General features: G+C 40.9%; 1 protein-coding gene across 1 annotated transcript; it reads left to right on the forward strand.

The window, feature by feature from the left end:
* Positions 1 to 9,701: 9,701 nt before the first annotated feature.
* Positions 9,702 to 44,050, forward strand: BDNF (brain derived neurotrophic factor). Its single transcript, XM_039217098.1, has 2 exons — positions 9,702 to 9,834; positions 42,977 to 44,050. The coding sequence occupies exon 2, from the start codon at positions 42,998 to 43,000 to the stop codon at positions 43,739 to 43,741; it is 744 nt and encodes a 247-aa protein (XP_039073029.1). The 5' UTR covers positions 9,702 to 9,834; positions 42,977 to 42,997; the 3' UTR covers positions 43,742 to 44,050.
* Positions 44,051 to 72,089: the final 28,039 nt, after the last annotated feature.

Consider the following 72,089-nt stretch of genomic DNA (forward strand, 5'->3'; position numbering starts at 1 on the left):
TTCTATGAAACTTAGAGTATCCATATGGGCTAATGAAGTGACTTGCCCAGGTTACACGGCCAGAAAGTGATGAAGTTTAAGTTAGGACCCAACCTCTCTTGACTGTTATATGGGCTTCAAAATTATATCATGTGACAATATTTCTTCTATTTTCCAATAATAAAAACATAAGAAAACAATGGTAGCCTGTGTAAGATTTTAATTACCTTGGTTTTCAAAATAAAGTATTTTGTATATAACAGATTAATTACTAAAATATAAGCATAATTAACAAGATTGATAGCATGCAAATAAGTCATTATTAATTTTATGTTGATAGGACAAAACTAATTATATTTTAAACTTTTTCAACACTCCATAGTTACTTTATGATTATTGAGACACTAGCTAAGACAAGATGAATGGAAAGTTCAAGTTTTCATTGATTTTTATATTATTCCCTGCATTTTCAGTTACTTCATTTGGATCTAGATTCTTATTTGAGAGAGAGAGAGAGAGAGAGAGCGTGAGCAAGGAAGGGTCAGAGAGAGAGGGAGATACAGAATCTGAAACAGGCTCCAGTCTCTGAGCTAGCTGTCAGCACAGAGCCCAACGCAGGGCTCTAACCCAGGAACCATGAGATCATGACCTGAGCCGAAGTCAGACGCTTAACCGACTGAGCCACGCAGGCACCCCAACAACAGCTTTATTTGATTTTCAGTGACAGAATTTTTGTAGCTTTCTCCCCATTCCCCCTAGGAAAACAAAACAGAACAAAACAAAACAAAAACACTGATTATCTCACTTAAGTAATCAAAACTAAGAGGGGAATTCTAATATTTATTAATTGTATTTATTAAAATCCTTAATCTTAAAAATGTTAGGAAATGTTTACTAATTTAAACTTTATATTTTTAACCCACATTGTTTTCCAAAGAAACAATCTTTTTTTTTTTTTCTTTTTTTTTGGTAAGCTCTATATCCAACATGGGGCTGAACTCATGACCCTGAGATCAAGATTTGCACGCTCCACTGACTAAGCAGCCAGACACCCCCTAAATACTCTTTAAGGTGTTTTTGTTTGTTCTTCATGTGACATCCATATATATAATTCCACTTTGGGGATTAACTTCTATTATGAACTACTGTTCTGAAGTGTGCTCTTATAAAAACTTAATTAATTGAAGTGTAAATTAGATATTTATAAATTCTTCCTAAAATGAAAAATGCAATTACATAAATAAGAACAATATGAATGATCAAAAACACAATAGCAAAAAGTAATATTAAAAATGTTAATTAGTCAAGCAAATAGTCAAGAATATGTCAAACTTCTATATATTTTTTGAGACAATTTGGCATCATGTAGGTTAGCATGATTCTTTTTTATGGAATTCAATTTATTTTTACTCACTTTAATTAGTTTTTGTGTGCAGATAAAATGGAAGGCAATGGAAATTTGGCTTGCAAAGTAGTTCCAAGATGATCTACATCCACAATCTGGTTGTAATGCCATAAGAATATGTTTATTATGTGAGAATGGTAATTCAAATTAGCATTCAGTATAGACATAAAGCAATGAGCAATGCAAGCTAACTTCAGTTATTTATCCTGGGAACTTTTTCTTTTTTTAAATTAAAAAGGTCAGAATATATAATAGTATTGGCTCATTCTTCTCAAGTACTCCAGGAAAACATGTCTATGAAATAAAAGATGCTCAGTGCTATACATCTTACTGTCTTGGGAGAGGTGTGGAATTTGGTATTAAAATTCTAGGTCTTCATTTTTCTAATTTAGCAGAGAGGCTACCTTGAGGAAAAGTATGGTCTGAATTTGCATCCCAGAAATATACTTAATTTGTATCATGGAATCAATGTCTGACTTCCAAAATTGGATACCTAGCCATATAGTCCCTTACCTCACATTCACTACCCATCTTTTCCAGTTCATAACTACTGTCGAGGCAAAAAAAAAAAAAAAAAGGGGGGGGGTTCTTTGAGTGTTACGTATAGAAATGACTGACAAAAAGAAAATCAATTAAGGGGTCTTGGAATTTAAACGTGTGGCTCTACTTTCCCCCATTCTTTCCCCATTCTATTCCATCTCTCTGCCTTCAACATTTGTGAAACATTATATTTGTCCTGTCCATCTGCATCACCATCACCCTTTCTTTGATCCAACTAGACTTGGTGCCCTACATTGATAGACTAAGGCTTAAGAAGTGCCTACTTACAGCAAACGCTCTTAATAGTCTTCATTTGGTCACAGAGTCCCTTAACAACTTCTCAAAATTATATTATGAAAGGGGAAATAAATGTTCTCCTCTCCTCTTCAGTTTCTTTTTAGAATGTTGATTTCATTCCATGTCTAGCCTAATTTCTTCTTGGGACTACTGGATTGATTTTGTAGTCACCATTGAATGCCCTAAGCATGACCTAAAGAGACAACCATGAGTAGTGGGAATGGTATTTCTGCTGATCCCATGCTCTCCATCTGAGCTATAAAGAATGAGAAGGCCCAAAATATATTTGGTCACAATGGATTGTGAGATCATAACAGAGATAGAAATGACAAGTGAAATGATCAGTTAAACTTGATTCTAGGTGTCATGTAGGTTAACATGATTCTTTTTTATGGACTGCAATTTAGTTTTGCTCTATTCTAGTTAGGCTTTATATGCAGACAAAATGAAAAGATATGGTTCAAATTAGGAGAAAGTTGAAGTTTTAATTGTAGTGTAGTGTTTCATAGTTCTTACCCTGTGAGAGAACTTACATCAAAATAAACACTTGGGAGTATACAAACACTATCCCACTTTAACAGATAAAGGTCCACAACTTGGGATATTAAGTGGAATACAGAAAAATCACTTGTTCTTAAACAATTTTCTTGAGAAGAAAAGAAGTAAAAACTAAATGTCCTATTCGAGATCTGTTTCTTTTGCAAAGTGCTTCATCTAAAAACTAAGGATAAAAGATATACCTCTGACATGAAGGCTCATCTTTTTATGAAACAAACCACTTCTGTCTCTAAGTTGCAAGGGAAGGATTTGTCAATCTAATTGAATCTCCCCTTTAGTTTTTCCCAACAGCTGTGTTCAGATAATTCATGACTCCCATGTTTCCTGAGCCCTGGATAATTTCACACACATGTCTAGTTTGGGGCTCCACATTTTCAGAAGAATATGGAGATCTTGGAGGAGGTCCAGGGTAGACCAAGGGAAATGATTAATGGATTGGAAGTTGGAGTTTATGAAGAAAGGTTGTGAGATCTGATTTCTTGCTATGAGAAAAGTCCGAGTGGTGACTTAATAACGCAAGGAGGTTAGTAAGCAGCTGTTCTCCGTCTTCACTAAGGTTGGATGAAATGAAATAAGATACCAAAAAGTTCCCATTTATAACAAAATGTGTTATAAATGGGAACTTCCAAGCACTAGAATTTCTGGATCCTTAGAAAGGTCCTCAGAAGAAAGATGTGGAATCTCCTTTACTGGTCTGTAATGGTAGGCCAATGAGCAGTGAGGAAGACAAGATAGTCTCTTACGATCCCTTCCTTATTAATCTTTTGATAAATCTGCCTAATCATATTAGGAAAATTATTTGCCTGAACTATGCTTCATTTCCTTTCTACCACTACTTATATCCATGACCCCTTACCCTTTGTTTACCTTCTGTAAAATGCTGCCGACCAAGAGTAGATAGGGCCCTGATCAGTCATGGAGGGTCCTCCCCAGCTGCTAGGTGCTCTTCCAGCTTTGGGAACAAGTTTCTTGTTCATCACTACTATCTCCTGGCCACTGGTGGCATGCTGAATGTCATCTTTCCATACACCAAACCCATGACAAGGAAAAACAAAACCAAACAATTTCCTATCCTTAACTAATTCACAAATGACCCAGTGGATTAAAAGACAAATCTCATGTTCTAGAATTTGAGCACCTAAAAAGCTGAAATATGTTTTATCCATCTGCCTTTAACATAGGCAATAGAGTTGGGGCACCTGGCAGGCTCAGTTGGTGGAGCGTATGACTCTTGAACTCATGGTTGTGAGTTCAAGCCCCATGTAGGATGTAGAGATTACTGAAAAAGTAAAATCTTAAAACAAAACAATTTAGTCCATAGAGCAATGTCTGGTAGTAGGTATTCAGCAAGCTTTCATCAACTGAATGAACGTAACCATGATGTGAAGATAATAAACTGAAGATGAATTGAAGTTAAGAAAAGTCAAGAATTTCTTATGTTTCCAAATGATTCTGTAAGCAAGACAAATCAAAAGCCTAACCCTTGGCTGCCACATGTGTAGCCCTGAGTGTTTTATTCCTACCATGCCTGTGCTATCCTGGAGGACTTTGACAAGAGAGCCACTTGTACATCTTGCTCTGGTCCTTTGTCAGAGACCATTCAAGATAGGTATTGTGTAGATTCAGAATCATGCAAAAATAGGCCAAATTCTTCGTGTGATTTTTTTAAAATACGACTTTAGGAAGTTCAGTGATTTTTTTTTTAAATTATCTTTTTGTATATGTTTCTGACTTTCTTTATGAAGAATATGAAATGGAGCAGTAGAAAATCTCTCACCCCCATCAACACACAGCCTAAAGAATTAGGTCTCCAAAATAAGGTAATCTGTTCCTTACCATTTGATTCAATGTCCTGAAACCCTTTGGTTTAAATTGCTAATTCCTCTCATGGCACTTCTCCCAATAACACAAACAAAATACCACAGGCAGCTATCACTGTCAGTTCTAACTGTTCTAAGTCTACAATCACATCCCTTTTGACTGTGCTTACAGAAAAGTTACAATGAGTGACCCAATTTATTCTTCACTATTCATTTTCAAATGTTTTCCGAGAAAATCTGGTAACTCAGAAGGTTACAAGTTGATGACTCTCATATGTTTAAGGGGTTAGTCTCATTTTTTTCCTAATGGTTTTGGTGTTGTTTTTCTTGATCCAACTAAATATTATTCCCAGATGGGATCGTTTTTTGACCTTCTTGTTCTATTCTCCTAATTTTGGCCCTTCTAACATTTTCATACTGTGGTTCCTTTCATTTGTTTGTTTGCCACTAATGGCCATGCCTGGTTACATAATTCTTTTAACAGGTGTCGACCAATTTGGACACATCTGATTATGGCATAGAGCTATTCCTCTGGTTCATAAAAAGCTTACAGAGAAGTATACCTCATATTAAGGTATCATCTAATGAACAGGGATATTATTTCTCCTGTAAGATTTTTCTCAGGACAGGCCTTACTTAATAATTTGTAGGATTATTAGTGACATAGTTCAATGCTGGATTGGGCCTTTGAATTCATACAGCATTACTTTGAAAATACCTTTGCCACTCTGCTAAGCAGGAGAGTTTTCTGTTTACTTATTATTTTCCCTGTGCTAATTACAAGATTTTCAGCAGTTTTTGAGGTCAGTTCATTTGATTCTAGACAACTATTTTTTTTTTTTGCAAGGAGGATTGAAGGCAGGAGTAACTAGGAACCTTAAATAAACATAATTAAACATACAATGCTTGTAATGATAGTAGAATTTACCTCAGCCAATTAAAATTATTAATAGAAAAAATATGTCAATGTCAAATCTGAGCCTACTGCCTCTGTTCCCACTTGAGTAATGAGGATTAGTTTATGTTTCCTGACAAGAGTAGATAGGAATTCACATTTCTTCTCCTTCTTGACCTTTGTCCTTCTAGAACATTGGGTTAGAATAGATTTAGCCCATAACCAAAAATAAATAAAGATTTTGACTAATTCAAATTTAATTTTTAAACCCCGCAAAAATGAAATAGGAAACGTTTTCTTTTCAAACGGTAAAGATTTTTCTCCTTTCGGTGATTGAGAAAAGTTCAGATCATAAACTTGGAAACTTTGTTTCTAACATATCAATCCTGTGAGAGACTAATCTTTAGGGAGAATCAGACATGTGTGCTCTATATTCTCAGCATCATCCCTGATCATAATAGGAAAATAATTTTGTAAAAAGTTTTGTCTTAGACTTCTAACACTGTTGCCATATGCTACCTGAACTAAACAAAGATAAAATTTATTCAAAATTCCATGCAAGGCATCAGTACAACTTTAGTTTATCTTAGTTTCATTGTTTCTGAAGGTAAGGTGTACTTTTAAGGCAAATAAGCCAGTATCATAAGTCTGATCTTTTACTGTTTTGGTAAAACTATAATCACAGATCAGAAAGTTTCAAAATGCTCAGAAATGTCAAGAGGTCTGATTCATCAAAGGGTTTATCTGAATTGGCATTTGGTCTTCTTTTATTTTGAAATAGTCCTGCCATTTCTGACTCCTCTGTCTTTTTCTCAGTAAAACTGCACCACACACTGGAAGGCAGAGATACAAACATTTATTTATTCAAGGGAGAGTAGGAATAAGAAGACTGGCCACAGACATAATCAGTCTGATAAAGGAGAACACTTTTTCCTTCAGCAAAATGCTGATATGGCAATGTGAATTTAGCAGGTAGATTTGCCATAATCTCTGGGCAGCACTGAGAATAAAATTCTTGACTCTTCACTTGGTAGGTATTTTTCCCAGAGGAAGTAATTTACAATTGAGCTTAAAAACGTAAGGAAATAGCTCGTTTTTGAGCAAATTTAAAGTTGAAAAGTAAGCATGAATTTGAAGTTTGCATAACGTTATTTTAAAAAAGAGAAGTTTAGGGCAGGGCTCTTCCAGTACTTTATAAAATAGTAACAAGATTTCGTGTGTGGGGTGTGTGTGTGTGTGTGTGTGTGTGTGTTTAAATTTATAAATCTAGCCTCTTAATGGTTTTGCAGTATTAAAAGAAATTTTATCTGCATTCGGGCTACACCCCTGGGTATCAATACAGAGGTACTTTGAGGTGGCCAAGCCCAGCTTCATGCCCTCCATCCTTTATTGCTGCAGGTCTAGCCTGCATGTTTCAAATGCATTAAATATTACACAATAAACTTCATCCTCTGTGCTCTAGGGTAGTTTGTATCGGTCATGTGTTCTGTCAAGTTGATAGAGGTGTAAGCTAAATGTGTGACACTCTAAGAATATGCATATTTTTGAACAATTTGACTATTCAGCCAACAATTTGCAAAATCCTTCCGGATAACACTTCCAAAGAACAGATAGCTTTGTTTACATGGAGGTGGGGAGAGGCAGGGATATTTCTTGTTAGAGTTCCTGAGTTCATTCAAGTTTTGTCTCTGGCATTTAGCTGCGTGAACTTGGGCAAATTATTTCGTGGCACTGAGTCTCAGGTTCTTTATAAAATAATAATAATTTCTTTCACTAGTTTTTACAAGCTCTTAAACAGCTAATATACATGTACATTTTGTTAACTGTAAACCCTTAGATACACTGAACCGAGTATATAATAGTATTATATACACAGTTCAACCAGCACATTCTTGATAACCACAAGAGGGTCCAGGAAAGAAAACTGTTTATAAATCTTACCCTTTCCCCAAATTAATGTTGGAGTGTTTAAGGAAATTCTTACAGCAATGAGTCTTAGCAATTATTAGGTCAAACCCCTATGAGATTACAGAAAACTGCACATACAAATAAAACTGCCCACCAAATTTGGGGTGGTGTGGATGGGAGATTCCTCTGACACCCTTTTATGCATCTCTTAAGAAAGTGTTTCTCAGGTTGTGACCTCAGACTTTCTGCATCCGAATTGCCTGAGGCGCTTGTTAAAGCGCTAATCCCTGGACCCTGCCCCAGCCCTACTAAATCACAAATTCTGGAGGAGAAATCTGCTTTTTAGTAGGCACCCAGATGACACTGGTACGCTTGCGGGAGGTCCAAGGACTACAAATTAAGTACTGCTGTCTTGTTCCTTTTTCTGTATGTTAAGGTCTTTCCCAGTAGCGTACGAATCGTTTGAACTAATGGGAACTAAAATCAGCTTATTTAAAGCAGGAACCTAGGTAGACGGGTAATAGCGTTCGTCCAATGGCAAACTGACAATACTCCTCAGGACCCTAGCCACTTCAGTTGTCTCGAAGGTTCTTGGCTACCAGCACCTTAAAGTCTGTTTGCTCTTCGCTGGGTGGGGGAGGGGCGCGAGGGGAGGATTAATTGAGCCAATTGCCACCCCCACCCCCACACACGTAGGTAAAAAACAGATGGCTTTTTATTTATCTTTGCTGCCCAGGTTCATTATTAAAAGGATTGGTTTATGTGTGTAAGTTTGTTAGGGAGGGAAGTGAAAACATCTGCAAAACCATGCAATGCCCTGGAACGGAACTCTTCTAATAAAAGATGTATCATTTTAAATGCGCTGAATTTTGATTCTGGTAATTCGTGCACTAGAGTGTCTATTTCGAGGCAGCGGAGGTATCATATGACACCGCACGTCAAGGCACCGTGGAGCCCTCTCGTGGACTCCCACCCACTTTCCCATTCACCGCGGAGAGGGCTGCTCGCGCTGCCGCTCCCCCTGGCGAGCTAGCATGAAATCTCCCTGCCCCTGCCGAGATCAAATGGAGCTCCTAGCTCAGGGGGTGCGAGTATTACCTCCGCCATGCAATTTCCACTATCAATAATTTAACTTCTTTGCTGCAGAACAGAAGGAGTACATACCAGGCACCAAAGACTCGCACCCCCCCCCTACTTCTTTTTAACCAAAGGGAACGTGAAAAAAATAATAGAGTCTGGGAGTTTTGGGGCCGAAGTCTTCCCCAGAGCAGCTGCCTTGATGTTTACTTTGACAAGTAGTGACTGAAAAGGTGGGTTTCTTTTCTTTCTTTCTCTTTCCGTTTTTCTCTGGTCTGCTAGAAAGCGTGTGGCTTTAGTGAGGTCTGTCATTGCCTCGGCTTCCTGGCTGGAGCAAGTAACTTGGTGTAACGTTATCTGGGGGCGTTCATTAATAAAAAATGCCGTTATTATCTTGATTGAATTCCTATTAGGCAAACTCTGGAGAGGTCAGTGCACGAACTCTGTTTAAGCCGGAGTGTTTAAGACAGCGGAGTAAACCAATAGCCCCCATGCTCCGTGCAATTTCATTGTGTGCTCGCGTTTGCAGCTCCGTCGTGCGGGAAGGTGCGGGAAGGTGTGTCTGGTGGCCGGGAAAACGCACGCCCTCTCCCGCAGAACTTGAGTGCTGGGATGGGGCCGAGGGAGTTGCCAGGAAGGGGAGCAAGACCCCAGGGACGCCCGATTTCTTCTGGCTCCTTCCCGCCAGCCGGGGTTTCCGCAGAGGGCGCGGACGTGGGGTTCCCCCGGGCGGGGGTAGGTCGCCCCTCGAAGCGGCGGACGCGGCGCGTGAGTCCTGCCCAGGCGCCCAGGACGGGCGCGAGGTTTGCGGGGCCGTGTCGCGGGGCCCCAGGGACTGGGAGCGAGGGGCGCGCAGGCCCGGGGAGTCCCGGAGTCCCGGGGGCTGAGCGGAGCTAGGAAAAGGCGCGGCGTTCCCTTTAAGCGGCCGCCCCGCACGGGTATCGGTGGCGCGGGCGAGCCGAGGGAGGGGGGCGGGGGGCGGCGCCGTTTGACCAATCGAAGCTCAACCGAAGAGCTAAATAATGTCTGACCCGAGCTCGAGGCGCAGGCTGGAGCTCCCGGTCCCCGCCGCCGCCGCTGCCGCCGCCGCGCCCGGGCGCACCCGCCGGCTCGCCGTCCCGCGTCCCCCGTCGCGCCGCGGGCTCCCGGGCGGGGCCGACGAGCCGGCCCGGCGGGCCCCCCGCTTCCTCCTCGGGGAGCTTTGATGAGACGCCTGAACCGCAGTTGCCACCGCTGCTGTGGGGCCGGCGGCCAGCGGCTCCGCGACGGGGATCGGGGCTGGGCGCAGGGGCCGGGAGCGAGCTAACGATGTGACTCCTCCGCCGGGGACCCGTGAGCTTTGTGTGGACCCCGAGGTAGGCGAGCAGCAGGCGTGGGGCTTGGCGCGGGAGCCGCCCGTCCGCGGGGGAAAGTTGGCTGGAGGGGGGGCCCTGAAGTTGTGGGAAGCGGTCGGAACGCCTTTCCTCCCCTCCAGGAGGAAGGGGGACTTGGAGTTGCTCTGGCGGACCCTTCTCCTCGCATCCCGCGATCCAGAGGGCAGCCAGGACCTCCGAGGGAGAGGGACCCTGGGCAGCCCTGAAGTAGGGGAGAAAAAGCCTAGAGGAGACGCGGAGCGGGTGGTGTGAACGGAGACGGCGCCCTGGCGAGCCCCCGAAACCCTGCCCTTGCAGAGGCGGGGTCGTGAGAGAGATTTAGGGCGCCAGCTGTCGGGGGCCCTGACTGCGGTGACTGTATCCGAGCTAGGATAGGAATCTTTCCTCTGGGCTGGGCGATCCCCGCGCAGATTGGGGGTGGAGGGGAGGGGGTCTTGATCCTTCAGCCCACACCACCGCACCCTCGGGGCTCCGGCTGGGCGCACTCGATCACCTGCGGACTTACACAGGTCCATTGCCAATATATCTTGGAAAACTTGACACACTCCTGCAGCTCGGACCTGCAAGGAGCTAGCTGCGCCCACACCTCTCCCCATCCCGCGCCCCTCCCTTGGGGCACCTTCTAGGGAAGTACAGAAGTTTTAACTTTCGGGGGCAGGGTGGGGTGTCCTGACTCGCGTGGGTCCCTGGGGATGCAAAGCCTGGGAAAAAGAATGGGTGAGCTGTGCGTGGAAAGAAAGAGTTGAGGATGGGGGGTATATGCCCGACGGGGTGATTAGGGAAACCGCAGAGTAGGGGCTCCCCCACGGGAGAAAAGCCTCGGGCTGCTGGAGTAAACTGGAGTCGTGGTCGGAGGATGCTGTGTTTGAATGCTGGGGGTGGAGCGGGGTGGAGGGCCAGGGATTGGGGGGCGAGGAGGAGTGGGGCAGGGAGATTGGTGCTAGGGAAGGTAGAGGGTGCCCTCTGCCGGCCAACCTACCCAGAGCAGCTGCTGGGGCCGGGAGGCTGGGGGTGGGGAAGTGGTAAGGGATGGCTTTTCGGGATCCCTCGGGAGCTGGTAGGAGGGACTTGTTGAATGATGCTCAGACTCCCGACTCGGATGTATTTTGACTGGTTGCCCCTCTTTGGCTCCAATGCAAGTTTTCCTCGTGCTGGCGGAGTTATGATGGGCTATGGTTGGTGGTGTGTTAGCTCTTCCTCGATCTTATTTTAGGGTGCTTCAGGTATCTTATACTTACTCTTCAATGTCAGCAGTAGCCAATGAATATTTTTTTTTTTTTACAAGAATGCAGGAATGTTCTTGGCCAGAAGCAAAGAAAATAATTTTTCCGAGTGTTTATTAATTCCCCTAGTACAGTTATCTTTTAAACCAAACCAGTATCTAATTGGGAACTTTTTAAAAACTGTATATAAAACGTGTTATTCTGTTAAATAAGACTTTCAAACGGGTTTGACTTCTTGGAATATATCTCTTCTCTATTTTTATCCCAAAACCTATTTGTGTATATGTTTATTATAAGATCAAAAGCTATTTTAGTCTTAAAATTGTATACATTTTTTACATTTTTATTTATTGAAGTGTAATTACAGACTTAATTCTTCTAAACACAGGAACCCTCAACGTTTACCTCCTGCAGCACTGTCATTTTTAAGTTGAAGTTTCTGACCATGTAGTGCTCCATGTTGTTACATGTAATAGATCATCACACATTGCACTTAGAGATTGCAAAATTTTGGCCCTGGGACCAGCCTCCCTTTAAAACAGTCACTAATTCCTATTTTCTGATTTTGCAAACACCTTGCTTAACATTTTTCTTTTGTAAGTTTACCTCTGGACTAGCAGCAGAGGTAAGAGAAAGGAGGAGACACTTGTTGAAATGTAACCATGACTTTCACTGGAATTTAAAACACGTTGGTCACCATTACTGGAATTCCAGGGCAATAAAGTCGTTGTCTTTTTTCTTCTACGTTATTTTGCAAAATGTGATAAATGTTGGTAAATACAGACCGGTAATAAGTATTTTGATAGGAGAATTGTTATCTAGGTAGGGCTATTTTAAGTTATTACAGAATGTTTTCTATTTATAAATTTTATAAGCAGAAAGAAATGATTTCCAGATAAACAAGACTTACGTACATGTTTTGAACCCTTAGAACATTGCATACACACTTAGACATCACATTTTTTAAAAACCAAAATAACAATGTTATTTTTCACATACCTTTGGAGCCATTCATAGCCTATTCAGGACTGAATTAGTAACTGGAAATCTTGTTTATTTTAAGGTCACTTAAGATATAAATTAGGTCAACATTTGAATATCCACAAAATAAAGCATCAAGGAAATCTCTTTTGGGGAGGGGATGTCTTCTCAATAAGTGTAACTGTTAGTTTCGATCAAGAGGAACTAAGAAAATGATCATTTGCCTAAAAAGCAAATGATTCATTTGTACTAGGTGAATTAATAGTCTAGATCTCACAATGGCCAAAGTGGGGTGGGGAGATGCTGTAATATAGCTGGTTCGTTTTGGATGATCAGGAGCAGGGAAATCCTGTAAATGCAAATTTCTAAAATCCTGGCTTAAAGTCTTTTTCGGTTTTCTGTTTCCTAGGGGCACCATTAGAATGTAAGGTATTCCCTTCTTCCTGGAATCTTACTCTTCAGTAAGTCAAAATGCAGATGATTGATAATCTCATTTCTTTCAAACATAAATAGCTCTGGTTTGTAGCTCAGGACACACAGCAAGCTGGGCACGCCTATCTGATAATAGCAAAGAGCTGTTAACTTTTTTTTTTTTTTTTGCCTTCATTTTTAAAACGTTCTGTAAATATCCACCACCCGCCCCCCTTCACACACACACACAACACACAGAGCTCTATATTCTATATCCAGGTAGTGAACTTGTGGAATGTAACAGCCAGCAGCTTTGGGTCTCAATCATGGACTTGATCTTCTACTAAGCTTCAAGAATATTGAAGATGTGCACAAAGGAAAGGTCGTACGCATGCAGTTCATTAACATTTTAAGATTTAGGAAGTTAGTCCCATAGTAGAGAGAACAACTTGAGACGTCGTGAATGGAAATAGCATGGAAAGTGTATGACAGCTAAACTCTGAATATCTTTTAAAATGAAAGGCACTCCCATTTCGATGTTCATAATATCGAATTTATTTTAATGGTTGAAACCATTTTCGATGGGCTTCTCCTTGTATAGAAGATTGTAATTTGTGTGAGGGGGCCAGCCCAGCCAAATGCAAGTGAATATGTCCCTTTAATAGGGTAATTGCTAACTTTTCTCAACTTGTTTTCAAATGATTGTTATGGAGCACTCAGTTTCCACTAATTGCAAAATTGCTGCTTAATTGAAGGACTCTCAGCCTTCTAGAGCAGCCATTCAGCCCCTGGCAGGCTCTGTAATCTCAAGCTGTGAATTGCATTTTAAAGAGGAATGGAGAAGAGAATTCAGGGGAATTTTAGGTTTAAATGCTCGCTGTTCAGTGGAGGAAGAAGTCTTTTGAACAAGAATCACATTAAGTTGGGTTGTGATAAATTTTCTCTACTAGGGTAAATAACATACCCACATGGGCTTCAAAGGTGAATGAGCAAACTTACTGGTTACCCTCTGCATCCATTTACTCTGTTCAGTGTGGAGTAATGTTAAGCAATAAATGATGTTGGCAAATGAAATCCGTATGTCTTGTGTACGTGGATTTTAACCCTAGGAAACAGAGGAAAGCTTTGGTATTTTTAAGGCTAGGCATATGTGTCCTCATAGTCCCTTTAAACTTCCACTTAAGGCATAGAATTGTTCAGTCCTAAATAATTTTATACTTAAACTTACCTCTGGCTTTCCAGATCACTTAAACCTAAAGCTTTAGGAAAGTCATGTACCGAATTATTAAATATATGGAATCATTCTGATGACAGACTTAAAACAATGACGCTCATTAATATATTGACTTTGAAAAACTTTTTGGGGTACAGGAATGGTAAGTGGGTGTGTTCCCTAAGTGGAACAGGAAGCTGTTCTTACTTCCATAGAAAAGCATGTGTATGTGGTCAGATAAGAAGCACAGACGCTTTTATTTAAATGTGCGTACTCAAATTCAAGTTCAAACTCTGGGACACTTATGCTCTTGGTGAAACAAATCTGACCAAATAGGCTTGTTGCCCTGATGTCTCATTTTATACAGTGTCTGAAGTTTGAGGATGGGTTCCATTAAATGAATTGAGGGGCCGAGTATGGGACCAGGAGAGTGAGTAGGCAGAAACAGAGTAAATTTACAAGCTTCAGTGACAGCCATAATAAAGCACAAGTTTATTTCCAAAGAGCCCAGAGAGTAACGAATGTTACGCAGTTTTCCCCAAAGGTTCACTTGAAAGGACTTTTCATTGGTTGTCATGGTAGTAATGTCCTGATTTTGAAAGCTCACAGAACCTAGTAGCTCTTAAATGTGCTTTAATCTTCATTCCTTTGGTCTGACTGAAGCTTTATGACCACCTTCTGTGTTTTTGACATGCCTTTGCGTATTTAGAGGGAGGAAGGCCGGCAAAGAAAGATTCCTTAATTCCAAGACAATATAACTAGGAAATATAAAATTATATGATTAAAAAAGCACTTAACTTCAAACTGACTTATTAAAATAAAACCAGAAGACAACCTGTCATTTAATTACAGCTAGTGTGTATAAAATTAAGATTTATATAATGAAACCAAAAGCAAGTAAAACTGGTGTTTTCAAGAAACTTAAGCAACTTATCAAAAATTGAAGTAATAGTGCCACCTAGAGAACAAAATCACCAGCTTTACCAGCCAAATGACTTCTTTGCCATAGGAGCCATTTCTTTTAAAGCTACAGTTACTAGGATTTCCTTGCCACCCTATTCAGATTTGGTGCGTGTGAGGCTGGGGACAGGCATGTAGGGGTTTATTATGCATTTGGGATTGGAGATGAGATTTTAAAACTGGAAGATCCACAACTCATCACATACACTAAGTCATTTTAGCATTTTAATATAGTGGCCAAATGTAGACTAGCTTGCCAAGTATAAAGACTGGCTTTTTTTTTTTTCAACTATTTTTAAGATTATATATTGAAACATTGGGAACAAAGGTTCTGATTTTATCCATTTGCTACAGGCAACTCATTGTACTTTCTGAGATACAGTAACACCAAATAAATTGAGTGGAGAGATCTTAAGAATGTCTTTGATCCAAGATCCAATTTTAACTTTAATGATTTGAGAAGAATTAAGAGTAAAATAAAGGGTCATGGGTGTAACAAGACTTTCAACACCAAAAAAGTAGGGGGGAAAACAGACAAGGAGAAGGAAATGATAAGAACCGCCTCAGCCTTAAAATAGATAAAGATCTACATCTGAATCAGCACCAAAAAATAGTAATGGAGCTAGAAGCCAATAATCATAAATTAGGTTAAAATTCTTTGATGACAAAATCTGTATTATTTCATTTTTGCATGCTCCCATAATAGCATCCAAAACAGTGCTGGTAGCAGACGAGGCACTTTAACAAATAATGTTGAACGAACAAATCAATTGATTAATAGTTGCTTCACATTGTCCTGACGAGCCATATAGACAATGAAGACACTTTATAATTACAGAAAAATGCTTTTTTGTTTTGCTGGCAGAGAAGCAGAAGTTGGGAGAAATAAGCATAATGCTACTTTTTTCCTAGTACCTGCCGTTGATGTCCTTTAGTTGGCTTAGTTTTGAAATTTCTTATGCACAATTTGATTCATTTATAAAATTAGCATGTTTGGAACATACGAAACGCTAAGGTTGATTTAAACGGTAGCAACTATAAACTTACTGGTGGATTTTCATTTAAATGTTTTCCAAGTTTTGGATGATAGTTATTGTGCTTCAGGGAATGCAAAATAATACATTTTTTGGTTTTTTGTTTTTGTCTTGGTGGGGGGGATACAGCATATGTTAAGTTAGTGCCAATTTCTGGGAAGCAGATAACCCAAGAAAGTCGTCATGTTGTATGTACTTTGTGTCATCCATAGGAACAATTGGGTGCAGAAAACTTTATTTTACAGGAAATAAAGTAATAAAGAAAGAGATACAGAGAGGAGGAGGAAAAAGGAAACTCACTGTGTACGGTTTTTGCCACATGAGATTTAGTCTCATCAGTCTTGGTTTTAGAGCTGCTGGTTTCAGCATGTGCCGCCTTTTCTGATGTTCTTTCTGCCTTCCTGTGTTTTTGAAAACTGAAGCTATGCCCAACTTGAAACAAGTTTCTCACTCTTTTCACATGTTTGTTTATTTCCTGAATTACGGGGAGTGTTTTTAAACACGGAGAAATTTCTTTTACATCACACAGCATCTGAAGGTCAAGAAATTTGCTCCACGCTGTTGGAAGGGATGCTTGGCAGGGTCCCAGGCCACATTCCTAGACCAGACTGTCAAAGGTGTTCTCTTATGCAACACTGGGAAAGTACATCCAGCATTAACATGTCGGCTGATAATGTATCTAAAGGCACAGATGATATGTTTATCATATGGAAACACAAAACCAGCAGACATTCTGTTGAATTATAGAATCTGGATCATTTACTTAGATGTGAACTACTATGATTTGTTAAAATCAATTGTATAAATATAAGTTAGAATAGGGAGTTGCAAAAAGGATTTGGGGGATGACTTACCAGACGATAGAAAGGAAGCCTAGATGTTTTAAATAATCACAGGTTCAGTGTGAGCAAGTGGGGTGACTACAGGCAGTGAACAGAGCTACTGCAGTCTTGGTCTGCACTTGCACGAGTGTAAATGCATAATGGGAAAGCTAATAGTTCTCCATTTTTAAGATAGACTGTGTATACCTATTTAGCTCCTTCAAGGAGCTAAAATTGCTTTATTTTTTTATTTTTGTTTTTTAAACATTTATTTTGAGAGACAGTGAGAGCATGCAGATGTGCACAAGTAGAGAGGGGCAGTGAGGGGGAGGGAGAGAGAAAATCCCAAGCAGGCTCCTAGCTGTCAGTGCGAGCCCTGGCATGAGGCTCCATCCCACACACTGTGAGATCATGACCTGAGCCGAAATCAAGAGTTAGACTCTTAACCTACTGAACCACCCAGGCACCCCCTGAAATTGCTTTAGTATGCTTTAGAAATCATTTTGATACAGATACACAGAGCATTTGGAATCCTTCCAGGAGAGGGATGGTTGAGGGAATTTGGAATGGGTGGCTGGAGACAGAAAAACAGGCCAGAATGGCAAATGGTTTTTGGTCTCTCCTAGCAACTCCCCTCACATGATTCCAGCTACCTGGCATGCTGGCTTAAGAATTCTGAAGCTGTCTAGGCTCAAAGAGAAAGAATGTTCTAACTGCTAATGCCCGCATGGCTAGGGGATTAGTGGCAGCACGTGTGATAATGTTTTTGACATCCTTATTTCAGGACAGTCTTCACATGTGGAAGGAGAGAGTGGGTTTGTTTTGTGTCCCCCAGAGAACAGACCTAGAACCAGTGATAGAAATGTTGGTACCTTGTGTAGTATCTAGAAGTATTTTCAGTTCTATTTAATTCAGCAAATATTGAATGCTGACTGCATACAAAGCGCTTCATCAGGGAGACTTATAATCTAACAAAAGAAGAGGCTTTTTATGGATGTGGTCAGTTTCCTGTTACAGATGTTTAAGCAGAGGCTGAAAACCTTTTAGGAAGGATGCCTGGTAATGTGGGAGGTTGGAGTTGAGTATATGGGATCTGAAGTACGTTTGTGCTCCTAAGATTTTTGGATACATTGATCGTATTATGAAATGTGCTCCCTATTTTTAGTCCACATACAATCCTAGTAATAACAATTATATATCTTTGTGTTTGAATCCTCTACCTTTGCAGTTCTGTAAATTGAATATCAGAAGTGATGCACTTTTACTTTTTCCATACTTACATACGGATTCCCAAAAGTAGTTACTTTTCTTTGGATCCGACTAAGCAGAATGTTTCTAAAAAGAAGCCTGATCAGATTCAGATACCCAAAATGCTTAAGAAGTTAACTTTTGACATTTGATTTTCTAGAGGAATTTAGCAGCTGAACTTAAAAAACCCTTCTCAACATTCACTTTCTCTTTCTGGAGACCATGAGATCTTCAGATATGACAGTTCTCAGAGTTTCTCTTTTTAAATGTAAAGTGTTAAAAAGAAATGGACCCCTTCCCCAACTCCATCAGGTTTCAACATATATTACTTTTTCAAATTTTTTATTATTAACTTTTTTCCTCTTGTGTAGAATAATTAGAGATTAACCAACATGGATATGTCATTGTTATTTTTTTTAAATATTCATTTATAAGAGACAGAGTGTGAGCAGGGTAGGGGCAGAGAGAGAGGGAGACACAGAATCCGAAGCAGGCTCCAGGCTCTGAGCTGTCAGCAGAGAGCCTGACATGGGGCCTGAACCCATGAGCCTCGAGATCATGACATGAGCCTAAGTTGGACACTCAACTGACTGAGCCACTCAGACACCCCGGATATGTCATTATAATGCAAGTTTAGACCATGGCTGTGCACAGCCCACTCCAATACTTGTGAATATTTATTTTTATTAAGAAATTTTTAATGTTTATTTTTGAGAGACAGAGCACAAGTCGGGGAGGGACAGAGACGGGGGAGACCTAGAACCTGAAGCAGGCTTCAAGCTCTGAGCTGTCAGCACAGAGCCCAATGTGGGACTTAAACCCATGAACCATGAGATCATGAGCTGAGCCAAAGCTGGATGCGTAACCAACTGAGCCACCCAGGTGCCCTGTGAATATTTATTTTTCTGATCGAGCTCTCAGACTGCTTTCAAGTATTCATAGCGTATCAGACAGTTTACTATTTACCTCCCCTTTAGGATATCACAGATTTTATAATTTATGTTGCTGCATGTATGTTGTCTCCTATTACAAAGCTCTTCTTTTAAAAAAGAAAAAAAGTGTTATATACAGGGAATGATTATTTTACTCATTAATTTACCAAGCATTAATTGAGTGCCAGTGGATGCCAGGCACTGGGCTAGATAGGGTTTCTTTTCCCTGTATGGATCTATCCATCTTTAGGTGCTACTTGATAGGAAACTCCATTGATTTTCTCCTGGGAGCCTTCCATTACCTCTTCATATACGTGCTTCAAAAGAGGCCTGGTCTTTAGAAAGAAAAAAATCTGTTGAGCAAATTCTCTGATTTTCTGTCCACACTGTATTTTCAGCCATGGGCTGTAACATGTGACACAAACTTATTTCTTTTTTAAGAGCTGATCATTTTTGGGGTGCCTAGGCAGCTCAATCGGTTAAGCATCTGCCTTTTGATCTTGGCTCAGGTCATAGTCTCATGGGTGGTGAGTTCGAACCGCATCAGGTTGGGCTCTGCACTGACAGGGAGGAGCCTGCTTGGAATTCCATCTCCCTCTCTCTCTGCCCCCACCTTACTCATGTGCGTGCCCACATGCACCCATTCTCTCTCTCAGTAAATATACTTAGAAAAATTTGTTTTTAATAATTGATCTTTTTTTATTACTCAATTCTTTTGTTGTCATTTTATATGCAAACAAAGATAAAAATGCTTGGTGTATGTTGTGTGAAACATTTTGCTATTTGAGGATATTTCACGAGGAGCTCTTTGTGCTTGATGTGGGTAGAAACCACAGTGGAACAACTTCTGAACCAAAGACGTGGGTTCATTTCCACTGACTTAGTGATGGATTTTTTCCCCTTACATATGAGGACATGTTTGGGCCTCTTAGTATTCAGGAATGTGTCTTTCTTTCATTTGACAGTATTTATAATGCTGTATGTTTTCCCCCTGAAGAAACTTCAATTTTTGAGAATGCTTGCACTTACTAGAAGCTGATTTCATGATTATGCTGAGCAAGGAAAGGACAGAAAAATCAGTTTAGTGAACACGATCTTGCCTTTAAACATTAGTCAGTAACATTTTAAATTTAGCAATGTCTCTCTTTAGAGTTTACTAAAAACCACTTTTCAATCCATTGGATCTCCTTTCACGGTAGAGTTAGGAGGTGTTTTTGCTCAAATATGTGGTAGAAATGAGAGTCCATATGTGGTGTTCATGGATCCTGTAAATATGCCAATATAACTAAGAGCAGTGTGGCATCAGCAGCTCAGAAAGAAATGTTTAACCTCTTGATAGATAACAAGGAAGAACATTTTCATAGTTCTTCTGTGACTCTCATTAAAATCGGGACCTGGATCAAAAAGTGGTAATAGGTCCAGTTTGCCTTCGAGTACCAAGGGTGCAGCCATGCGCCCAGCCTTCTCTTGCCCTCCTGAGCAGGCGGGGGGAGTAGGCAGTGAATAAATAGTGCCAGAGAACACTCCATTCTGTGTGTTTGAGACAAACTCAGAGAGCTAGGCATATGCCACTAACCTCAAAATTAGTGGTATAAACATAAGTAAGTAAATTGTAGGACTGTTTTTCCCCCCTAACAAAATCATATACAGAATCTAAACATTTCAGACAAAAGCAAGCAGTACTGTTCTAGTTGAACTACAGGTGGAAGCATCAGTATCCTCAGCCCTTTGATCTCAGTTTTGTCCCTTGCGAGAGGCCCCTTGACACTCCACTCTGCAAAGCCCAGTGAGAAAACTACTTTTTTTAGATAAAAGTCAACAAGTAGAAATGCCAAAGTCCTAAATCTTCCTTCTTTTTCATGAAAATGACTGCCCTCCTCATCCTTCAGACGTTGTCTTGCATTGACAGGTATCTTCACCTGCTTGTTCCGAATATGCACAAATGAAACTTGGTAAAGGGGACACTTCTACATGAGTGTTTCCCATTGCATAATTTTTAGAAATAATCACAGGTGCATAACAGTTGAGAAGCAATGAGGGACGATCTTAACTTAAACATTTTAGTAGTCATTAGAATTTATCACTTTTTTTAATTTAAAAATTTTTTTAATGTTTATTTTTGAGAGAGAGAGAGAGAGACAGGCAGACAGCGCGCAAGCAGGGGGAGGGACAGAGAAAGAGAGAGACAAAGAATATGAAGCAGGCTCCAGGCTCTGAGCTGTCAGCACAGAGCCCAACGTGGGGCATGAACCCACGAACCACGAGATCATGACCTGAGCTGAAGTCAGAAGCTTAATCGACTGAGCCACCCGGGCGCCCCTAGAATTTATCATGTATTTTTGCTGATTTTCACATGCCTGATAATGACTTTCTTAAGACTCTCGGAAGCCTCTTTTATTCCAGAGCCTTTGTTGTTCAGGGTCAGTCTCTTGTAAAAATCTAGGGGAACCCTCACCATCACTATTCCAAGCAGTATCAGAGGCTATGAAAACTTGCCCTAGTGCTATAAGCACTGGTACTGGAAACAAAGTTCTGCTGGTTTGTCATCACTAATGTTCCTACATGATTTTCTAGGCTAAAGTCATAGGTAGACAAGGCTGCACATTTCAGTAATAGTCTAGTCCGAAATCTTGTTTCATGTTTTAAAAATGCATTCACATATCTCATTCCATTTGATCTTACAAATAACCCTTTGAAGAAGATTGAGCAGACATTATTCCCAGATAAAGATGAGGAAACTGAAGCTCACAGTAGCTATATAACTTGATCCAGGCTGCACAGCTATAGAACCAGAGCAAGGATTACAACTCCACAACTTCTCCTAACCCAGCCCTCTTACCGTCGCTGGCTGTTCACAATCATAACTTACAGTATTCAGGTTAGAAGCCATATTTTACCCTTGACACGTTAATATGCATGTCTGGCACAGGTGTAGGCCAATATCATCACCCTGACCTGCTGTCCACTCTGCAGAGCAGAGATTGGTGACCTTCTGTGTGCCAAGGAGGAAAATGATGATGGGGAAGATTAAAAAAATGTTTATTTTAAAGAGGTTTTAAATTTAGTTGCCTTTTTTTAAAAGAAAAAAAACTTTTAAAAAGAGAGAAATAAAATATACGATTTTTGATGTCTTGTTCTTTGAGCTTCTTCATTAAAATTTTACTTAAAGCTGATGATCCTGGTAAGTGAGCCATTGGAGAACATAACACAGAGTGGGCTTCCCAAACCTGGTGATCAGCAAAATTACCTTCAAAACCGAAAAAAACAGATATCAGGTGCTAGTCCCTGAGATTTGTAGGTTTGGAACGGAACCCAGACATATATTTAGAAACTTTCACGGGTGGTTCCGATGTGCAGGAAATTCCGTTTAAGAATCGCTGAACTAAAAGGCAAATAAATTTAATATCCTGTGATTTAGAGAGACTTATCATTTACTTCGTTGTCCAAATATGTGGATTAGTGCATGGTTAGAAGGGATTTGCGACTTGTAAATAATCAGAAGTTCAGAGGCTTTGAGATGGGAGGCCTGTTGAAGATATTTTGACTGGAAAGATGTTTTCTCAGAAACTTCCATTGACAGCAGAAAACCTGGGACAGTATTCCCCAGCCCAGTAGTCAAGTTGGATTCCACTTACTGGAAGTGTAGCCTTGTATGCATTATTTCAACTCTCTGTGCCTCAACCTCTTAAGAGGGTAGTGGTAGGGATTAAATGTGTTAACACTTGTAAAGTGCTTACAACAGTGCTTGGCATAGTAAGTGCTTAATGAATTCCAGTCACTGTTGTTACTATTGGCACTTTCCAACCCTAAATAGCACCATTTATGACTTACTTACAACCTTATTAATATGCTTCCTGCCTGAATTTGCTTCACTTTGTACCAAAGTTGACAAGACCAAGACTGTTTTCCTGTAATCTTTGGAGTCTAATTTGTTTATTCATGACTCTCTTCCCTCTACATCCTACTCATTCTTCAAGACCTAGCTTGAAGAATGGAGGTGGATTCCAGGTCCACCACTGACTAGAGCTATGATCTTAGACAAGTTGCTTAAATTCTCCATGCCTTGAGTAATATTGAGAGAGATACTTTCCCTCACCCTGTAATTTCCACAAGGGCATCTGCTTCCTAAAATGCACAACAGAAGAGTTCAAATCGGAGGACCATTTGGTTCCTTCTCTTGTCCCCATTACTTGCTCCTTTCTGTGAGAAGCAGTTAATCTGACTGACGGGACCTTAACTAAATCTGTTCTCTACTGGAGTGCTGCAATGAAATTGAGCCCACAACTCCCTTGCTCTGTGGGACCACCACATCCGAATTTGCAGGTTCTTGGTGTTCTAGCCATTATGCAGTAAGCAATACATGCAGGGCCTTCTCGCAGGTCCTGCCAAGACCTCTGGCCTCTCGGTTCTCATTTTTCTGCCTTTAACCCTATGGATCCCAAGGCCTTGATTTGAGATAATAGGAAATAGATCCCACCATGTTTTCTCCCAGCTTTGCTAATGTGACTCTGTATTTGATTCCCACTTGACAGCGTGTTTCTATTCTGTTCTCAATTCAGAATCCCAAAGGAGGGAAATATGGTTACCCTGAATATGTACTAACAAGTAGAAGTTGTATAAATGGTAATGTTTTTCACAGTTGTGTGAGAGATAGAGTCCTTTTCCCAAAACAGCCATCTTATAAGTTAGCTTTTTTTTTTTTTGCCCCATGTATTGTAGTTTTTAGCTTCTTTAGCCCCATGTAATTCTGGTCAGTTAAAACATACAGTGTTACATTAGTTTCAGGTGTCCAGTATAGCGATTCAACAACCAGGTACATTAGTCTTAATTCTACAATTAAAATTGTAAAGCCTTTGAAAGCAAAAAATGTGTGTCCTACATCGTCTTGGTTCCCACAGCACATGGCTGATTGATGGGCATACACATTGTAGGTGGCGCCAGAGGTACTTACTAAAATAAGTCAACATTTCTTTCCCACGTGGAAAAGAAAAAGGCTTCAGCATTGTCATGTTCAACTAGGAAAGCACTGTGAGTGAGAAATCATTTCTAGGTAAGTAGCCATATATGAGTCTTGATTTCCAGCTTACATGCTCCAAAAGCGTACCAACATTGAATTCTTTATGGGTACTTTTCTTGCTTTATGTCCTGTAGGTAATAAGAGGTTAAAAAGTCAGATAATGTCATCTTTTATCTACACAGTATTAACTATACTGACCAAAAAATCTGGGCCAATAGCCGCCTCTTCTCAGTCCCCTTCCTCCCCCCCCCCCCCCCCCCCGCCCCGTTCATTCCCTCTTTTGAGACTGCACTTGGGCACGTGTCAATGACAGGATATTCTACATTGAACTATAGTTGTTGATTTAATATGGGTCTAATCTATTCCCTATCCCCTCTCTAGCAGTGAAGTCCCCAAAGGCAGGGGTTCTGTCTCATTCATCTTGGTGTCCCTGGCGTCTATGCTCAGAGACTGTTAGATAACAAAAGGTTAAAAAGCAAATTTTAGGAGAAGGCTAAGTCACAGTTCTCCTAAGCTGTGATTTTGACATGTTGACCCCAATGAAAAGCTTTCAAGGATAACCCAACTGCAGAATGGTGGGTGACCTTGGTGGCTCTGAAGGGAGAAAAGGCAGACATGGAGCTTTCAAAATATTTGTGGGGTTTTTTCCTCATGGAATAATCATGGTCTACCACTGAGTTTTCTTCACGTGAGGGATGACAGAAACACAGCTGGTTATGACCTTTCGCTTCAATGATATGACCAGAGCTCAGCAGATGAAACAAGAGCTTGAATCCCTGATTCTGAATGTACACCTTGGAGGTGTCAGCTCATTAACATTTTTTAAGAACTGTTTTTGAACTTGTGAACCTCTAATTGATTAACTGTGTAAAACTGACCATTTGGGGTAACACTGAAACACTTCCTTGAAAGCTATTGACTGCTGGGAGTGCACCCACCTCTGATCCATAGATCTCTGATTTTCTTGTTTTACTTAAAAGTCAGTGAGTTTAAAGTTAACAGTCAGTCACTTGAGGACTCCATTAGGAGTTACCAAGTTGAGGGACTCCTGGCTGGCTCAGTCAGTAGAGCATTTGACTCTTGATCTTGGGGTCGTGAATTTAAGCCCTACACTGGGCATAGAGCTTACTTACAAAAAGTAAGAGTTCCTAAGTTGATTATTTCCACTGTACATGAAGCAGCCTTGAAAATTTTCATTTTCCTTAAGCAGAGTGTGTTGAAAGTCAGTCAGCTTTTAATAACCTTTGCTGAATAAGTAAATGAATATACTAAATGAATATACTAAAATGTATATAATGTATTCTTATTCTTAATCAGGGAGAGTTTAAAGCTCTTATGCCAGAAGAGACTGACTTGAAATAATATAGGTTAGTAAGCCTACTAGAGAAATTTCTGTAAAGAATCATGGTCTGCTGTGAAATGAAGCTGGAGGTGGGAGGATGTTGTATTTGACTCAAAGAGGCATTACAACTTCTCAGAATGGCCTGAAGTCAAGATCCATTTTATTACGAGGTGGTTACAGATTGCATTGCACCATTTCGGCTACTAAGACCCAGCTGGAACCAGGCTTCCTGCACAGGGTCTGCCTTGACCAAAATAGAAGAGTTCTTTGGTTTCTTTTTTCTGAGTTCCATGCCGCCTTCTGGTTTCTCAACAGGCCTCTAGGAACCAAGTATAGCACCTCCAGTGAACTTCCTCCTGTGGTTATTCCCCTGCTTCTAGGAATGTTGCACTTCAGGAGGGTGCGGAAAGCCACCCTTGAATTTTCATGATTAGTTTAACATTGTGGTGCAGCTTTGACCATCCATTTAATGGGAGATCTGCTTTCCAGATGACTGTACATATGGAGATGAGAAGCTTTTTTTTGGTCTTTTTTTTTGCCTTTTTAAAGCATAGTTTTTCATTCAGTTTCTAAATTTGGGTTAAAAGGTCCCCTAGGGAGTGTTTTAAGAAGTGTTTGAAGTTTGCATCTGATTTTGGAGGAAAGTTAGAGGCCTACCTGTGTGTGACAGGCACCTGTCTCCAACAACTATACTGATCACTAGGGATAACATTTTTTTAAGATCACTTTTGGATCATTCATTCAACATTGACCTTTTATTTGTATATTCAAGTCTTTATCCTTAAAATTTGCCCCCATATATGTCATGTCTCCCTAATTTCCCTGTTAGGCTTATGGAATTTGCAATATATGTATTTGCAGATGACCACATATGGAGTCATTTAACCACATGTCTTCCTCTTCAAGTCTGTCTTTGTCAGCCTGCTCTTGTTTTCTGTTTACATCTTGAGACGTTTTTGGAGATTTCCTCTCCCCCTCCACCATCTCAGTGTCTCATAGACTCTTGGCAGTCGGTCTTGTTCCCCAAGTATGTTTGTCTATGGTCACCCCTCAGGCTGGTGGTGTGTTTAACAACATTTCTTTGTACATTTGCTCTTTATGGTTTATAAAACTCCTTTCCATGTGTTGATGATCCCTTGGCATGATGCTGTGAGTCAGGCTGGGTGAGATTTCTTATCCTCTTCATCACAGAGCTGAGGCAGCAGGGTCCTTCGACATTCATAGGAATTCAAGGACCTTCAAGGTCCATGAACATTTATCCATGAATTAGCCCAATTTGTTATTTAAAAACTGGCTGATTATCAGACATTTCATGGGGTCAACTTAATAACAGGTGGGAAGACAGGCCCAGAACTCAGGTCTTCATTCTCTAGCACTAGGGACTGTCCTCTAAACCCAACTGTTCCACCTTGTCCTGGTTTCTTCCAGGAAATGTCCCAGAAATTGAGACGGCATTCAATGCACTTCTTGATTTTAGTCACTACTGGGACATAGCAAAGGAACTAGTGTCAATTTCTTGAGTGTCTGTTGCACCCAAGCAGTGTAGGAGAGTCCTTGGTGTCAAAAGTGAAGCCACCGGGTTAAACTTATTTAAAAATTTTGATTACTTTTCTTTTTTAAAATATTTATTTATTTATTTTGAGAGAGAGAAAGCATGCAGGAGAGGAGCAGAGAGAGGGAGAAAATCCCAAGTAGACTCCACGTCATCAGCACAGAGCCTAATATGAGACTTGATCCCAGAAACCATGAAATTATGACCTGAGCTGAAATCAAGAGTTGGACACTCAACTGACTGAAATGCCCAGGTGCCTCTAATTTAATTTTTTTGATAGTTAATCTACTATGATTCAAAATCAAACTAGTATTGAATAAGTCTACATAGAGTTGTCTTGTCTACTTCAGTTTCCCTATCCCAACACATATCATCTATAGGTGATGATTTCTACTGGTCTCAGGTGGATCTTTCCTAGTGTGTTTTATGAAAATATAAGTAAATAAACATGAGTGTATATTATTATTCCCCCACCCATTTTTTAAAGTATTTATTTAAGTAATTTCTACACCCCACTTGGGGGACTCAAACTTATGACCCCAAGATCGAGAGTCACACGCTCTTCTGACTGAGCCAGCCAGGTGCCCCAATTTTCCCTCAGTTTTTGTGTGTTTTATGAAAATATAAGTAAATAAACATGAATGTATATTATTATTCTCCCCCCCATTTTTTAAAGTATTTAAGTAATTTCTACACCCCACTTGGGGGACTCAAACTTATGACCCCAAGATCGAGAGTCACATGCTCTTCTGACCGAGCCAGCCAGGTGCCCCTATTTTCCCTCAGTTTTTGAACAAAAAGTAGTATGCCATACAGACACTGTACCTTGCATTTATCACTTAACAATACATTTCACAGAGCTTTATATTTCAGTATGTAGGCAGCTAACTTGTTCTTTACAGCTGTGTGGATTCTCTTCTAAGTATCCAGTATAGTTTATCTGTTTTCCTATAACTGGAAATTTGGCAACCTCTAGTATTTTTGTTATTATATGCCTTTTTGCAATTGCCAACCTTGAATATACCTATATACATATGTTTATTCCCAGAAATGGAATTGCTGGATCATCAGGAAAATCCATTTATAATTTTGGTAGATAACGCCTAAGTGCCCTGCAAAGGGCTTGAACTGTTTCTATTCCCACCATCAATGTATGGGAATGGCTGTTTCTTTATAGCCTCACCAACAGAGTGTGCATCAATCTGAAAGATGCAAAATGGAATGTGAACTTCTAAGTGAGGTCTTGGTCTCTGACCTTGCCCCTGGCTTGCAGTGGAAATACTGCACAGTTCCAAGATGTGGTGCAGTGGAAATAACACTTCACCGTGGCCATGGGCTTACGCCAGGTCCTGTGGCACACATACAGAACGGGCCCACGTTGCCACTTGCAGAAATTCTTGCAGTGGAAATTTGAGCACATGTTCATTATTCACCTAACTAGCAATAGTAGAGCTAAAGACCACAAAGTGTTTACTGGAACAAAAAGAGGTTGGTCTACCACAACGCACTGTGTACCGGGCTTTCAGTGCACAGTTTGCAGCTGGTAACCTTATCTCAAAGTACGGAGTTCCAGAGATACATTCCAAATCACAGACAAAGTCTTGTTGAACCTGGAACTTTCCCAACCGAGGAGATGCACTTTTGAGGAATGATTTTGCACTTTCCTGAAGATTTATAGTTGAGTAATTAGTACTCTCTAAGGGAAATTAAAACCGGTGGAGTACAACGTAAACATTGAATTATGCCGCAGTATTGCTAGACTTCTGTAAAGTTGCCAAGCAGTTCCCTGCATCACACGAGTAGGGCATCATGTGAAAACATGGGATTTATAGCCTAGATTAACATCTCCACATTCCAGGTCATGTTCACATGATTCTACCATTCTCATTGGAAAGATTGATTCTTAGTCTTATTTTTCTCAGTGGACAATGTGCTCTATGTAGAAAAAAGAAAATTCCCATTAGTTCCACTGCACAAAACAAATGTGGTAAAAGGAGCCTGGCAGAATGGTTAGTCCATTCAAACAGGTATTCTGCTTTTGCATAGAATTTTTGATGGGGGCACTTTTAAAGGGGAAGCCACTCCTCTTCCTCTATGTGGCCTCGTTGCACTTGGAGTGATGCAGGGATGACTGTATGTGGCCTACGTAGGAGACTGTTCCTGGGCATAAGGGTGGCATGCCAAAAGCTAGGTGACACACCACTGACAAATACACATTTTCTTTTGTTAATACCTGAAGGCTTCCACAACAGGCATTTCCAGTTTTGTTCTCAGGCTCCTTGTAGCTCTTTCTCTTAGAAGTCTGTTATTATCCAGGGACTGACTGGTCAGATGCGTATTCTGTTTTTTTGTGCCATCATCACCCAATTTGCCATACCCATTCAGGATGTCATCTTAGGTATATGTTTTGTGTTAACAGAGTGTGGCTGTTGGGTCCACTTTGCCATTGTTGTCGATGCCAAGGGCCCCAGCCACTAGTTTGGAGGCAAGAAACCCCATGTGGGTTCTCCGACCCATGACCTTTGTTCCTTTGGCTGTTTTGGCTTGATTGCTCTTGTGGGCACACTCTGTCCATGTTGGACCATCTGTTCTGTTGTCTTTTTGGTTATAACTCATAGGAACTACTCGAATAAATTTGAGATTGTCCTGTCATACCTTTTCTTCACTTCCATCTCAGCCCCTTGGCTCTGTTCTTGAGTATCATGGTCTTGAGGACCATGGCATGAGTCACAAGTGGGGTGGCCTAAGGAACCAGGCTTTTAGACTTTGAGGGGCTTAAATTGGGGTACTAAAAAGAAAGATCTTATGTCACAAGGGTTTTTTGTTTTGTTTTTGTTTATTTTTATTTTAGAGAGAGTGAGATAGAGAGTGTGAGTGAGAGAGAGAAAGAGACAGAGAGAGAGAGGGAGAGAGAGAGACAGAGACAGAATCCTAAGCAGGCTCCGTGCTCAGCACAGAACCTGATGCAGGGCCAGATCCCACAACCTTGGGATCATGACCTGAGACAAAATCAAGAGTCAGATACTTAACCAACTGAGCCACCAGGTACCACCCCTGTTTTTTGTTTTAAGGCACATTAGCACTTGGGTCTTGATTAAAGTCATTTTTACTCAATGAAGTTGACCCAGGAATATTTGGCAGTGTCAGTTACTGACCTAAAAAGCATGTGGTTCTATTCCAGGCCCAATGGGATCTTCTCAGGGGGTAATGTTCTGACTTTGCAGACAAATTACCTCCGTGCATAGTGTTGACAGTGTGCCCTGTCAAGTATGCATGTATGGTTGACACCCTGAGGAAATTATTCAATATGGAAAGAGACAGTATAGAAGAAACATTAGAGTTAATAGTATGTAAATAAACTGCTTATCAGAAATGATCACAGAGCCCTTTGCTTAAATAAATAAGAAATTGATGCACAGGGTCTGCAGGCCAACTCTGCCAAGTAGACCTCCCTCAAAATATAAGACACCACATCCACATCTGACCCCATATGGAAAGAAGCATGCAAGCCAACTCTGGCTCAAATTCCATTTCTACCACATGCTGGGCGTGTGGTTTTAGGCAATTTATTGAACTTCTCTGCGCCTCAGTTTTCTCAGCTGTAAGTTATGGATAACTCAGTTATCTACCTTGCAGCTCATAAATGTTAGCTATTATTTTTAATTATTTTTAATACAAAGAGAAGCTTGGTATTACTTATTCAGCTGTCCATAGCTTCTTCCAAAATCCCCTCCTTCCCTCCATACACACCACTACCACCAATACTGTGTTTGCTTATATATATTATTTTTTTATTTATTGTTTTTAAATTTTTGAGAGAGGGAGAGACCAAGCGTCAGCGGCAGAAGGGCAGAGAGAGAGGGAGACACAGAATATGAAGCAAGCTCTAGGTGCTGAGCTGTCTGCACAGAGCCTGACACAGGGCTTGAAGTCATGAACCTTGAGATCATGACCTGAGCCGAAGTCGGATGCTTAATCGACTGAGCCACCCAGGCACCCCCTGTGTTTACTTATAGATATGATGTAGAAACACATCCCTCCTCCCCTTGCTTAGACTAAATATATTGGTGTCTGAGTTTGCATGTATCCTGTGGGAATCAATGTTTAGTGTAAAGGGACGGAGACAAACAGATGTTCTCACAGTCCTGATGCTCATGGAACAGAATTGAATGTTTCCATATAGGTACATTCTATTGGCTTAAGCAATGTGGATATTTTCTGACCGGCCATATGGATCTTTTGTCATCTGAAATGTTAATATTTTCCTTGTATTTTATAGTAGCTCTGGAACATGGCCAGTTTCTTGAATAGGGTCCACATGGCTCATTATGCACAGGGCCCAGAAACTGGCTTGCTTATGTGATTCAAATGAGAAGGGACACTTAGAAGAGTTGTGGGCTGGGGTAGGACAGTGGGCGGGGGAAGGTGCACAATTAGTTTTGCTCCTGCATTAACCTACATATAATGAGCACTTTCTTGTGCTTTACAATAAGCAATTAAAAGAAATTATAGAGTTAGATACAAAAATAACCTGAAGGACAACTGGATGTGTGGACCCACCAGTTTCCTCCACGTGTGCAGAAGGTTAATCCTTGTTAACACTTGGAACATTAAGTTTCTGCAGAAAGGGCTGCATGTCCACACATGTTTTTGCATCTGCCCACATGCTTCTGTATGGTATGACTGTGCAACCTGGAGGGCTGCGGCGTGTATGTTTGCGCTTCAGTGGAATTTAACAAACTGATTCCTGAAAATGGTCTCATAAAGGTGAGCAACAGAGAACTAATGGGATTCTCCTGCTAATTTCATCTTTTCCCTAGGATCTCCTGATAGTAGTGGTTTTAAAAGGAATTCTATCCTTTTATTCTAGGGACACCTTATCTGTCCAGTTTCTTCCTCCACCTATTTTTCACTTCTTGCTTTTTAAAAATTAATGTTCTCTGTCACAGCTCAGAGGATAGGGTCTAACCCAGAGTGAGAGGTCTCTAACTCAGGTGAGACTCATCTGTCCTATTCTCATTTTTACCCCTTCTGAAGTAATGACATTGAAGGCTTCCAGTTTGGACCCAAGATGGTTCTAATTATGAACAGATATTCTGTGATGGAATTCGCTCAGATAACTAATTAACCACAAGAATACATTGGCTGTGGAAAATTTCAGGAGCACCATCTGTGGAAAAACTGAGAAAGGCATGCCTTTATCACAGCTCTGGGGTCCATTAAGAGAGAGGGGGAGAGAGAGAGAGAGAGAGAGAGAGTGTGTGTGTGTGTGTGTGTGTGTGTGGCAATGGTGTCTAGTGGGCGTTGGCTCACAGCTGTCAAAATTGCCATAACGTCTCATTGTAGGACCTCCAGAGTGTCGAGCAACACCTTACAAGTACTTACAAGAACCTGTTTAAGTTTCCAATTCTGAGGAAAAAGACTGAAAATAGAACAGACTGGTCTTAACTTTCTCTCTCTCTCTCTCTCTCTCTCTGTCAATTTTTTTTTAATTGTAATTGTTCTCATTTGTTCTCAATTTCCACATTATGGCACACTTCTTTTCTTAAGGGGGATTTCCTCTGGCTTGAGAGCGTTACCACTGCATGCTCTCCCCTTAGGGACAAAGAGTCCAGTTACATCAGCCTTGCACTTTCTTTAAGTCTAGGGCACGTTTATTCCTGGGTCCAGGAACTGGGAAGACAGTGCTCTGCTGTGCTTTCACAACACCCCCTGTTAGCAGGGACGCTGTGTTTGTAATTTGGAGGAGGCCGTCCCTCAGCTGTGTTCGCGTCTGAACTGTGTGGGGCTCAAGGTGGACCCCAATAATACTCAGGGTTCTGCCTGGGAAAAGAACCCACAGAAAAGAGGGTTCTGTGACATCTCAGCCCCACCCAATTGTGGATGATTTAACAGCAACACTAGCAGCATTCCCAGTACGAGTCATGTGTGTCCGTACTGGTGACTTTGTGACTTGGTGGCTTGGTGATTGGGAGCTAGCTGTCTTTGCAATCTTTTGTATAAAACCTAATCAGTGAAGCTGTCTCCAGTTCTGTTTATGAAACTACCCCCATCAACTCCCTGGTGATGATGCCCCTGTAACTCAATTTTTTTTTTTTTTTTTTTTTTGTCATTTTGGTTCCTTTGGTCTTGAGGCAAATATGATCCCAATTGTTGGAACCCAACTGAGAAATTGAGTTGCCTGCTGGGTACCTTACTGAGATGGAGAAGGATTGGGGTTGAACAGCGGATTTGGATGGTTGATACACTGATATGTTTTAGGGTTTTGTTGTTGCTCCCACTATGGTTGTGTTTGGTTTGTGTGTGGGGGGGGGCGGCGGGGATTTATTTAGGAGTTAGGTAGTAGGAGTTAGCTAGAGCTGTTAGCTTTAGGACAGGCCTAGAAATAAATCTTCATCGAGCGAGTGAGTCAGTTTTCCCTGCCCATCTCTGTTTCACCATCAGAAACCTCTGGATGAAAGGAATATTATTATGTGTAGAAATCTATCACCTGCTAGTGCTATTTGTATCCTTTCCAGTCTGATTCTGATTGAGTGAGTGATGATAGGTTTTGTAAGTGATTAGGGAGGCCAATTATGCTTGTACTTGCTTTGTAGCAGTGAGATAAAAATTAGTGATTGAGTGGAAGTCCAGAGGTGGTACAATATAAATTCTCATTCAGTCAATCACGTTTATAGGTATCCTGTGCTTTATTGTATAAACACAATAGTGGAAAAGCATGTTGACATAAAGGGAACCCAGATTTATTTAATATCATTACAAAAGCTCAATTATTTTCCTACATAATAAACGTTCCAATAAAACAAGTTGAGCCAAGGAGGTGAGATGGTGAGTAAGCCCATGACATGCTAAGAATTTACTACAATACTTAAGTTGACTTTAACCGTTTCATTTCTTTATCATAAGTAGCTTCCTTTCTCTTTATCAGTCCAATGTTTCTCAGCTTTCATGAACCACCTTGAAGTATATGAATCTTGTCAAAGTGCATATTCTGTCTTAGTGGAGGGGTGGAAGGGATGCAGGAAGGGAAGCTGAGATTCTTCATTTCTTTTAAGTGACTAGGTGATGCTAATGCTGCTGGCCCATCAATCTCACTTTGAGAAGCAAGTACTCATTTAATTTTTTCAGGTCCTTCTGTTACAAAGTGGGTCATCGAAACTCGCCAGAACCTGTTAGATAATACCATAATTAACATTACTGTCTACCATGTATGGGAATTTGATATTGCACTGTTTTTCACAATTTAATAATTAGAATATTGTTCAGAGAAAGACAAATACTGTATGATTTCACTCATGGGTGGGGTTTAAGAAACAGAACAAATAAACAAAGGGGAAAAAGGGAGAGAGAGAGAAAGAGAGACAAATCAAGGAACAGACTCTTATACAGAGAATAAACTGACAGTCACCAGAGGGGAGAGAGGTGGGGGGATGGGTTAAGTAAATGATGGGGATTAAGGAGTGCGCTTGTTATGATGAGCACTGGATGATGTATGGAATTGTTGAATTACTGTGTTGTACACTTGAAACTAATATAACACTGTATGTTAAGTAACTGGCATTAAAATAAAAAACTTAAAAAGCAAAAAAATAATAATAGAACATTGTTAAATCTGAACTTCAGCTTATTATAAACAAATCTCACCTGAAAAATCTAAAGAAAACAATCCTGGGGCACCTGGGTGGCTCCTACAGTTGAGTGTCTGACCTCACCTCAGGTCATGATCTCAGGATTTGTGAGTTCAAGCCCTGCATCAGACTTTTCACTGACAGTGGTGGAGCCTGCTTCAGATTCTCTGTCTCGCTCTCTTTCTGCCCCTCCCCCACTTGTGTGCATGCACACTCTCAAACATAAATAATTTTTTTTCAATTTCTTTTTTTTTTTTTAGAGAGACAGTGAGCGCATGAATAGGGGAGAGGGGCAGAAGGAGACAGAGAATCCCAAGCAGACTCCATGCTCAGTCTGAAGCCCCATGAGGGGCTCTATCCCACCAACCATGAGACCATGGCCTGAGCCAAAATGAGTGTACAATGCTCAACCAACTGAGCCACCCAGGCACCCCAATAAATGTTTGGAGGAAGGAAGGAGGGAAGGGAGGGAGGGAGGGAGGGAGGGGGAAGAGGTTAGGCGTTTTAATTGAATGTGTCATTTTGTTCTTGTAATTTAAGAAATAGCAGTTTAAAAATATATTTTAAAAAGCAACATTTTGGGGCCATCTACTCATTTGATAGGCAAGTGACTTGTGTACACTTGAGACTTTAGAGATGTGCACCGTGTGGGCAGTATTACTCTGGGAAGTGGAGGCGAAGGAAGAGGGCAGGCATGGATAGCACTGCCAGCTGTGGGCGGCTCTGGCTTTCAGGTAGCCTTCCTTGGCTACAGTTGAACACTAGGTTTCTTGGGGGCAGTAGTGTTGGAGGCACTTAAAACCCTTTGGATGGTGGTGACAGCTGTGTCTGGGCCTGGAACGGCAGGTGGGGTGTTTTCTACCCAGACCTGGTCCTTGTGCCAGGCATCTTCTATCTCTTATTCCAAAATTCACTCTATCTCCTTTTAAGACTTGCTGTTCTTACTTTAATTTTACCTCCCTAAATACTATGCAAATATTACCAGCAAAAAGAGAATAGTCATTTAGCATGTGTGGGAACCTAGTTTGTACAAAGTCCTGTACAAATTATGGTAATTCAGAGGAGAATACCCATCCCTATCCTAATGTAGAATATGGTCTAGTTTTACTCTTGGGTGAGGTAGGTCTCTGACCAGTAGAAAAATGTTTGTTCTTTCAAGGATAGAGTATGGAAGAGAGGAGGTGAATAGAGGACCAAAGTTATTTGACTTTGTATCAAAGATGTATGTAAATTTATCAAGTTAATAATTCAGAGGAATGTACTTTTTTTATAATTACATGTATGTATTACTCCAGGTCTGTAAGAACCAGCAATTTCTCTGGTGCTCCTAGTGAGGCTAAGTAATGTCTGCAAGTGTCATACCTTGGGTACTCTAGAGGATCAGAGAGTACTCTGGTATGAAGGACTGTGTCTTGTAGAAAGCATATAGGATACCCATAAGATACATTATGGTTAAAAACTTTTAAAAAACTGTTTCTTTCTTTCTTTCTTCTTTCTTCCCTTCCCTTCCCTTCCCTTCATCTCCTTTTATTCACTTTTTAATTCACTCCATCTCCTTTTAAGACTTGCTGTTCTTACTTTAATTTCACCTCCCTAAATACTATGCAAATATTACCAGCAAAAAGAGAATAGTCATTTAGCATGTGTGGGAACCTAGTTTGTACAAAGTCCTGTACAAATTATGGTAATTCAGAGGAGAATACCCATCCCTATCCTAAAGTAGAATATGGCCCCTTCCCTTCCCTTCCCTTCCCTTCCCTTCCCTTCCCTTCCCTTCCTTCCGTGTGTCAGAGAGAGAGAAAGACAGGGTGTGGGCAGAGGAAGGGGCAGAGAGAGAGGAAGAGAAAGAATCCCAAGCAGGCTCTGTGCTGTCAGCTCAGAGCCTGACACCAGGCTTAATCCCATGAATCATGAGATCATGACCTGAGCCAAAATCAAGAGTCTGACATTTAACCAGCTGAGCCACCCAGGAGCCCCAAAACCTATATATTTAAAGACACTTCCTTCAAAGCTTTGGAAAATCTGCATTATCAGATTTCATTTACTAAAATACGTGTTAGTTTCTGTTGATTGGTCTTTCAGGCAAGCAGGTGAGCATCTGTCTTGATCATTAGCCCCACCCCCATCCATATTTTATTTATGGATTCCAACTGTCCATAATTTTCTTTGAGGAATGTGAAGGTTTTTTGTTTGTGTGTTTTTAATTCTCAGCTAAGCAGTGAGTGTATACCTAATGGGAATATAATGCAGAGGGATGAAAGAAACTAGTGTCTGTAGTTGAAGGCCTAGTTTTCCTTTGGAATCTGAAGTTCTGACCTTGTTCTATTAGGGGAACCAGAGTGAGTGGATGAGTTGATTAAAAACTCTGGTCCTCTTTCCTCCTGTATGAAAGGGGGATAATTATAGTTACCTGCATCTCTAGGGTCGTATTAGTCTTAATTAGTTAATATTTGCAAAGTGTTTGGAGATCTTTGAATTAAAAGTGCTGAGCAGTGGAATCCAAGTTCAGTGTAATTATTGGAATGAGTTTCGATTCCCACCTTCCCTCTACCTCCATCCATGGTGTTCTTTCAGCCAACCCAGACATGACCCATGGTTAGTACTCATCTCTGCACACTTCTCTCTAACCCCTTCTTTTGCAACTCCCTTCAGCCTAAAAATAAATAGAAAATAGAACTAAATTAATTAGGTTAAAAGATATACCCATGCCTTTAACCCCAATCTCACACTTAAGTAACTATTCAATATTTATTTTTAAAGCTCAATAGCCACTAAGGAGAAATCAATGAATTAACTTGTCCCTTCCAATCTATCATTCTTTTAGGCCCTCCTGTACCTGAAATAACCTGGGCTTCTAGAAGCATTTCCCTGCTCAGAAACTCTCATTGGCTCTTCCATGCCTGTAAGTCAGGGTTTGAACTCCCTAGCATCACCCCTCAGAGCTTTCTGGAATCTGATAGTCACTCACTCTTATTTCTCACTATTCCCTTCCAGAATTCTTCTCTCCAGAAATGTACCCTATGCCTTTAACCAAGACTCCATCCATCCATTGGTGTCTTTTCTGGACACATCTAAATCTTCCCTATCCTTTGCCTTCCTCTTCACAGAGCAGATTTCCTTCTCTAACTGGAAGTAACCTCCTTCTCCTTATAGAATTTCTTCTTTTCCTTGGTTGTTTCTACCTTTCTGCTTTAGTTACTTACATATATATCCTACATCTCTCCTAGACTGTAAGATTTGAAAGTAGGTTCCATGTGTGATGAATGAACAAAGAAAGGCTAATAAATGCATGTAGTGAAACTGGGTACAAATTGAAAATTATTTATATTGATTTGCAAGATTGCATTAAAGTGGTCTCTTAATAGGTTTGCATCCTATATGTTAGGAATTAAATATTATTGATAATTTCTTCAACATTACCATTATCCTTGTTGCTTATGTGACTAAGATGAGCAACCGTATCTTTACATGGTTTTCTTTGATTACATGTCATGGACATAACCCTAAGGGACTGGGAATAAGGAACACTTTGTATTTTTTCTTGTTTGTGCCTGAATTACCCATATTACTGTTTGGTTTTCCTTCTTAGCTTTGGCCATGGAAACACTATTCTAACATGCCTATATTTTTGCATAGCTTTCCTTTAGAGGAAGACCATGTTGTCTGAAATTTCATCTACTGAAATAATCAGGCCTTAAAAGTTGAAGGGTCCATGATTAGTCCAGTAATGCAAGGTAGCATCTCAGTGGTGCTGCCTTTAGAAAGCTGGGCTCCAGGATATGCACAACTGAAGAAAACTATGGCTGTGTTGTATAAGCTCCTTCTTTGACCACCCTTTATAGCATAGCCTCTCTTCTCCCTGCAGTTAAATAACCTAAAACCGGCAGCATGTCCTGATAGTAAAATCTTGGGTGATGAGGTAACTTGTTATCCTCTCTGAACCATAATTATCTCATCTGTAAAATGTGGATAATAATACCTGTCTTATCTCCTTGTAACAATCAAATTAGATCATACTTGTGAAAGTTCTATAGTCTTTTAGACAAATGTTCAGTTATTACCACAGCATGCTATCATGGATATTCATCTAGTCGAATATTTAAGACTTGTGAGTCATGCTTAAAACTGAATTTTACTTCTATTTTGTCAATTTTCTTTTTAGCCCTGTGTACTATATTTAATTTTTTGAGAATGGGGCTAAAAAATATCCTTCCTCGCATTTTATAGAAGTGGTTGAGTTGATTGTTGTAAGCCTTGCAGCAGAATTAGACAGCACCAGTGAATTTATTATGTATAAACAGATATATAGACTAGCAATCCACTTAGGAGTATTTCACAGCCTCTTTATCTTTTGTGTAATAAAGATACATCCAAAGGGCTAAAACGTTAGAATTGTCATGGAAGCTCTCACTTATTGTTAGGATTTCCTAATATGGCATATAAAATTACTCATTGAAGAGGTTACCAGCAAAAAAGGCCATTGAAAGACTAAAATACAAGTTTTACTATGATTATTATTATCATTGGCTACTTTTCCAAGTCTTCTATTAGAAACAGGGCTACACAAGTGATAGGGGGAGTTTGTATGATATGGTGTTGTTTGCTTTTTAGAAATTATTCAAGTAAGGCTTTACCCTGTTAGAGAAGCTAAAGACAAAATAATTGCCATCTATCAGATCCCTTAGAGCTTATAATTTGGGTTTAGCATGGCCTGTACTTGACCAACTAATTCTAGTGAGTTCAATGATGCTTTCCAAATGGAAAGCCTTCCCACGAAAGGTCAAAACTGCCTTTTCTAATGGTTTAGTAAACCCAGCAGTAAGTTTCTACTTAGAACTATTATATTATTCTGTATTGAACATTAATCATGGGGGTAAGGTAGTCAGACATGATTCCTTCCCTCAGAGAGCTTATCATCAAACTGAAGGCTGACCATGGTTAGCAAACACTGTTAATAATTAACAAGCAAGTAGGGATATGAGAATACTCAATGAGATATAACATGCAAATTTTAGAAGAGAAGGAGGACAGTGTGTGCTGGAGTCATTAGAGAAAGTGGCATGTATGATTTGATGCTTGAACTGTGCCATGAAGGATAAGCAAGATTTAATTAGATAGAAAAAAATTTGCCGGAAGAATGGAACAAGTTACTTCCAGGCAATAATGTATGTACAGCTCCAAGGATCCTGGCCTGATCAGAGTAGAGGTGAGTAAGGTGAGGCCAGATTTTGAAGGGTGTGATACCAGGTAAAAGAAGTTAGATGAGAGGTACCTGGGTGGCTTAGTCGGTTAAGTGTCTGACTTCGGCTCAGGTCATGATCATACAATTCATGGGTTCAAGCCCCGTGTCAGGCTCTGTGCTGACAGCTAGCTCAGAGCCTGGAGCCTGCTTCTGTTTCTGTATCTCCTCTCTCTGACCCTCCCCTGCTTATGCTGTCTCTCTTTCTCTCAGAAATAAATAAAACATTTTAAAAAATTAAAAAAAAAGAAGTTAGATGATATCTAATGGAACAAAAATGCGACTGCAAGTTTTTATGAGAGAAAGATAAGGTGAGTGGTTGGTCAGGCAGTGATCATCATGGTTGAATGGAGCAGAAAGGACCTAAAGTATATCAGGGGGACATTGAGATGGTTGAGACCTAAGCCAAGATGGCAGCAGTGGGATGGAGAAAAAGGGATGGACAGGAGAAATGTTGTAAAGGAAAAATGAGCAGGACCTCTTCACTGATTAGATTTAAAGACCATACCCAAAATGTATGGTCAAACTTGATTCCACCATTCCTAGCCTCCACCCTGGGTAGTCCAAAGTATTAAGAAATCACTGTCAGAAACAGAAAAGTTAGGAAGTAACATTGTTTCCACAAAAAGCATTTGAGTTAGGCACTTGATGCACTTACAAAGCCTTGTAAGTGAGTAGGCAGTGAGCATCCTAAAAGTGTCACTCGGGGCAGGGCTGGCAAAGGGGGCTGGGCTTTAGCAACACGTACTTAATTAACTGGATCTGTGCAGATGTTCTGCTTTGAGGGATGCCACTGTTTGGGCTTCAGGATGAAAGCCAAGTTATATTTACTCAGATACCATTTGGTCCTCTGAAATATTTGCTTACAGAACTGCTAAGAAAATGATATGTAAAGTACTACTTTTGGAACCAAAAGGTTACTAATGAAAAGAGGAGACCAGTGAAAGGTGGGTAAACTTCTCTAAGCCAAGTATAGAAAAAGGTACCATTAAAAGCCTCCTACCTGTGGTAGTGATAATAAAACAATTTCCCAACTCTGTAGTTTAAGATGCCTTAGTACCTTGGGCCATTTTAAGCAGTTCATGTGGGCACTTAGTAAATATTTATGAAACTTAATCTATCATTAATTCTAGTATCACAGTTTGTCATTCTTATTTATAACATCTCTGAAGTTGTGTCTTATAGTTGATGTCATTGTGTTATTATTGTTAGCCATGTAGGAGTCATTGTACACTTGTCATCACCTTAACCAATTTACTTTGCTTGATTTTCTTTGTTACATATGCAGAAAAATTGTATATTATGATAAAATGTGTCCAAATTTAAGTCTAAAAGAATTCTTCAGTAAGTATGCAGTAACAGTCCCAAGTGATAAAGAAAACAATGGGTTAATTGGCTGCATTTTTTTATTTCTTAGTGGTACATAAAATGATGTGTTTTATAATGCTGGTATCTTAGACTTGATGAAATATGGCATTAAAATATTGCTGATCACAGCAAATCTCTACCAAAGTGATAAGGATGGCTGGAGTAAAATATTCTAAATTTGCATTCTTTCGTCGACCTACATTTGAGGTGCCCCTTGGGTTGTTTTAATTTGGACTGGGAACATTAAGAGAAAGGGTTTTCATTCAGTGGTGTAAATACCGCCTGCCAGGAATAGAAACCTCCTTGGAGGATACATTTCTTTGATGGTGCAGAATCCAGAACATTCAAAAAAAGTTCAGGTGTTAGCAAAATAGTTATCTGTGGTTTATTCAAACCAGTACGTCCTTCCAACTCTGACCACTGTGCACTCCAAACAGTTCTGAGCATGCTTGCTATTTGTACGTAGTGAGAGTGAATCCACAAAGAAATTTGTGGGTATTTGGGGATGGTAATAGTCCCTTAGTGGTAGAAAATGGGATCTCTTATACAAGTGGAGAAGAGAGACATTTGTTTCTCAATGCCAAAATTTTCAGCCATTTCTGCAGTATGACCTATTGACTGGAGGTAGGTTGCCTTCCCATTCAGTGACACTTCATATGGACAGAACAGTCCTTTCTCCTACTGGTTACACATGTGTGTGTCTTTTTGTAAGTCCTTGCTCCAGGACTGAGAAGTAGGAATAGTTAGAGTGTTGGAGCTCAGGGATGCTTCTCTTTGTTGCTAAGGGAGCCAGTGCTTCAGGTAAGTATTCTGAAGTCCTTCACCATCTGACGGTAACCTTGGGTCGGTCTATAGGTACGTTTTTATTTTACTTGTTCTTCCATTCTAATTGGCTTCCCAGAGCCTGCTTATAGATGTAGAGCCAGACTTAGAATATAACAACCCTCTGGCAAACAGGAAAAGATTAATTTTGTGGTGTGCTGTTAAGGGACTTCCCAGAAAACTTCAAAAGCACAGAAAGAAGTGCTCACTGCCTATTCCAAAACATGCAAAACGCCACTCAGCCTTTTAAAGGTATGATAAACTCTGAGCTCTCTCTCACACACACACATACACAAAGGACCACATTTCCAATAAAAGGAGAAGCTGAGCTTTCTTGGATGACTCTATATATCAGCCAGAAAAGCCAAAGGGGTGAGGAGCTCAGAGAGTTAGTGGAGATAAACGTGGATCTGCACATGGGAGGCATTTGACATTGACTTCAGTGCCTTATTAAAGCCGACTTTTCTAGTGGTCTTTTAAGCAGACACATTATTTTCATGACATAAGCCCCAGGCATAGACACACCATTAAAATGAACGGGTAGGAAATGATTTGTGTTTGGAAATAAGCAAAACATTTTCAATAATGACCACCCAGGTGTAGGAGGAAAACATTGAAGCTGAAGTTGGGAGCCCCGAGCTCTGATATAAACTTTGTTCAGGACGGGAAGCAAGTCCTCAGTGGCCTTGGGTTTCCTTATCTGTAAAGCAGGATGGCTTGATGAGATGATCTTTATGCTTTGTCCTAATCGATTATGGGGGCAAAAAAGTCCATATAAAAGGCTCCTTACAGCTCCCGGACTCCTGTTTTATGGTGCTCTTCATGCCTACAAATCACACAGCCAGAAAGGCCCCCACAGACCCCTCGGGCCACTGCTGTTCTTGTCACACAGCTCCCGCAATAGGACCATGTTGCTAACTCAGGAAAAAAATTACTATTACACTTGGAGTTGTTGCTTAGTAACATTTCTGATTTTGTGTTTCTTGTGACAGCCTGAGCAGAGATCATTAAAAATTAAACTTACAAAGCTGGTAAAGTGGGAGGAAAGAGGAGAACTTGCAGCCACAGTTTTTTCACTTGTGTAGAAGCCATCTAACCTTGGGTTTAAACACCACATCTCAGGGCACAGGCCGCACATCTCTGGTTTGTATTAAGCCACACAGAGCACACAACTGACACTAACGTGTATCTGGTGCAGCTGCAGTTCATTACCAGTGCATAAAATCCTTGCCCCCGCAGAATGGCCTGCAATCACAATCAGATGGCTGTACTGCATCCCTTCGAAAGAAAGCGCTAACCAGCTCTGTGTCCTGTTTCTGCTTTTTCCCTACAGCTCCACCAGGTGAGAAGAGTGATGACCATCCTTTTCCTTACTATGGTTATTTCATACTTCAGTTGCATGAAGGCTGCCCCCATGAAAGAAGCCAACGGCCGAGGACAAGGCAGCTTGGCCTACCCAGGTGTGCGGACCCATGGGACTCTGGAGAGCATGAACGGGCCCAAGGCAGGTTCAAGAGGCCTGACATCATTGGCTGACACTTTTGAACACGTGATAGAAGAGCTGTTGGACGAGGACCAGAAAGTTCGACCCAATGAAGAAAACAATAAGGACGCGGACTTGTACACTTCCAGGGTGATGCTCAGTAGTCAAGTGCCTTTGGAGCCTCCTCTTCTCTTTCTGCTTGAGGAATACAAAAATTACCTGGATGCTGCAAACATGTCTATGAGGGTCCGGCGCCACTCTGACCCTGCCCGCCGTGGGGAGCTGAGCGTATGCGACAGCATTAGCGAGTGGGTGACAGCGGCAGATAAAAAGACTGCAGTGGACATGTCGGGCGGGACGGTCACCGTCCTTGAAAAAGTCCCTGTATCGAAAGGCCAACTGAAGCAATACTTCTATGAGACCAAGTGCAATCCCATGGGTTACACAAAGGAGGGCTGCAGGGGCATAGACAAAAGGCATTGGAACTCCCAGTGCCGAACTACCCAGTCGTACGTGCGGGCCCTCACCATGGATAGCAAAAAGAGAATTGGCTGGCGATTCATAAGGATAGACACTTCCTGTGTATGTACATTGACCATTAAAAGGGGAAGATAGTGGATTGATGTTGTATAGATTATATTGAGACAAAAATTATCTATTTGTATATATACATAACAGGGTAAATTATTCAGTTAAGAAAAAATAATTTTATGAACTGCATGTATAAATGAAGTTTATACAGTACAGTGGTTCTACAATCTATTTATTGGACATATCCATGACCAGAAGGGAAACAGTCATTTTGCGCACAACTTTAAAAAGTCTGCATTTCATTCCTCGATAATGTTGTGGTTTGTTGCCGTTGCCAAGAATTGAAAACGTAAAAAGTTTAAAAAAATAATAATAAATTGCATGCTGCTTTAATTGTGAATTGATAATAAACTGTCCTCTTTCAGAAAACAGACAAAAAAAAAAACAACAACAAAAATTTGAACCAAAACATTCCGTTTACATTTTAGACAGTAAGTATCTTCGTTCCTGTTAGTACTATTATCTGTTTTACTGCTTTTAACTTCTGATAGCGTTGGAATTAAAACAATGTCAAGGTGCTGTTGTCATTGCTTTACTGGCTTAGGGAATGGGGGGATGGGAGGGGTATATTTTTGTTTGTTTTGTGTTTTTTTGTTTGTTTTGTTTTTTTGTTTTCTTTCTTTTCTTTTCTTTTTTTTTTTTTTTCAGTTCCCACAGGGAGTAGGGATGGGAAAAGAATTCCTTCAGTATATATTCTGGTTGATAAAAGATTTATTTGTATGTTGTAAAGATGTTGGCAATATCAATCAGATGACTGGAAAATGAATAAAAATTCAGGCAACTAAATGAAGTGCTCACTCCACTTCCCATGATGCACCTCCTAGGCTCCCACTCACACTTTGGGCCTTCATCAGCAGAAGCTTCTTTTGCTGGAAAGACTTACATTTTCTTAGAGCACATTCTTTCCCTCCCTCCTCCTTTGGTCCCCTCTTTGTTTTGTTTTCTCTTAAAGGAAGAAAAATCAGTTGGGCACTCTGAAATAATTTACCACTGCTGAACAAGTGAACAAATTTTGTCATTTTGTGGCACTCTTATATAAGCATGGAGAACAGTGATTTCTTTCTTTTCTTTCTTTCTTTCTTTTTTTTTTTAGAAGAGAAAAAGAACAACAAAAAACTCAAAAACAAAGATTCTTTTTTATGAGGGGTAAACATTTGGGTAAATCATTTGTAAGGCTTAACAAAATCATGGTAAAGCTTAAAGATGTCTTGCAAGCAAAAGGTGGAGTCTGTATGGACCCAGAAATGCCTAGATCAGAGCAGAAGCCCACACTGCCAGTGAAGTGAGACTGAACCAGCCATATGGAGGCGGTTGTGGAGCTGACACGTCATTTCTGGGTGGTGCAGGAGGAATTTCTGTGTGGCCATCCTGAGGTCTAGGTGGGGGTGGGGAATGGTACTTGAGACATTCCAAGAGGGAGGCCTCTGAAGGACCTTTCAGAGGTGGCTCTGGAATGACTGTGTCAAGTTGCCTGGACCTCGAGCTTTAAGTGCCTACATTATCTAACTGTGCTAAGAGGTTCTCGCTGGAGGACCCCACTCAAGCTGACATGCTCTCCACCCCTGGGTAATTTGTCCTACAGCTGGATTAGCCTGGGGCAGGTTCAGAACCAAATGTGGCATTGTCCTCATGAGTCTGATGCAATGAAATGGAAGATGCTTGCGACATGAACACTTTCTGCTTTGAAATTGGACTTGAGGAAACCAGGGTTTTTGTCTTCTGAGAACTATTGGTAAGGGGGAAGGAACAGGAAGAGGCCCCAGAACTCAGGTTGGATGACCAAGGCTACCAAGAGAAAATCTTGTCCCGAGACAAGACTTCAGGTGTCTGCACGTCTAGGACATGGAAGGCTTGAAGGTGCCTTGCTCAATGGAAGAGGCCAGGACAGAGCTGATTCGCTCCCCAGTGAAGGCCTCAGCAACCTCCTGCCCATCATGTCTGTTTATGGAGAGGGTCCCTGTCTCACCTCTGCCATCTTGGGTTTGGAGAAATAAAGTTGGGAGCCTGGAATAGTGTGGTCCTGGGAGAAATGAATCCCAGGGGAAATTAGTGCTAAACCCACTCACCCATTCAGCCCATTATCCAAATCTGAAAATGTCTTAGACCAGTGTCCTTGAATATCAGAAATCCTTAAGAAGTTGCTGCATCTTCGTAGGGTGAGGGCTAAGCAAAAGAGGATGTCCACCATGACCCAGGGAATGAAGATACCATCAGCAGATAATTTCTATTTGTTCAGTCTTTCATTTAGAGCGAGCCTAGCCTATCCTTTACGATACCATCCAAACACGTGTCTTTAAAAGAGGGAAGACTTTAGGTTTGTTTTGTGCTGTTTGAAAATACTGTCTTTATAATTATTTTGGACATGTAATGAATATCTGCTGTATGTTAACTTTTTGCAGCTTCCTTCTGAGGGACAAAACTATAAAACAATAAGTCCCCATCACAGTCTCAAAGTCCGGCTAAGGCCAGATCTGTTAAGTGGTTGAACAGGAGACATTCTGCAATTGTGTGGTCACTGGCTCTCTCTTACCCGATAGGATACATCACAGTCACATGCTTGGTGGTTTACGTTGACCTAAGATTTATTTTGTTAAAATCTTTCTCTGTTGCTGTTCATTTTTGTTCTGTTCAGTTTTGTTTTCTTTTAAAGTCTTGCTGTGGTCTCTTTGTGGCAGAAGTGTTTCATGCATGCCGGCAGGCCCGTTGCTTTTTTATGGTGATTTCCATTGAAAATGTAAGTAAATGTCTGTGGCCTTGTTTTCTCTATGGTAAAGATATTATTCACCATGTAAAACAAAAAAAATATTTATTGTATTTTAGTATATTTATATAATTATGTTATTGAAAAAAATTGGCATTAAAACTTAACCGCATCAGAAGCCTATTGTAAATACAAGTTCTATTTAAGTGTACTAATTAACATATAATATATGTTTTAAATATAGAATTTTTAATGTTTTTAAATATATTTTCAAAGTACATAAAATCTGGGGGTTCTGGGTTTTTTCTCTTCACTGTGAAACAAACATGAAAACGTGTTTCATTATAAATACGTGTGTTCCTTGCTTTAAGACCAACCTGACTAGTTTTAGCAATTGCACACCCCCCCCACCTCAGAGGGGATGCTTATTTCAAAGCATGGGAGGCCAATCCTGCAGTCTCTGAGCTTCTAAGAAGCTCTAGGATTGGGCCCGTCTTCCACAGTGGAAGACAGGAGTGTCATATTCTAGGACACTTGAAAGTTTTCTCCTTTGAAGTGATATACTTTCATCAAGTACCAAACCATGTATCCTAGCAACATCAGGATCCACGAATCAGGGCTGGCTGGCTCTGTTTGATTATAAGATAACTGTTGGGGGAAAAAAAATAATAAAAGCAGGTTAACTTAGGAATAATGAGAATAAGTTGGCCCAAATTTAAAAGTCAGTGGCTGAAGGAAAACATAGAAATTCAATATTTAGAGGCAGGTCATGTACCCTCAGTTTGGAAATGGTGCCATTTGCATTATGTATTTGTATCCATTGCACTGATTTAATTTTTGAATGTGGAGCATGCAGATTTTATATCATAGTACCCATGATCTAACAGATTGCTAGGATTTCTAAAAAGATTTGCCTCTGTGATGGCTGCCAAGCCGCTGGGTAATTTAGTTAAAGTGTTTAAAGTTATCACTAAATCTTAGGGAAATAAATGGAAGGATTTTAAATTAGAGAAAATGCCATTAAGGAAAAAAAGCATCTGTTCCTACTCTTCAGACTCCCCATTTGAACACTGACAACCCATCGCAGAACGTGGTGAACTATATCTGTGCAATGTATCATTTCTATTTCAAACATACACACATGGTTTCCTCTTGTATTGTCTTATAAATAAGGATCAAGAAAGTCATAACAAACATTGACTTGCCTTGTGTATATGGAAGAACAGATCGAATGAGATGAATTACTCAATCCTAATCTGTCCAGGGAGCTTGCAAGGTACTCCAAACTCTTAAGAGAAGCCTTTGACTGCCAGTCAAGGCATGAACCCAGCCATGGAATTAGAACTTTGGTAAATGTCAGGCTTAACCAATTTTCATAGGGAAGACTAAGATATTTTTGAAAGGATTGTGTAAAAAGCAGTGAGAATTAAGTGTGGCATTCAAATTACCTGACGTTAAAGAAATTTGGTTAACAAGACTGAGAGTTTTCATCAGAAGATGAGGTCAGAGAAACAAAAAATGAAGGCATCTACTAAATTAACCAACTTGGAGTTAACAGAAGTAGTCACTTTGTACTCCGTTCATTGGGTACAAACAGTTAAGTCTGTTCCATCACTGAGATGCCTAGAAATAGCCCAGATCATTGCTTTCTTTGATCTATTGGGTTTTTTTCCCCCACCATATTGAGAGTCCTCTGTGGTTATTGGCAGTGTCTATGAAGATTTATTAGCTGTACTAATTCCATGAGTACTACCCCAGTTGTGAGATTCTGAACTAAGTGTTAGGACAGATCAATGCTAAATCTTCTCTTATTCATTTAAGTGATTACTAGACTGGATAAAATGTCAAAAACCTTATGAACTGCAACCAAAGCCTTCCAGCCTGGCCTCAGTGCAGCCAGCACTGAGGCAGCATCAGAGTGTAAGCCTAATGTGAAACATAAATATCTGGTGTGCATTCTCACATCAAGCCTGTTCTACAAGTCGGTTAAAGTTGAGATGGCTGCATATTTTGGTAAGCTATTGTTAAGTAAAGAATGTTAACAGTTTTCATAAGAAATGATAGGTGTACATAAATGTAGGTAGATACAGCCTGGAGAAAGTCATACATGGATTTTATCCATCCTCAAAATGTTGGACAGCAAAATTAGTGATGGAATCTGGGCCCTTTGGGGCCCTTTGTAATTTAACAAAGTTTAAAAAATTCATTTTTGGTTTTTGGTTTTGGTTTTAGCTGTGGATTGTTTTAACTGTAGTTTTAAAGGTTAGGCAGTTGGTGATTTGGGGGAAGGAGGGTTGGGAATCTGACCCTGGTTGGTTACAGTAAGCTAACTGATGGTTGGTTCTGTGAATCCCCACCCAAGAGCCAAACTGAGTGACTAGAGTAGATGCTCCCACTCCAACCAGCAGTATTTATGTATAGTGCAGCTGATAAAGCCCCCCTACCACTCTCCCCAGGCTTGAGTATCTTCATCCACTCCCCAATGCTAGCCACCATTTTAATTCTTTATTAAAGATAGACAACCTCCTCATCTTTTGATTGATAAGTAATTAGATGCAATAAGTTGCCTGGAGAGTGTTTAAATATTAACAGAAAAATATTGTGATCTTACACATTGTTACATTCCTCATTAAGAAAGAGCTCTTTATGTGGTGCACTGTCTGTTGGATTTCCAGAGGCCCTTACCTCAGCCCCTCTAATTATTTGCTGGACACAGAACACCAGATCAGGAGCTCCCTGACCTAGCATTTGCTTGTCTGAATAACAATAGCGCACCCTCTATTCTCAGTATCATGGAACTGTAAATGCTGGTCTTCCAATTAATTTTCACCACACACACACACACACACACACACACACACACACACACACACCACAAGACCTTTGTATTCATTATATATTTGTGGTAGCAACTCATTTTTTTATATCTGGCAAAACAAAATCATTTTTCCTTTGGAAAAATAGGCCCTTCCTTCTGTCCTAAAATATTTCACACAAAGCACTGCAGTCTAATGACAGGGCATGTTGTATGCCTGTAAATGATCAAAAATTGTTGATTGGAAGATGGGCTGGAAGGGCATCTTCTACATTTAGAAATCATAAGGATTCTTCTGCAGCATGGAGCTTTGAGGTTGTATTCTGTTCAAACGGTTCCTTGGAAACCAGGAGCTGGTCTGCACAGAATGGCTGAACCCAAGGGAAATATTTTTGTCTAGCTTAAGTGCTCACATGTTGGAAAAATCCATATCAAGTATTGCAGTACATATTCAAATTAATTTACTCGAGCTACATTCTCCATTGAGCCCTAACATTTAAAAAAAAATTTCTAGACTGGAATGTGGTGCATATCAAGCAGGGAAAGAGGAAAAGATATAAAGCAAAGTAGAAGCTCTCTAAACAGAAGACCTTTGACAAGTACCAGACAGCTGACTTGGAGGTAGTGGTCCACATACTCTGGTCTAATTAGACTAACACAATGAGTGGTTCTGGGTGGGCTTTCCAATCCCCAGCAGCCTCTCCAGGAACTTGTTAGAAATGCAGACTCTCAGGCCTCACCCTAGACTTGCCGAATCAAAAGCTCAGGAGCAGAGCCATCAAATCTGTGTTTTTAACAGGCCCTCCGTGTAGTCCTCACGCCCACACAAGTTTGGGAACCACTGGACTAAGAGACATAGACAACAAGCCCACCCTGTATTCTAGATCATTGGAAGATAGCCACCCAAGAAATTGGAACTGTGAGTTCGAATCCCAGCCATGCTGCTACCTCTTTCCAGGGCCCTAAAACTTCATTCAAACCATCTAGCTTTTCATTTCCTGAAAGCCACAAGAGCAGTGGCTGCTCCCAGGCAGAACACTGCTCAGCACTGGAAGATGATTTAGAAGCCAGCACGTACCTATGTGCAGGGAAAGCTCACGATAGCTTATCGTCAACAATTTTTTTCTCTCCTTTCAAAGCTACAGCAGTCATGGATTCAGGACCCAGAGCATGTAGTCATTTGTAACACATTTGGAATGACTGGGAGAAATGCGAAACAACATGCAGCAAATTAATAAGGAAAAGATTATTCCATCTGGGGAGCTGGGCTCTGCACCTGCCAACACGGCCCTCTCTCTGTGAAACAGAGCTATATTGGTCACAAATTAAATAAGCTTCCTGAATTAATCAGCTATTAACATCCAGCTGAGAAGTCCTAGGTTCACCCCCTCCAGAATGACCAGATTGTAAACACAAAGGGCTTCTCCAGTCTTTGTGGCAAACCTTTCCCTGACTGTAGGACCTATTTTCTGGAAACGGGGACTGGAGAATAATCTATTCCCACCCCCACCCCATCTCTGTGTGCGTATGTCTGTCTGTGTGCGTGCACATTCCTGCACATGTTAGACACCGCAAACAGCATTTGAAGATTTTCTGTTTGTGGGCTGGGATGGAGGTGTCCAAATATGTTAACCATCTATTGGGCAATGTGGAGACCTGAATTCTGGCAAGCCTGTCTTAGGAGCCAGGAGTCTTCGTTAGCTCAGTTAACTAAGTCAGCCAAGCCTTTTCTGGGTCCTGAACTTTCAAGCCCTCATCTGCCATAGGAAGCGACTCAACTGGACCACCTTGGAGGCAAATTCCAGCTCCAAGAGTCTGTCATCCTGTTACTACTAAATCACTTGCAGTAAAAAGAGATTAAAGAGGTATCTGAAACATTTAAAGGCTGGGAAACAATCTGAGAATTCACTGTCCATCTCCTGTCTCCATCACTGATGCCCTAACTGCTTGGCACTTGGCACAAAATTGAAATCAAGAGGCACTTGGGTCTGCGTGGGAGTTGAGGAAGTGGGATGTGCCCCAGGGAAGGTGTTCGCTTCATATGTGACTATGAAAATGGTACCAACCGTTTGACAATCAGGCAGAAAATGCCTCGGGGGTGGTGCCCAAACATTATTCAAGGTGCGAACTTCTAAACTTAATTTCGAAAGCCAGACAATGATATTTGCCTGTTTTGTGTCACTCCATATTCAATGGTACCTGGACAAGAGTGATGCAGGGGCCTTGCAGAGTCACAGGAACCCCTGGATCACACCGCAGCATCTGCATCCTGCAGATCACTTACAGAACTCTGAACAGACAGGACTTGCATCTCAGTCCCTTTGCTGTCACCAATGACATGTTGCTCTCAGCTTGCCTCACTGCTGCCCCAAGCACTCTGGATATGTCCTCTTTCTTGAGATGGCCATGAAGACGAGAGGGTCACATGACAAACCAGGGCAACTGGTCTGCCCAGTAGCAGACTTCTTCAGAGCCAACCTTTAGGGGAGGTCATTCTGAGTGGAGCTCGGAAGACAACCTCACTGGCATAGCAGGGTCTGGAATTCCTCATGCCAGCCACCCAACTTTGGCTTATTCCTGGCCCAGAGGACTTTAGGCCTGAATCTCTGAGAAGCCCCTATTTTTTCTGTAGTTCAATGTACTTCTGCTCCCAGTTTATGTCCATCCTTCCTTCCTGGTGACCTGAGAAGTTGTTTCTTCTGGAATCCAATGTCTCACCCCTTGGAGCATAGTATGATAGTTAAAAGTATAGATTCTGGAGCCTGATTGCTGGGGTCTGAATCCCAGCTTTGCTACTAGAGCTGTGTATCTATGGACAAGTTACTTAACTTCTCTGTGCCCCAATTTCCTTACTTATAAACGACAGGTAAAAATACTACCATGTACCTCAGAGGATTTTTGTGACAATCAAATGAGTTAATACACATAGGACATGGAGGAAAATGAGAGACCTATGGGAAAGTCTCAAGATATTTTTACAAACTCTTATTCTGTTGACTGGTGATGAACTGGGTTCTCTTACAATGGATATCAGAGATTCTTCTCTAATAGTCTCTGATTCTTAGAGGAGATCCCATTTCATTGGTGTTTTATTAGCATCCAGGGCACTTTGTCTTTTCTGGAAGACTCAGAGAGGCAGCTCTTGTTTAGCCACTAACAATACTCCTTGGCCGTTAAGCTGTGGCCAATACCCACACTTAGGCAAATGGAGGAGATATACCACAATAAAAGGCACTTTTCTAGATTGTCCAATCCAAATGAAGCCCATTATCCTTAAGTGTCCATTCCAGCTGAATGGAAAGGACTGAAGCCAAGGAAAAATGGATGAACTCACATAGTCAGAAAGAGAAACCAGGAGCCACAGCCACATTTCTAAAAATAGCCATGGCTCATCAGGAGGATCCTATCTCACCGTTCAGCCTCATGTCACCCAGACCATTACACAGTGCCAATGATTAGTGCTGTCTCTAAGCAAGCACTGTTCCAGGCACTTCATGCAGATCTAGGTGGCAGTATTAGTACTCACATATTAGAGGTGAGGAAAGGAAGGCACAGAGAGGTCAATGGAGTTGCCCAAGGTTACGGTACCAGTGAGTAGCAGAACAGGGACTGGAACCCAAGCAGTCTGGATCTGGAGCCACTCTACTAACTGCTGCAAAGTTGAAAGAGTATACAAAACATTGGTGGGGGTGGGGGGAATAGAAGCAAAAGAAATGGAAAGTACCTATGTATCTAAGAGGATTTGGGCTTCCATCAAAAAGGAAGAATGCTAGTGGTGCTTCCAGTTTTTAGCTTTGAAGAGATCACTGGCTTGCTCTTTTAAGAGTTAACACGCAGAGGCTCATGTTGCATGGAGGCCTTTCCAAAAGTGGACACAACACTGCTCTGTGCTGAACAATCTGAGGGCAGGGTTTCTAGAGCTTTGTGCCAGCTGCTTCCAATACCTGGAAATGGGACAGCTGTCACTCCCCTCACCCTCATGGCAGATCAGAAGGGCTTCCTGGGAGTTGCCAGGATTGGATAGACAGCATGTTCTGGAACCACTTGCTAAACTCAGGAAGGCCTGATCCTCCCCAGGTCAAAAATTTACAAAGTTATTTTGTGTTTGAGATTGGTGGAAGAGAGAAATGACACGGACCTCAGCCCTGCTGTGTCTGCAATGGTCTTGAACGACAATATGCGAGGGGCACGTGCCACCGCCCTGTCACCCCACATCTTTTGTGTGTAGCAGACATCACTACTAAAGTCCTCGGTGAGCTTAGTATCAGCCTCAGAATCCTTAAAATTGGGGTTTGTGTAATCATTGTCAATTGAATGCAACTGCCCCAAAAAATGAATTCTGTTTGCTGTCCCAGTTTCCCCAGTTTCTCTAGGATAGATCTCATAAGTAGGGGGGTAGATAAGGCAACAAAGTCAAATGTTGAGGACTGGACATGCCCATCAGGTTGGAGCAGAATTGTGGTGTGAAAGGATAAAGAATGTTCTACAGACAAGTCTGTGGAGACTGGTATCCATGGGCTTCAGACACATGAACCATATGTGAGAAGCCCCGTAAGGGGTGATTACTCCAGAAAGTGGTTGAACACAAGTAAGAGAGTTTGGCCACAGGCAATACCATAGGAAGAGGTATTTTGTACAAGATGCCATGGTAGATGCTTCACATGCTATCTAAAATACATGTCAACCATGAGAGATGAGTGATTTAAGAGATAAGGAAACAAGTAACATACAATCCTAAATAACTTATCCCAAGGGTCACACAGTTAATAAATGTTAAATTCAGATTTGAAGCCACATCTATATAATCCAAGTCTCTAATTTTTTAAATTATTTTTTTGAATGTTTATGCTTTTTTGAGAGAGGGAGTATGAGGAAGGGAGGGGCAGAGAGAGATGGGTGACAGAGGCTCCAAAGCCAGCTCTGGGCTGACAGTAGTGAGCCCGATGCGAGGCTCGAACTTACCTAAGCTGAGCTGAAGTCAGATGTTCAACCGGCTGAGCCACCCAGGCTCTCCACCTCCATTTTTTTTATTGTTTTATTTTCTTTCATTGTTCATATGCTACCTAAAAATCTTAGTAAATTTAGTGTTGCCTCTATATTAATAATCCGTTGGCATTCCAGTATAACCCTATACCTTCTGGCATTTTTCTCCTCCCTCCCAGCTTTACTGAGATATAAATGACAGATAACATTGTATAAATTTAAGATATACAGTCTATTGATTTGATATACTTCTATATTGCAACATGATTACCACCATAGCCTTAGCTAACACCTGCACCACCTCTAATAATTACCATTTATAAGAACATTAAAGCTCTATTCTCTTAGCAACTTTAAGGTATACAATACAGCATTGTTAACTACAGTTGCCATGCTATGCATCAGATTGCCCAGAATTTACTCATCTTAGAGCTGGAAATTTGTACTCTTTGACCAAACATTTCTTCTTTTCCCCACCCCCCAGCCCCTGAAAACCCCCATTCTAATCTTTAGTTTTAGAAGCTCAGCTTTTTAAGATTCCACATGTAAGTGAGAGCACATAGTATTTGTCTTTCTCTGACTTCCTTTCACTTAGCATAATACCCTCACAAATGCCAAGGCCCCTAATCTTATCCACCAGACCAGTGGCTCTAGACCTTGATCTGTATACATTTGAAAGACTTAGGGAATTTTTTAAAAATACCTATGCTGGGGCCCCACCCCTGATAAGTTAAATCAGAATCTTTGATTCTATTTTTCTTAAAGCTTCCTAGTAGATCTGCTGACCAGTCAGGGTAGAATTACTGCCCAAATGTCTGGAGGAGGGCTCAGCCCACAGATGAGGGTCAAGTGGCCCAGGGATGTGGAGGACAGAGCTCTGCAGACCAGAAGGCTGGCAAGTCATCACCTGGCCCACCACCAGGTAGCCTATTCTGAGCCAGTGACCCATCTTCCTCCCACACATCATTTCATGAACACTTGGCTTATCTACTGGACTCCAAAGAACCTTATAAAGTTCAAGCAAAGAGAAGAAAAACAAGTAGTCCATGTTAATTGTTTGGAATGTTTTCTCTGTTTCCCAAAGTGACCACTGGATTAACACGTGGCTTTGTCTTCCGCTCCTTCTAGTATTTTTTCTCTCTTCCCAATGCCTACCTCCAGCTGCCAGGCAGCCAGTCTTGATTGACAGTTAGTAGGAAAAAACATCTCTATGTCTCATAGGCCCTTTCTAGAGGCTTCTTTTAGCAGCAAAGCAGGACATGCCCAACTTAGCCAGGCCACGGGACTAATCGAAATTGGCAAATGCTCTGCGTCAGCAAACACTGGGGTGCTAATGCCCCTAGTCAGCTGGTTAGAGGGTGAGTGGGCAAGTGTCTGGCTTTCTCCTCATGTTTTCAGAACAGGAATCGGAGTCCCAGTAATCGCAAGGCTGTGGGACCAGAGGCTATTTTGGGCATTCCTTTATCCAATGGGAAGTTAGGGGTGGTGTCATCTGAAACTGCCAGGGGGCATCCAGTTTCACCATTTTCTGGGACATGTACCTAGAGGAAATGGAAGCAATGGCAAGGAGACTAAAATGAGGTGTCACAACTTCCTTTTGCTTTTATTTCCATATCATTTTTTTTTTCATCTGGTCCTTTCATTTTCACTGCACCTTGCCACAACTGGTTCAGGTCTTCATTAGATTCGCCTGGACTCTCACCCCACCCTTCTGGTGGGCATTCTAACTCTAATCTGTTACCCCTTCCCCAGTCTACACTCCCATGATAGCAGAACAATCTCCCCTAAAGGTTCAATGGAAATAATGAACGTGAAAATGCTTTGTAACACATGATACAAATAGCAACACCTACCTACACACGAATTTACTGACTTGGCAGTAGAAGGGATGCAGTCCTTCCTCCCTGGTAAACACAGAGGGGGATAAAGTCCAATGCTTTTGCAAAAGGATGAAATAGATTGAGAGGAATGTTTTAGGGTAAAAAGACTATGAATTGGTGCACACAGTATTGGAACCTTCAAACAAGTCCTCAGAAGGAATTCAAGGTGGACTTGTCTGCTCTGCAATTGTATGTCATCTTGATAATCCTGATGAAAAGTGTAGGGTAGAGACCTAATCATGCCCATCTCTCAAAGAACTGAGGACAGGAGTGGCTAGCTGATTTGCCAGACATCACTCAGTGAGTGCAAAGCAGCCCAGAACATGCATTCAGAGGATACATGCTATCCACGGTACCACACTGATACCGATACATTGATGTAGATAGTGGATGGGTGCATGGATGGCTGGGCGGATAAATGGGTGGAGCATATTTCCCTCCCTTTAACATGTTGAAGGGCTCTCCATTTCTGACAGAGATAAATCAGGCAGAATTTGTAGTGTTCTAGGATGTGATTTTAGATTATTTTCCTACTTTGCTGTCCAGACAACCCCCAACATGCCTGGCACTGCACTCTCATACTACCTCACCCTCCTCCTCAAATACACCTTGTACTCTGGCTCCTCTGTGCCTGTGTGCATTTCCTTTTTCCCCCTCTGATTATAGAAACCCCACCTGACTGTAACCCTTAGTAGGATTGCCAGATAAGATACAGGATGCCCAGTTACATTTCGATTTCAGGGGTCACTTAGGAGGCTAAGTTAGTTAAGCATCTGACTGTTGATTTTGGCTCCGGTTATAATCTCACGGTTCATGAGTTCAAGCCCCACATCAGGGTCCATGCTGACAGCTCGGAGTCTGCTTGAGATTCTTTCTCTGTCCCTCCCCTGCTCTCTCTGTCCCACCCTCAAAAATAAATAATTAAAGTTTTAAAAAATTTCAATTTCAGGTAAATAATAAATAATTGTTTAATATAAATATATCCAAATACAGCATGGGACATACTTATATTAAAAAATTATTTGTGGGGATGCCTAGGTGGCTCAGTGTGTTACGTGTTGACTTCAGCTCAGGTCATGATCTCACAGTTCGTGGGTTCAAGCTCTGCCTCAGGCTCTGTGCTGACAGATCAGAGCCTGGAGCCTGCTTTGGCTTCTGTGTCTCCCTCTCTCTCTGCCCCTCCCCAACTCATGCTCTCTTTATCTCAAAATAAATGAACATTACAAAAATTATTTGTGTTTATTTCAATTCAAGTTTAACTCTGCATCTTACGGTTTCATTTGACAAATCTGAGAGCCCTACTCATAACAGGTTACCATATATGTATCCTCTGGTTTTATCTTGCCCATCTCAAAGTGGGGTTCAGTGCTTCTTTGTATTTTCCATACAGAATTCACTGATAAACAACGTGTATTTTACTGTTTCTTAGTAAACATGGAAGATGGAGTTTACATTCTATAATACCTAACATTTTGTCTAAAAAATATTCTTATTAAAAATGGCCTGGCGGGGGGCGCCTGGTGGCTCAGTCGGTTAAGCGTCCGACTTCGGCTCAGGGCATGATCTCATGGTTCGTGGGTTCGAGCCCCACGTCGGGCTCTGTGGCGACAGCTAGCTCAGAGCCTGGAGCCTGCTTCAGATTCTGTATCTCCCTCTCTCCCTCTGACCCTCTCCTGCTCATGCTGCCTCTCTCTCTCAATCTCAGAACTAAATAAAACATTAAAAAAATTTTTTTAATGGCCTCGGGGCACGTGGCTTGCTCAGTAGGTTAAGTGTACAATGCTTGATTTCAGCTTAGGTCATGATCTCACAGTTCGTGAGTTCAAGCCCTGCATCGAGCTCTGCTCTGACAGTTCAGAGCTTACTTGGGATTCTCTCCTTCCCTGTCTCTCTCTGCCCCTCCCCTCTCTCATAAATAAATAAATAAATAAATAAATAAATAAGCATTAAAAAATGGCCTCATGAGCCTCTGTTCTTGGTCAAAAAGTCACCAAGCATTCTTTTGACCTCTTTTTTTTTTTTTTTTTTTGGAGTATTCCACTTTGCTACCACTCCTTATTATGCAGAGAAGCTTCCATTTTTCAAACCCAAGCAGTGGCCTAAGGCTCTTTCACATACTGTGGTTAATATACCAAAGCAAAATTTCAATTAAGCACACCCTTCCGTACAAAGGAATTGTCTGCAATTCCTGATAAAAATCGTTTATAGAATCTTCAAGGTTCAATTCCATAAGGACTTGGGGATTTTCCAAGGAAAATGGAATTGCTCCCTTCCTAGGCAGTAGTTACTTTATAGGTGACTCAGCCCCTGGTTTCACTCTATGCAATTCTAGCGCCATGGATATTTCATTCATGTGTGAACCCGCTGCAGTCTGTTTAACCACACCAGGGAAAGTACTCAACAAGCATCTATTAAATTGAATGACACAGTGTAACACTGCATTTTAAATGCATTTAGTCCTATGTAGCTACGAAAGGTCAGCAGCAACACAAGGAATCTACCCAGCAACCAGTTAACGTTGCTGGACAGTCTAGTAGAATGACTCTTCCTCCTAGTTACATGTTAGGCATCTGAGGAGTTTCTTTTAAAAATCATTATGTCTAGGCACCATCCCAAGGAAAGTGAATTAGAATCTTTGGGGCTCAGACATCCATACTGTTTTCAAAGCTCCCAGTCGATCTTATTGGGCAGCAAGGTTGAAAATTAGGGGTGGTTGCTTCTCTGGGTCTGTTGCATGACAGAGAACAGAGAATAGGATTATATGAGGGAGAGTCATGGTTTTATCTTTGTTGTTTTCCTTTTGTATGTGTTTTACAGTTTACACAGTGCTTTCACACATGCATGATATGCACACGCCACACCCACAACACAGTCTGGCTATTGAGCCTTCACCATATGTTCATTTTGTGAGTGTGAGGGACAAGGTGGCTCCAGGAGTGCTATGAAGACATGCAGTCAGTCTTGGTTTTGGTTGGGTTGGGCATTGCTCTGCTAGATCCCAATTCGACTTTCACTCTTTTGGGTTTTGGTTTCACCAAGAAGTCCATAACTGTGATACATTTGGGGTACAAAAGGATGAATAACTTGCTGATACAGAATTGGCCAGCTTTCCACCCCTTGATCCCCACCACTCACCAACTTGAACCAACCAGAGAAAACACCAAGAAATAGCTTCCTTCTGGTTTGGATACGTTCCACTTGAAGCTCTTCCAGGCATTGTGAAGCAGAATTCTTTTCAGTGTATGCGACTGTAAAGAGATGGATTCTTGAAATGGAGACTTTGAAAAGTAAGGACGAACATGAACAGAGAGAAAACATGGGCCTGGGAGTCAGCAGATTGGAATCCCTGACCTTGCTTTGCCCCTCCTGTTGTGTGATCTGGGCAAGTCCTCCTTACTTCTTTCAGCCTTGGTCATGAACTCTACAAAAAGAAGACACTGAATTCAATGATCTGAGGCTTCCTTCCAGCTCTAAATGCTCCATGGATTCTAAGCCTTGAAGCAGCAATGGAAGGTCTGTTGAGACTGTGAATCATTCTTAAGAAACAACATTCTTCCCCTAAGTCCTGCTTATATATGTATTCAGACAGTGCACTGAAATGAGCACTGGATGGAACACAGTTCTACCTTGAACTAGCTCCATGCTCTTGAGGAAGTTGCACTCCCTCTGTGGGCCCTACTCCTCTTAGCTATAATCTGATGTTAAAGTACATTCTCTCTATGATCCCTTTCAACTCTGCCATTTGAGGAACATTGGGTGCCCTAGTGACTGAGAGTTCATGTCACAGTGAATGTAATATTTGAACATAGGTCAACATCCATAACATGAAAGGAAAATCTGAAATAAAGATGGAGAAGACATCAGTTGTCCAGGAACCAAGTTGTGAACCAAGGTCAAATGCAAGCAGAAAGAAGGAAGGGAGAGAAGGAAGGAAGGAGGGAGACAAAGAATTCACAAATTAAATTTAAAGCCTAGATTTATTCAGTCAGGGGAAAGTACCTATAATTGCATTTTACCTTAGATATGGAAATTATGTCATATTTCAGAAAGAAAGCTCTTCAAATGAACAAGCATGTTGTTTGCAAAATCAGTTCCCTTTCCATTTTTAAAATAAAAATTTTTAATGTTTTTTTATTTATTTCTCTAGGAGAGAGAGAGAGACAGCGTGAGCAGGGGAGGGTCAGAGAGAGAGGGAGTCACAGACTCTGAAACAGACTCCAGGCTGTGAGCTGGCAGTCAGCACAGAGCCTGACAAGGGGCTCAAACCCACGAACCGCGAGATCATGACCTAAGCGAAAGTCGGACGCTTAACCGACTAAGCCACCCAGGCGCCCCCCATTTTTTAAAAAAGCCTTTTGCTTCAGTAAACTAATGCAACTTTTTCAGAAAAGAACTAACTAGATAAATAAGCCCATATTTTTCCAATTCTTACTAGTAAATAATCACCATGTCTCACAGGTGTAGGTCCTATTTTTGACTTTCGTTCTTTTACCATTTGGTCCTTTTAGGAGCCATCTTAGGGATCTTCAACTTTAGCTGCACACTTTACAGCTTCATACTTGAGGTCCTTGGTGATCTGGCTTCATTGAGGGTTTCTGGCCTCATCCCTCTCAGCTCTCCTGCACACACCCCGGGATCTACTTTTACTGAAACACCCACCGCCTGTTTCCTTTCTACCTTTCCCTTCCCACTCCAACCCTTTGCTTGTCCTTTCTCACTCCTGCCTCTGCATAAGTAAATCCTTCAAGACTCAACTCAGACATCACTTCCTCCACAAAGCTTCTCCTATTTCTTGTGTTAGAAGCAATCTCCATCCCACTTTGGTTCTACTTCCCTAGTGCCACATAGTGTCCGCTTCTGGAATATAACTTTCTTGAGCACAAGATTTGCTTCTCAGGGTAGCACACAGCACAGTGGGCATGAGGTCCAGCTGTTAGACTGACCTGGATTTGAATGCTGACTCTGCCACTGGTTTCTGGGTGACCTTGAAGGGGTTATTCAATTTTTCAGCTTCAGTTTGCTCCTCTACTAAAGGTGGATGGTACCTACTTCATAAGGTTGCCAGGACACTCAGTGAGAAAATATATATGAAATAACACTTAATATAGCACTTACTGTACGCCAGACATGGCAAGACGCTGATATTTATTAAACTCAGGAACCTCATAGTAACTATTATTAAGCCCCGCTTTACACAAAGAAGCTAAGGATCTTGCTCAAAGTCCTACAGTAAGTAGATAGTCTAGCTCATTGATCCATGCACTTGGCCACTGTACTTAATTGCTTCTGTTCTGTAAATGATACCTATTTTTATGAGTATAATTCATTTCTTCATAGAGCCCAGTACACTGTTGGCATGAAGTAGATGCTCAAGAAATAATTAGTTGAAGGAAGTGACTCGACATTTAATTTGAAGAAATTCACCTAGTTAGATGCACCTTTGCTGTTATGGGATTAGCTACGTAAATGATGCACCTGTAGTGAGCTGACACATGTGTGATAAGCCTACACTTTTTTTCCAGTTTCCTTCCACTGCCTTATTTCTACTATCTCCATCAGGAGACCTAGGCTATATGGCACTGGCCTTTGGAAGGAAAGGTTTCATTTTAAAAATTGTTCTCCTTCTAAGGAAGTGTCAATAATACTGAAGACATCAAAATGTTTCTGAGGAAGAAAAATGACATGAAAGAATTACGATTTCACAGTGTGACCATCGGCAAGTCATTTCTTGTCTCCTAGATGTAGTCTTCTCATCTATAGAGTGACACAGTGATCTTTAAGTTCTAACATTTCATGATTCCATGTCATTATATGTTTCTCTCTTCTGATGATACCTCAGTATGTGCCTTAAAGCAGCCAGGATGCAGAAATGTAAAAACTTGACTTAATATTTGCCAAATGCAAAAACCAAAACAGAAATAAAGGTAATTTTTTTCTTATAGAGTTATTATTTCCATCACTACTCATAAATTTGCAAGGTGTTAGTTGTAATAGCACCTCCTGTAAATTTAATACCTTTGCATTTACTAAGGGCTTTTTAAGATTTTCAATGGTTTTCACTCTCGTTGTTAAGAGGTCTCTTGACTGTTGAAAAACATTGCAACAGAAACAGGAAAGACTAATGCATAGAAAGCCTGAATCCCATCTATATATCTAACATTTATTAGGTATCCATCATTTCTAAGTTCTGTAAAGAAATTAGACGACACACCCTAGACTCAAGCTTCGTGCCCCCAAAAGGGAAGATGTGCAAACACACACAGCTACAAATTAAGAGTATGAAAGTCTAGTGCAAAGAATGGCTTGCATAAAACGTCCTGGGAACCAGGCAATAGGCCAGAAGGTCATTCTAGGACTGTTCTGTCTTAAAAATAATAATCCTTTCCAAGTGTGTGTGGTGCCTCAGAGTTTCCAGAAACTTTCACGTGCATTTCTTAATTTAATCCTCAGGACAGACACGTGTGCTGCTGCCACCACCTCCATGTCTTTGCAGAACTCTATTTTTCTTAGTTGAAAGATGGGGAAACTATTCAAAACTACAAAAAGACTTGATGTAGGTCAAGAAATTTGTATAATGCTGCCATGAGTCAAATTTTCTGATTCCAAATCCTGCTTTCTTGTCACTTTCCAAATCGTTTATCTGAGGTTTCATGAAGATCAGAGGGTGACTGGAGAACTCTGAGGTTTTGGTTACAGTCAGGGAGAATGGGAAGATGTGCTTGGATGAGGCAGAAAAGCCCAGGTACATGGAAGAAAAATGGTCTCTATTGCCTAGCTTAAACATTTTGAATTGGAAATGTATTTTTATCTCCATTTATAGATGAGGAGAGTCAGACTCCAAGTGATTAGTCCAGAATCACATAGCTAGTGGCAACCTTAAGATTTGAAACCAGGTGTGCCTTACTCTGAATATAATGACTAGAAACATGAGCTCTGTTCTCCACAGAGATCTGGGGCTAGCCAGCTCCCTAAACCTGTTCTCACTATGAAATGAGGCTAATAATAACTACTGATAAGATATTGTTGTATGTATTAGGTGAGATGATTTTCATGACACACACAATACAGTACTTGGGACCTAGAAAATGTTCAGTAACTATTTGCTACGGAGATTATTTGCTAGACCTCACTGCTTCTTTTGAGTACCATCCCTCACCTCCTCAAAGCCTTCCCAGGAAGGTACAAGTGGATGTAAGAAGATGGGGAAAAATACAATCCAGTAGAATGAACATGAGTATAGCTGCCCAGCTCACATTGACCTCTGTGGACTGCCTTTGATCCACAGGTACAGACATGATGGATTGGCCAGAGCTGATTGGATCAGTGGTCAACACTGCTCTAGATGAAAACAATCAGGTTCTCCCTCTGGGAATTTGATACTGGGATTGGGAAAGGCATGATACATTTTGCATTTTTTTTGGAACTATTGCATGTAAACATGAGATGGAGTGGCTATAGGAACTGAGGAGACAAAGATGGACACCCTGCAGAGAGAGACAGGATGAAACCAGTCTGCAAAAGAAGGTGGTAATAAGAAAGAGCTATCTACTTCAGTCAGTTCCTAAGACCCACCTATGAGCCTGTCCTTCGCTTCCATTTCCATACCTTCCTGTTCAAGCTGCTAGGAGTCCCACAATGCAGCAGCCACTGTAGCTCTGTGGTTCTGTTACTCTGCCCACACTGTGCAGAAGTCAAAACCCCCAAATCTCCTTGGAGTCATGAGGCTTGCTTCTTTAGGAAAGAGGACATTGAAGCTGCATACCCAAGCACCCAGACGAACACTTAAGCCAAGCTGTGTCTGGATTGAGGCTGTGTAATAAGCCTATTTCAAATGATTTAGGCCTTAAGAGCACCAGATAATATAAAATACTGATACCCAAGATTTCAGGAGTCCTAACTGGACTCTGAGCCACATGCATCACCAAGATCCAGTTATGCCTAATGTGGGCAAGATAGCAAGGGTTTTCACAGAAAACAGTCTAAAGGAAGAAGACCTTGGGTAGACAGTCTTGGTGCAGTAATAAAGCCTTAGTCACCAAAGGAGAAGGGCAAACCCTAGCTCAGTATTGTGCACATTTCCATGCGACATCTCCCAGAGACCCTGTGGAGCAAAGTAAGGGTATGCAAGGAGGCAGAGCAGTGCTATGGTAAAAACCAACCAAGCTAAGACTCTCAAAAACAGAAGTTTAGTAGCCATGCCAAACACACAATGTGAGTGAGAAACATTTATTCTACCCACCACTGCATGGGAACCTGATGTCAAGGTGGGAGACCATAGTGCCCAGCAAAAGTGGCTTATCAGGAGCTTTGACAGACCAAGGCAGATGCCATGCGGAAACTCAGAAGACAGATACACATGCAGGCCCTGCGAGCTCTCAGAAATAACTGAGAGAAGGAAGTCTTTTAAAATAATGCCGGAAGTACTGCAAGAGCCACTAAGGGTGGTGGGGAGGCAGGAGCAATAAAACACAGGTTAGAAATGGCAATTACTCCTGGGATATAAATATGCACTCAGGCAACTGCAAAGATTGGGACCAGATGCCCTGAAGGAATTTAATGAGGCTGAAAATTCAGGCCAGTGATGTGAAGTGCAGATGGCTGCTAAGTTTCAGGGCTGAGAGTCATCCAACCTCTTAACCTTAATGCAAATGGTAACCTCCGTGATCTACAAAGCAGGTTCTCCTCTCCTATTTGAAAATCACCACATACATTTTCATTAGGGATTCAGGGGGCAGACAGGGTGCCAGCTAGGGTAGGAGAAAAGCACGACTCCACTTTTCCTTATTTCCAGTATGGTCACTGATATAATATTAATTCTGAGGGGCCTGGCAATATTAGTCCTCAGGTGCTCCAGGGATTCAAGAATTCATGGACATCTTACTCATAAGGGGAAAGCAGATTCTGGATGTGATAGAAAGGCAGAGTGGGATTTTGTGGTCACACAGCTTGGCGCCAGAAAGCCCCAAATTATGGTTCTACCACTTACCAAACATGTGATATAGAACATGTTAATTCACTTTTCTGGTCTCCACCTTTTCTTTCTGCAAAATTGAGGTAACAATATGTAAAGCCAATAAGTTATAAAATGCTTTTTTATTTTTCCTGTTATAAATTAGCACTCCCTTTTAACCTCAATGTTGTTTTCCTTCCTGTTTCTTTTTTGAAAACTGTAAGGCCCAGGGGACCAGACACATAACATGGGTAAGTGTGGGGCCATATGGAGACCAAGACATGTAGGAGAGGGCCTCCCCCATCCAAAGAGGCTTCTTTAGATCCATCCTACTCTTGCTGTAGAAATGCCAGCCATGGAATATCAACAGGCTGCATTTGACCCATGACTGCTGGCCTACCTTCAGAGAACAGGTAACTACAGGATCCCAGCCTTAATCTCTCCTCAGAAACCAGTTCAAACCACCCAAGGCATCTTTGGTTTCCCCCAGACAGAAAGCCATACTGAGGGTGAAGGGAAGACAAGACTCAGGGATTGTTTCAGTGGCTCTCTGCAGAAGTGCTTGGTTATCCACTTTGGATCAAGCTCCCATGTCCCACCGGGAGCTCCCAGGAGTCCTAGGGGATGACCTTTTCTCAGTTCCCATCTTCCTGTATTTGGATTCAGGTGCTATGAGGCTAAAGTCTCCATATGATGAGATTCTGTATTCTAGGAAGTGTTCTAATGTCCTGGTTCTCTTCTGGGAGGCCTCACTGCTCCTGAGAGAACAGAATTGGGCCATTAGAGATCTTCCTTTATGCAAAGCTGAGGTATGTATTTACAAAGCTTGTTGTGAGATTGATTGATTTTGGCATTATCTCTTAGGCTTCTCAAGCTCAAATGAGGAACAAATCATCTGGGGAATCAGGTAGAGGAGGAAATGTCACTGAGAGAGACAGCCACAAACAAATGCAGATGGAGGTCCCTTGAGAGACACTGGCGTCAGAGGAAGTCAACACATTACAATAAGGTCGTGGCCTTGGTGGATTAAGAAGCTATCAAATTCACAAAGAACATAATAGTTAAACAATCCTAGCATAGAGGGAACACTTCCAAGGACTTTATCTTCAATGATCAGATAATTTAAAAATCATCTATGGCTAGCACTGCAGGCAGAATGAAAGGAGAGAATTCACATTGGTTAAACACCTACTGTATTCCATGCATTGGGTTCTATGTATTCTCTAGTTATGGGACATGGCACAAGGTACTTAACCACACTGAAACTCAATTTGCATCTGGACTATAAGAATGATAATGTGCTGTCTTGTAGGATTATTATAGAAAATAAAGCAAGGTTTATGAACACTGCTGATACTGGGCCTGGTACATATTAAGCATTCAATAAACCATCACTATCCTTATCTCTCTGATTCCTCCAAATAGCCCATGAATATTACCTGAATTTCATGATGAAAACTTTAAGTGAACAGAAGATACTAGTCCAAATTGCTTGCCCAAATTCTTCCAGCTAATAAGTCAAAGACCAAGATTCCATTTCAAGGTTGCTTTTGTTTTTTTTCTCCTGTACAAAGTTCTCCTGGTTTAGTGACATTAGCAAGTCAATAATCTAAACTATTCTAACCAGTCATTTTTTTCTCTTGAACCAAAATTGAATGAGGCAACATTTAAAACCTGACTAAATACTCCCCAGGCCCTTAGTTCATTGCCAACACTTTCCTCCAACACCCCAAAGAGTTTCATGATCTGACATGTGGGGCCAAGCCCTCTCTTGAGCCCTTTGCCCTGGATCTTGGTTTTGGGGTGTCTGTCCCAAGCCAGGTCATTCACACACCATCCAGCAATCATCCAACACAGGATGCCTTCTCAACTGGGTCTGCACCTCTGCACTGGGTTTTTCCCACTTTCTTGCTTTTTTCCTGAACTTAGTCCCATTTGTCCATGATGTTTCCGACATCTGGCATCCTGACATCTGCTGATGTTCTGATTTGGTTTCTCCATCTTGACCTTCAATGTGGCTTTAATATAGCTCTTCTGTCCCTTTCTTGAAATCAGCCTATGGAAACCAACTCACCAGAGCTGGTCAGGGCCCACCACACAGGAAGCAGAGAACCATGTTGCTGTTTGTAAATAAATCTGAGTGTTTCATATTCATTAATCACCTGGTCAACCCAATCAATTCACTTCCAGGAAGCAATGATAAAAACAATAACACAAAACCATGCCTATGTGTGCACAATACAGCACCGCTTATAATGACAAAACAGAAGGGTCTGAGTATCCATCAGTGGAACAAAGCCGAATGTCATCAAATACAATGAGATTAATCTAGAAAGATATTCATGCTATACTAAGTGAAAAAAGTTAAATTGCAACTCACATATAAAGTCTAATCCTCTTTTGATTAAAAAAAAAAAAAAAGGACAGCTTATATGCACATAGTTATTTGGCCTCATAAGCAAAGAAAATTCTAAAAAGATATTCCCCAAGCAGCAACAGTGTGAGTGTGGCTCCATTTTTAGAATATTAACTTATATTTATCCTCCCTGCATTTCTTCCTCTCTTCAGATGGAAGGAGCTTTTTGTGGCCTCTTGCCACAAAGGAGGTTTTTATCACAGGGCAGAAGCCAAAGTTGTCTGCAAGACATTTCTGATCCTGGTATGGAATTTTATAAAACCTAAACCCATTGAGGAGATTCTACTTGGTATTTTCGAGGAATAAGAGAGAGGGGAAGGTTTTTGGAATGGAAATAGGATAGAAGTCTGTGATCCTGGAGTACTCCCAGGAAAAGGAAGGCCTCAGATGAACTGGTCTATGGTGTTGGGAATTCTAAAGTCTCACCAAAGATTCTCCTGGCTTAAAAAGAAGCAGCACAGGAGCCAGACCTGGTAGAGATCGTGTGGTATGACACCATGAATGTCTCAGCAGTAAATATAGACTGAAGAGTCCCCAGGACTTGGTGATACCTAAAACCCTGAGACATTTGCCCAATCCTGAGGGTGGCAATAATGACTGAGACTGAATTTCTAATCACCTGATAGGATGAAGAGAGTGACTGTAGACTCAGAATTGGATTTAATTTGTGTAAAATAAATAAAGTGCTATTTCTTGCACATCTGAGTTGGCAAAATAAGATTTATGTTCACTACACATAACGGGAATAGAGTCAAAGGGAGAACTTCACTTCTTATCTCATGTAATTTTCAAGTGGTAGGATTCATGGATAGCTCTTATTTTCTTTTTTTGCTCTCCCCCAAGTATTTTTTCTGTTTCTAATGTTTGTTAAGTCACCACACCTTCTCAGTCTGATGGCAACCTCTCCAGAGGGTTAGAGTGAATTGCCTAAGCATCATTTCTGACCCTAACACATGGGTACTGTTTATTCATTTAGACATCACTTGAAAAATCCACCTTCTCAAATGGTCTGTGACACTCTCCTGGGTCCTGAATTTCTGCTTCCCCCGGACCCTGAATTCCTCAACTTCCGCAGAAATGAGACCTCATTCTACCACTTCTTCATCCATCTCCTGACTCAAGTTTTCCCCTCAAATGTTTGTCAGATTGTGAACTTACATTCAGACTCATTTATTCTCCAGATTTCCTTGATGATACTCTTTTAAAATTTCTTTGGAGGGCTTCCCTCTTAGGAAGAGAAAATGACTCTAAAGTGAATAGGAAGGAGATAGAATGATGGCTGAGGGCAGCTGTACACAGTCTGAAGTGGATTGTACTGTCAGAGTGCTACAGAAAAGATAACTCCCCATTGAAAGTTGCAGTAATGCCATCTAAGCCCCTTGCATGGAAGAAAAAGAAAGAGATTCTTTTCTACACATCAGTTCTTGGGTACTATCAATCCTTCTAGTTGTAGGACCCACTGTTCTCCAACATACAACCTCCCAATTATCAGGTCAGCACTCTACACTGATCCCTACAAGGGCATAGGTCCAACCTCCAGATCTTCATACAAACTGGTTGCCCTTCATGACCAACCACCTCCATCACACTTCTTCTAGCTTAATTCTGTTTATTTCACTATGAAGTTTGCTCTACCTCATCCTGGCAATGGTCACCTTTTCTGAACCCAGATGTTACATATATACACCTGTATTAGTCAGGGTTCTCCAGAGAAACACATCTATATATATAAGTTTATATGCATGTGTATCTTGTAGGGCAAGTCTGCACATTGAAAATTCGTGTAAGACTTGATGTTGCAGTCTTGAGTCCAAAGCCCTCATCTAAAAATACCTCAGAGCAAAATCTAGACTAGTGTTTGATTGAACAACTGGGCACAATAGCTTAGACAAACTGACACCTAAAATTAACTATTACCTTACCTTTACTATTATTTTATGTGTTTGAATTGTATATCCTCAGTAAGATTTTAAGTTATTGGAGAGCAGGGAACAGAATGATATCATGAGTTCAGGCAGAGATGTATCTATTGAAAGCTCCATATAGTAACCAGAATCAGAAATACTGAATCTCAGAATCTTAATTTTGAATGTCAGAATCTCAAATATATTTCCTGTGACTGTGAACTTAATCACTCAGGGACAGAAAATGTGAGTTCTCCTTCTTTTTGCTGCAGACTTTTGGATGCTTGCTGTGGAAATGGGGTTTCCACTGGAGTTTAGTTCAACATGAAGAAAGGAAGCAACTCTCCACTAAGCCCAGAGTTAGGAACTGTCCTGGTTGAAAGCTGTGATTGAAATGACATTCATAATTATCTTTGGATTTATTTAAGCCATACTAGCCATGATGGAGAGCTTACAGGGCCAGTTCGTGAACTGGTCAACAGTAGGTCAAACATTAATTGGGCCATTTTCCCTTCCCCATACCTCACCTCCCAATACACACACAGACACAGACACACACACACACACACACACACACACACTGATCTGACTGAATTTTTGCCTGAAAATTAACTGAAGGCTGACCAATTAATTACAGGTTGATTCTGAGAATCAATCTTTATGGAAGCTACTGGGAACTGAGTCAGAGAAAAGGATACCAAAAGGAAAAACAGAGGGACAAGCTTTTATGCCTCACAGCCATGTTTCTGCTACCCTCCCCAGTTAACCACAACCCACCGTGATGTTTCAAAAAGAGGTTCCCCTGCAGTTGACAGTGACCATAAACACAACCCCATTTATAAACTATTTCTGGTGTGGTAAGACTGAAGTGTCTCCTAGCAGAGGAACATCTTATTCTTTCCCTGTAGCCTGTCATATTCCAGAAAGATGGTATATGTAATATTATATTTGAATATTTAATATAAAACACATACAAGTAGTACTTCATCTGTGTGTATTATGTTCCTAGAAGTATATTTAGAATTTTAAGCTGTTCCAACTAGTACATATTTTGCCAAATTTTAGTCATTGAGAGAGTTGTGTTTAAACATCTGTTAACTGCAGATGTTAAGCAGTGTGAAATAGTCTTTTAAGATGCCAAAATGCAATTAAAATCATAACATTTTTCTTAGGAACATATCATGCTACATCAATGGAAATTCAGAAAGATAACACTTGATGAACAATGAGAGGTAATAATTCTCTAAACAAATCAGCTGTGGCTCATGGCAGGGGAGAATTAACTTTTAACTAAATTATGTTAAATTAGCAATGTTAATTTGCCCAGTTCTTGAAGAGAGCTACTTTTTTCTTTCAAACCAGGCAGTGGTCAGGTGGAGTAAAATGCAGTGAAAGACATCTTTTTTGACTTAAGGGATAAAGATTGGATAATAAACTTTCCCTTTACTTTTACCCAAGCCACTGAACCAAAGGATGTCATTAAAACACAGAAATGCCACCTCTTCTCTTGAATGCTAATGTGGGGGTGTCTGATTTATACCTGGGCTCAGGATTCAGAGAAAGATATGTGGAACATGGAGCCTGGACAAGCCTCAGCCTGGATGGTTCCACTTCTGATTGTGGAAGAAACACATTTACAACATAAGCAGAGAGGATTCTGCATCTGCGCTTCCCCTGACCTGAATCTGCCTTGCTTTGGTTGCTAGGTGGGAAACAGGAGCCTTACTGGAGCTTCTCGAAGGGAGGAGAGAGCTATCTCTTCAGTGTGAATTAAACAGTGTCAAGAGGCCTCGCAGTTCAAAATAGCTCTCTCCTCTGCCTGAAATTCTATGGCTAGAGTTTTTCTTTAGGTTTAAAACCTTGAAAGCTCTATAATGTTCCTGAGGAGAACACCAAAGCCATTAGCAGTCAGTGTTTCTCTCTAATTTTTTTTTCCCATTTCAATTTCAGGTCTAATTCTATGTGCTTCCTAAAAATATGTTTCATATTTTCATAAGGATTGAACCTTCATATGTAATTGGTTCAAACACCTTAATTTGTTGACTAAATTAGTTGAAATTCTTTTCTAGACAAAAGTGAATTTATCAAATTGGGTGACCCATTATTTCTTAAATTCATCATCGATTGATTGATGTGTTATGTGCCAAGCCCTACAATAGCTCTGGGGGCAACAGAAGTAACAATTCATAATCCCTCTTTCTGGCACGGTGTCAGTCTGCTGGGGACACAGGCACATCACCAGACCATTATTATGTAGTGTGGTAAGTAGTAAAGAATGTAGACATAGAGTGCTTTGGAGCACAGAGCTACAACCAGCCTCATCCTGGTAGTGTATTGATAATGATATCCTGGGATTCAAATGCAGTACATTGAAAAAGTATAATGAGGAGGTGCTAAATCAGTAGAAAGTATTCATGTAAAGTTCTACTATATTTCTACTCCTGTGCCAAGTATTTGGTTTGAGAATGAGTATTGGAGAAGAGGGGAATAGAAATTGGGAAGGAAGAAAACATCATCTCAGCCATCAAAGAGTTCACGATTTAATAGTAGGAAATAAAATGGAAATATTAGGAATTACTAAAAATTAAGGAAATCTACAAATTGATAGAGTATAAACACCAAGTTGTGTGGCAAATAGTAAGTGACATGAGAAAAGGAAAGGAATGATATAGGGTGGGATAATCTTAGAAAAGTCCTCCCCAAGAGATGGGCACAAAATAAAT

This window comes from Hyaena hyaena, unplaced genomic scaffold (genome assembly GCF_003009895.1).
Source record: "Hyaena hyaena isolate Hyena2069 unplaced genomic scaffold, ASM300989v1 scaffold_668, whole genome shotgun sequence".
In the NCBI taxonomy this organism is placed as follows: Eukaryota; Metazoa; Chordata; class Mammalia; order Carnivora; family Hyaenidae; genus Hyaena; species Hyaena hyaena.

Bases quoted from the DNA above. Each gene is read 5' to 3' on its own strand.
- BDNF (XM_039217098.1), top strand. From the start codon at position 42,998: ATGACCATCCTTTTCCTTACTATGGTTATTTCATACTTCAGTTGCATG.